We start from the raw sequence: 72,089 nt of genomic DNA, 5'->3' as shown, positions 1-72,089 counted from the left end.
TAGAGTGATTGCAAGTGATTTCTCAAGTAAAGATTCCAAAGGATGCTAAGAACTGTATTTTGGAAGTGAGGATATTGGGAGAAAAATGTTTTATATGTTCTTTAGGGTCTGCTTATAGCAAGAAAACTTGTATTCTATAATTGGAAATCTATGGTGTTTCCAAAAAATGGGAAGGAAGAATGACCTTTTGATGATGGCTGAATGCTTAGAAGTCAATAAGAATATATTAGGAATAGGTTTCAGAAAGATTTGGGACAGTTGTCGTAACAGGTTAGAAGCTGCTATTTTTATTTATATTTTATTGTATTTATTTTTGTATTTATTCGTTTTTTTATGTGTACTGTGGGGTTTGAGAGTAACTTGGCATCAATGGTAGATGCTTCAAGCCTCACAGACGTCTTTGGCAGTGCAATAACTTAGGAGCTTATAGCAATCCAAACAAAATGGATTTATTCAGCTTTAAAACAGTTACAGGAATAAAAATAACAGCCAGCTTTGCCCCCGCATAGGGCACAACTTCTTCAACCCTAGCTACCTTCTAGGTTCAAGAAACTCTGCAATTAGTGAGTTCAATCAAAGTTCTTTCTTTATTCCAGTTCTCTTGGGACAAACCACCTGTCTATCTCCAACTGGTCCCAAGTCCTCCTGCTGGCTACAGGACACACAGCACTGTCTTGCTGTGAGCTCTCCCTCTGGAGTTGGCCAGGGATGGGAGAGGCCAAGGTCTGTGTCAACCCTGGTTTTGGGTCACTCTTCAGCACCCTCTAGGTTCACACTCTTACAGTACATACATGTGTGTGTCTTTATGTATGTTTTTCTTTTATTGTATGTAATAATTGCATACTCCTTGGGGGAAAAGGGGGGATTGGGAGGTTGAGGTTTGTACAGCTGTTTTTTTTTATGGTATCTGTTTTGTTCTGGAAAAAAATTCTATAAAGTTTTAAAAAAAAGACAAGAAGATATATCTTTTAATGGTGTGGAGGTTACAAAATCTTTATTACCTTCAAAGATCGAAGTTGATTCTGACTGCTTTCTTTTCAATCCTTTTTTTTCTTGTTTCTTTACCAGAGTTGGAAAAAGGTTATTGTGGAACTATAATCCCCAATTGAGTTTCTGTTAGTAAATCACACTGTATTCCAATGCTCCTTTGCTTTATTTTCCGGATGGAAGGTCGATATGAGATATACACTTGACCCGCCATCATTGCACGATCAACTGTTTCCGTGGTTGTTGAATGCAGTTGTGTAAAACATGATGCTTTGCATTTCCTGATGTATTTCCAGATTCTGTCGCAAATGAAACTTCCAATGTGACAATGTCCACCTCTGTGATCATATTAGCTGCTACTGTAATTTGTGTAGTGGATGTGACAGTGTGTTTTTTTTTTATTTCTATTTCTGTTGTGATGGTTGACCAGGAGTCTAGACCTGAATCCTATAGGACACCTGTGGAGAGATCTCACAATGGCAGTTTGGAGAAGGCGCCTTAACATCTCAGGGACCTGGAGCAGTTTGCCAAAGAAGAATGGTCTAACATTCCAGCAGAGCCTTGTAAGAAAGTCATTGATGGTTACCGGAAGTGGTTAGTCGCAGTTATTTTGTCTAAAGGTTGTCCTACCAAGTATTAGGCTGAGGGTGCCAATACTTTTGTCCGGCCCATTTTTAGAGTTTTGTGTAAAATGATCAATGATTTGACTTTTTTTCATTCTCTTTTGTGTTTTTTCATTGCAAGCAAAATAAATGAAGATACTAATACCAAAGAATTTGTGATTGCAATCATTTTCTAGAAGAAATCAAGTATTATCTAACAGAATTGCAGGGGTGCAAATACTTTTGGCCACCACTGTATATGGACTCTTGCCAGATTGTAAACCAAATTATTAAACATGAAAAAATAATTGCAGTTTCTACCGCATTTTTCTTGGTATCATTGAAAGAGAATCAAGATTTGTACGTACGCACAAAAACAAAGAGCAATCTAATGTCCAAAACAATTCTCGATGGTGTAAAAATAAAACATCTAAGTTGCTTTAAGTCAAATTAAATAACTGTAATTAAATAACAGAATAATTTATTAGCTATGCAAATTCTTTTAAATTAAAAATGATGATATTTGTTAAAATACATTTTTATCCAATTACAAATTTGTAACAAGACTAATGGCTTTTGACCCACACTATAATCATCATGACGTACTTATGTATGGAAAGTATAATTTTCCCCATAAGCTAGAAGCATTTAAAACCTAAGAAAACAAACATGTCCTGCTGCCCCCTAGACAATGTGCATGCCCCCCTTGGCAACGAGCATGTCAACACCACCCCCCTTTGGCAGTGAGCACGTCCCCCTGCCCCTAGACAATGTGCATATCCCCCCCTTGTCAACGAGCATGTCCCCCACCCCCCTTTGGCAATGAGCATGTCCCCGTGACCTGTAGACAATGTGAATGTTCCCCCACCCCTTGGCAATGAGCATGTCTCCTGCCCCCTTTGGCCATAAGCATGTCCCCCATGGCAATGATCATGCCCCCCTCCTCTAAACAATGAGCATTACCCACTCTCCCCCAGACAATGTTTTTATTATAAGTTTTTCTTACAAATAAAATAGTCAACAAGGGTGTGTTTTTATTTTAATTAAAACCTTTTTGAAAACAAGTGTTTTTTTTTTTTTTGCGTCACTATATAATTTGCCATAGTAGTGGTGTGCATTACTAACTTTCTAGTTAATGGTGTGCATTACTAACACTGATACAATTACCCTAGTACCCAATTTGTAATAATAAAAATTTTCATAAAAATTATGTGGGTTCCCCCTGTTTTCAAATTCAGCAAGAAAAAAACAGCATTACTGAGTTGGGATAGCGCACTGTTAGGAGCCAATTCAAGTGCAATAATAACAGCTTAAAGCTGCGAAGTACCCAGTGGTGTAACATGACTATAATGGGGCCCAATTAATCTTGAGAATACACAGATTCTATATATACATGCTACAGATACATAAAAATGTACCTGTAGTGAATGCAAATATACCAGAAATGAATATACACATAAATATATACAAGTATAGTATATAGTATGCTGTGTATAAAAATATTGTGGCAATAAATGTACTGCACTAAAAGGCTGCAAGCAGAGATAGATATCACTTATGGATTCAATCAGTAACAGTTATGCTTCACCCTCTTTGTTCGCCTGGCCCATCCTAGTCCCTATATTTGTGGGCTCCTTACAGGTGACAATTCAGAGGTGTGCAGCTCGTTATATCACACATCCCTGATTACTCTCTATGATAATAACCAGCCGCGCACCTGTGTGACCATGGTCAGATTCTGTCCACTGGATCTAGACGTAGAAGCTTTCTATAGAGTGACAGCAAGCAGAGATCTAGAAAAGAATTAGGAATTGATACCGAAAGTATATTGGGAAATTGTATCACTTTTTATCATATAAACATTAACATTATTTTACTGAAATGGGATTATTTCCCATTTAATCTCCTTGCCACACATGTCCACACTGCGCCACCAAAAATATATCACAATTATTACAGTATAGTATCCCCTGGATAACTGCTATGTTCCACACTATACTGCTAAATAACACTCCATAAAACTAAACATGCTGCCAACTATAGATTCTAAAAAATACACAGGGACCCCAGTCATATATAATTAATAACAGCAGCCCCCCCCCCATCATATATAAAATTAATAACAGCCTCCCATGTCATATAAAATTCACAGCAGCCTCCGACTATCATAATAAATTCACTACCTCTTCTACAGGTATAGCAGGCGTGCATGATGCTATCTGGCAGCTACCACCACCACCTTGATAACCAGGAGCGTACATAAAAATCATGGAAATTTACCACATACTGTTTTCAAATAAAAATGTTTCTATATAAAAAAAAAAACAATATTACCATTAATATCAGTGAACCAGTACCAAATATTACCACCATACAGTGATTAGTGTTTCTGCCCTACTGTTACTAAACAAACACCATGATGTAAAGAATAATAATACAGCTGTACAAGACACAGATAATAACACCACACCACTATCACTGCACAATGACAGAATAATACAGCCAAACCATAATGTTTATCTTTACATAGTGACTGAGTAATCCCACCATAAAAATCATGTATAAAAGGCAATACAGAAAAAGAATTAAAACAAGTTAAAATATAGAAAAAACAAAGACCAATTCAGTATTATTATATCTGCAAATTGTAGGTTACATCTTCTTTATCTTTTTACTGTCTTTTTACCTTTTTACAGCAACTTCTGAGGTGTAGTGTAGAGATGAGCGAACATACTCGTCCGAGCTTGATGCTCGTTCGAGCATTAGCGTACTCGTAACTGCTCGTTGCTCGGACGAGTATTTCGCCCGCTCGAGAAAATGGCAGCTCCCGCCGTTTTGCTTTTTGGCGGCCAGAAACAGAGGCAATCACAAGCCAGGAGACTCTGCACTCCACCCAGCATGACGTGGTACCCTTACACGTTGATAGCAGTGGTTGGCTGGCCAGATCAGGTGACCCTGGAATAGACTAGCCGCTGCCCGCGCTGCTCGGATCATTCTGTGTCTGGACGCCGCTAGGGAGAGAGCTGCTGCTGGTCAGGAAAAGCGTTAGGGTGTTCTATTAGCTTACTGTTAGGCAGGAGTGATTCTACAACAGCCCTTCTTAGGGCTACAATAACGTTATCCTTTTTTTTTTATTTGCTTGTGGCTGGGCTTGCTGGCACTAGTAGTGTGGTAGTAGTACCATATTGTGAGGAATTAGCAGGGGGACTTGCTACCGTTGTGTTTAGCTCTTAGTGACACACATATCCACCTCAAACACCAAAGTGGGAAAATTTATTAGGGGTTTGATTTCAATTAGGCACAGTCTGCCAGTTTCTTTTTATTTTACGTTTATTTTTTTCATAACTCAGCGTCATCTCATCTGGCATAGTAGTGTGCTTTAATACTTGGCTAGAAAATAGCCATAGGAGAATCCAAACGGCTTACTTACGCCTACAGTAGCGTTATATATATTTGATTTCTGGTTGATCTGCTGGTGGCTGTAGTTGTTGCAGTGCATCTACTAGCAAATTGTGAGCAATTTGTAGTGAGACTTGCGACCGGTGTGTTTTGCGCTTAGTGACGCACATATCCATCGCAAAGACCGAAGTGGGAAAATTTATTAGGGCCCGGGGTTGGATTTCAATTAGGCACAGTCTGCCATTTCCTTTTTTATTTTACGTTTATTTTTTTCATAACTCAGCGTCATCTCATCTGGCATAGTAGTGTGCTTTAATACTTGGCTAGAAAATAGCCATAGGAGAATCCAAACGGCTTACTTACGCCTACAGTAGCGTTATATATTTGATTTCTGGTTGATCTGCTGGTGGCTGTAGTTGTTGCAGTGCATCTACTAGCAAATTGTGAGCAATTTGGAGTGAGACTTGCGACCACTGTGTTTTGCGCTTAGTGACGCACATATCCATCGCAAAGACCGAAGTGGGAAAATTTATTAGGGCCCGGGGTTGGATTTCAATTAGGCACAGTCTGCCATTTCCTTTTTTATTTTACGTTTATTTTTTTCATAACTCAGCGTCATCTCATCTGGCATAGTAGTGTGCTTTAATACTTGGCTAGAAAATAGCCATAGGAGAATCCAAACGGCTTACTTACGCCTACAGTAGCGTTATATATATTTGATTTCTGGTTGATCTGCTGGTGGCTGTAGTTGTTGCAGTGCATCTACTAGCAAATTGTGAGCAATTTGGAGTGAGACTTGCGACCACTGTGTTTTGCGCTTAGTGACGCACATATCCATCGCAAAGACCGAAGTGGGAAAATTTATTAGGGCCCGGGGTTGGATTTCAATTAGGCACAGTCTGCCATTTCCTTTTTTATTTTACGTTAATTTTTTTCATAACTCAGCGTCATCTCATCTGGCATAGTAGTGTGCTTTAATACTTGGCTAGAAAATAGCCATAGGAGAATCCAAACGGCTTACTTACGCCTACAGTAGCGTTATATATATTTGATTTCTGGTTGATCTGCTGGTGGCTGTAGTTGTTGCAGTGCATCTACTAGCAAATTGTGAGCAATTTGGAGTGAGACTTGCGACCACTGTGTTTTGCGCTTAGTGACGCACATATCCATCGCAAAGACCGAAGTGGGAAAATTTATTAGGGCCCGGGGTTGGATTTCAATTAGGCACAGTCTGCCATTTCCTTTTTTATTTTACGTTTATTTGTTTCATAACTTAGCGTCATCTCATCTGGCATAGCAGTGTGCTTTCATACTTGGCTAGAAAATAGCCATAGCAATAGGATAGCATCGTTTGGTTTTAAAAACTAAAAAACACACACAAAAAAAAAAACACAAAAAAAGGTAAAAAAAAAATTAAAGTTATAACTCTCATTTTCAAAATGTTTAACCCGAGGGCTAGGGGTGGAGGACGAGGGCGGGGACGTGGGCGTCCAACTACTGCAGGGGTCAGAAGCCGTGGTCCTGGGCGGGGTGAGACACCACCTGCTGATGAGGGAGCAGGGGAACGCCGCAGAGCTACACTCCCTAGGTTCATGTCTCAAGTTACTGGGACTCGTGGTAGAGCACTGTTGAGGCCAGAACAGTGCGAACAGGTGATGTCGTGGATTGCCGACAATGCTTCGAGCAATTTGTCCACCAGTCAGTCTTCCACGCAGTCCACCCATGTCACCGAAATCGGCACTCCTCCAGCTCCTGCACCTCAGCCTCCTCCCCCCCAGTCTGCCCCCTCCCAGGAAAATTTGCCATTTGAACCGGCATACTCTGAGGAACTGTTTTCTGGACCCTTCCCACAGTCACAAACCACTTGTCCGGTTGCTGATGAGCAATTTTCCGATGCCCAGGTTTTCCACCAGTCGCAGTCTGTGGGTGATGATGACCTTCTTGACGTAGTGGAAGAAGTGTGTAAAGAGGTGTCCGACGATGAGGAGACACGGTTGTCAGACAGTGGGGAAGTTGTTGTCAGGGCAGGAAGTCCGAGGGGGGAGCAGACTGAGGGATCGGAGGATGATGAGGTGACAGACCCAAGCTGGGTTGATAGGCCGGGTGAACACAGTGCTTCTGAGATAGAGGCGAGTCCTATAGCAGAACAGGTTGGAAGAGGCAGTGGTGGGGCCAGACGGAGAGGCAGGGCCAGAGCTGGTGCATCAGCGCCAAATGTGTCAACTAGTGAAGCTCCCGTGGCGAGGGCTCCTGCGGCGAGGGCTAGATTTTCAGAAGTCTGGAGGTTCTTTAAGGAAACACCGGATGACTGACGGACTGTGGTGTGCCACATTTGCCAAACCAGGATCAGCAGGGGTTCCACCACTACTAGCTTAACTACCACCAGTATGCGCAGGCATATGAATGCTAAACACCCCACTCAGTGGCAACAAGCGCGTTCACCTCCGGCCGTGCACACCACTGCTCCTTCCCCTGTGTCAGCTGATAGTCAGCCCCCTGCCCAGGACCCTGCCACAAAAACCCCATCGTCGCCTCCACGATCCTCCACAGCATCCACCAGCGTTCAGCTCTCCATACCCCAGACGCTGGAGCGGAAACGCAAATATAGTGCAACCCACCCGCACGCCCAAGCCCTTAATGTGCACATCTCCAGATTGCTAAGCCTAGAGATGCTGCCCTATAGGCTAGTAGAGACCGAGGCCTTTCGCAGCCTCATGGCGGCGGCCGCCCCTCGGTATTCGGTCCCCAGCCGCCACTACTTTTCCCGATGTGCCGTCCCAGCCCTGCACCAGCACGTGTCAGACAACATAATCCGTGCCCTGACCAACGCCGTTTCTGACAAGGTCCACCTGACCACGGACACGTGGACGAGTGCTGCCGGGCAGGGCCACTATATATCGCTGACGGCACATTGGGTTAACTTGGTGGAGGCTGGGACCAAGTCTGACCCTGCGGCTGGTCATATACTGCCGACGCCGAGGATTGCGGGGCCTACCTCGGTCCAGGTGTTTCAGGCCTACTATGCCTCCTCCTCCTCCCACCCCTCCTTCACCTCCTCCTCCGAACGACCATCCGTGGGCATGGCGCCATCAGTCGGTAGCTCTAGGCACAGCAGCAGTGCAGTCGCTAAGCGACAGCAGGCGGTGCTCAAACTGCTGAGCCTAGGTGATAAAAGGCACACCGCCCAAGAGCTATTACAGGGCATTCCACATCAAACTTGTTAACTTTGTCGCCACCGTGCTGTGTAAGCCACAAAATATACTGGAAAACTTTTTTCATTTACGGATATTATTTCAGCGCTTCTTGCGCAGATGTTTACATTCCCCTCACCCGCCATATCCCAAACTTATAAGAACGCTACTACACTTGATCTTATACAAAAGGTTCTTAGAAGTGCTGTTTGGGGAGTAGCCTAGAGACAGGGGCTTGGATTGGCGAAAGCTCGCCTGGCAGCGGAGCGCCAGCTCCATTCCAAGATCCAACTAACATAGTTTGAACTGCAGCACCTTTAATCTACTACTAGTTCACTGCCTCCATACATGGTCCCCTTATCAAACGAGCTGTGTCAGGCAGAATTTTGGGTTGTTTTCATGGCTTCCATGTTAACTTTGTCGCCACCCTGCTGTGTAATCCCCAAAATATACTGGCAAACTTTTATCATGTACCGATATTATTTGAGCGCTTCTTGCTCACCTCCTTTGGTTCCTCTCTGCCATCCATTGGTTTGAAGCCTGAGTCCATTTAGGGTATGTCGCCATGCCACTCTCTAGCCTGCCGCTGCTGCCGCTGCCTCTGCATGCCGTCCCCTATAGTGTCAGGGTCAATTATTGGATGTTTTAGATGCTATCTAGCTTCATTCTGTCACTCTGTCATGGCCATGCTGTTGCCCATAATTTTGGCATAATGGTGCGATTAAGCAGCCTCAGAGGCATCCATGCATGCTGCCCCTGCTGTTTCCTGTCCATTTCCGTGGTGTTTCCATCCTTTTCTGAGGTTCCCAGGTGTTTGGCCAAGCTTCCCTGTGCAGAGCCTTGGTCCCCTTGAAAAATGCTCGAGTCTCCCATTGACTTCAATGGGGCTCGTTACTCGAAACGAGCACTCGAGCATCGGGAAAAGTTCGTCTCGAATAACGAGTACCCGAGCATTTTAGTGCTCGCTCATCTCTAGTGTACTGGTGGTTCTTCTTTATTAGGCAGAGAAATTCATAACGACTCCCACAGCTGTAAGTTTTCATTGTTGAATTTATCTCCAGATTTTTTTTGAAGCACAATTCCACATTGAGCCCCTAAAGATACCGAAGTCACATAAAATATACAACATACCACATTCTCTAATTCACTGTTATTAACAAAAATACAGTATTTCACAGATATAATTCCAACCTATCTCTATCAGTCTTGGTGTATACATTTCGGATGCGCCGGGACAAGACATGTGTGACACTGCTCTGAGCTCCTCTATGCATTCTAGCCCCCACCCTTGCATTCCAAGATGAGCTCACACTCACAGACACTTCATGCCAACTAGAGATGAGCGAACATGCTTGTCCGAGCTTGATGCTCGGTCGAGCATTAGCGTACTCGAAACTGCTCGTTGCTCGGACGAATACTTCGGCCCGCTCGAGAAAATGGCAGCTCCCGCCGTTTTGCTTTTTGGCGGCCAGAAACAGAGCCAATCACAAGCCAGGAGACTCTGCACTCCACCCAGCATGACGTGGTACCCTTACACGTCGATAGCAGTGGTTGGCTGGCCAGATCAGGTGACCCTGGGATAGACTAGCCGCTGCCCGCGCTGCTCGGATCATTCTGTGTCTGGATGCCGCTAGGGAGAGAGCTGCTGCTGGTCAGGGACAGCGTTAGGGTGTTCTATTAGCTAACTGTTAGGCAGGAGTGATTCTCCAAGAACCCAACAGCCCTTCTTAGGGCTACAATAACGTTATACTTTTTTTTTTTTATTTGCAGCTAGTACCATATTGTGAGGAATTTGCAGGGGGACTTGCTACCGTTGTGCTTAGCTCTTAGTGACACACATATCCACCTCAAACACCAAAGTGGGAAAATTTATTAGGGGTTTGATTTCAATTAGGCACAGTCTGCCATTTACTTTTTATTTTACGTTTATTTTTTTAATAACTCAGTGTCATCTCATCTGGCATAGTAGTGTGCTTTCATACTTGGCTAGAAAATAGGAGAATCCAAACGGCTTACTTACGCCTACAGTAGCGTTATATATATTTGATTTCTGGTTGATCTGCTGGTGGCTGTACTTGCTGCAGTGCATCTACTAGCAAATTGTGAGCAATTTGTAGTGAGACTTGCGACCGGTGTGTTTTGCGCTTAGTGACGCACATATCCATTGCAAAGACCGAAGTGGGAAAATTTAGTAGGGGTTGGATTTCAATTAGGCACAGTCTGCCATTTTTCCTTTTTTATTTTACGTTTATTTTGTTTCATAACTCTGCGTCATCTCATCTGGCATAGTAGTGTGCTTTCATACTTGGCTAGAAAATAGCCATAGGAGAATCTAAACGGCTTACTTACGCCTACAGTAGCGTTATATATATTTGATTTCTGGTTGATCTGCTGGTGGCTGTACTTGCTGCAGTGCATCTACTAGCAAATTGTGAGCAATTTGTAGTGAGACTTGCGACCGCTGTGTTTTGCGCTTAGTGACGCACATATCCATTGCAAAAACCGAAGTGGGAAAATTTAGTAGGGGTTGGATTTCAATTAGGCACAGTCTGCCATTTTTCCTTTTTTATTTTACGTTTATTTTGTTTCATAACTCTGCGTCATCTCAACTGGCATAGTAGTGTGCTTTCATACTTGGCTAGAAAATAGCCATAGGAGAATCTAAACGGCTTACTTACGCCTACAGTAGCGTTATATATATTTGATTTCTGGTTGATCTGCTGGTGGCTGTACTTGCTGCAGTGCATCTACTAGCCAATTGTGAGCAATTTGTAGTGAGACTTGCGACCGGTGTGTTTTGCGCTTAGTGACGCACATATCCATTGCAAAGACCGAAGTGGGAAAATTTAGTAGGGGTTGGATTTCAATTAGGCACAGTCTGCCATTTTTCCTTTTTTATTTTACGTTTATTTTGTTTCATAACTCTACGTCATCTCATCTGGCATAGTAGTGTGCTTTCATACTTGGCTAGAAAATAGCCATAGGAGAATCTAAACGGCTTACTTACGCCTACAGTAGCGTTATATATATTTGATTTCTGGTTGATCTGCTGGTGGCTGTACTTGCTGCAGTGCATCTACTAGCAAATTGTGAGCAATTTGTAGTGAGACTTGCGACCGCTGTGTTTTGCGCTTAGTGACGCACATATCCATTGCAAAGACCGAAGTGGGAAAATTTAGTAGGGGTTGGATTTCAATTAGGCACAGTCTGCCATTTTTCCTTTTTTATTTTACGTTTATTTTGTTTCATAACTCTGCGTCATCTCATCTGGCATAGTAGTGTGCTTTCATACTTGGCTAGAAAATAGCCATAGGAGAATCTAAACGGCTTACTTACGCCTACAGTAGCGTTATATATATTTGATTTCTGGTTGATCTGCTGGTGGCTGTACTTGCTGCAGTGCATCTACTAGCCAATTGTGAGCAATTTGTAGTGAGACTTGCGACCGGTGTGTTTTGCGCTTAGTGACGCACATATCCATTGCAAAGACCGAAGTGGGAAAATTTAGTAGGGGTTGGATTTCAATTAGGCACAGTCTGCAATTTTTCCTTTTTTATTTTACGTTTATTTTGTTTCATAACTGTGCGTCATCTCATCTGGCATAGTAGTGTGCTTTCATACTTGGCTAGAAAATAGCCATAGGAGAATCTAAACGGCTTACTTACGCCTACAGTAGCGTTATATATATTTGATTTCTGGTTGATCTGCTGGTGGCTGTACTTGCTGCAGTGCATCTACTAGCAAATTGTGAGCAATTTGTAGTGAGACTTGCGACCGCTGTGTTTTGCGCTTAGTGACGCACATATCCATTGCAAAGACCGAAGTGGGAAAATTTAGTAGGGGTTGGATTTCAATTAGGCACAGTCTGCCATTTTTCCTTTTTTTTTTACGTTTATTTTGTTTCATAACTCTGCGTCATCTCATCTGGCATAGTAGTGTGCTTTCATACTTGGCTAGAAAATAGCCATAGGAGAATCTAAACGGCTTACTTACGCCTACAGTAGCGTTATATATATTTGATTTCTGGTTGATCTGCTGGTGGCTGTACTTGCTGCAGTGCATCTACTAGCCAATTGTGAGCAATTTGTAGTGAGACTTGCGACCGGTGTGTTTTGCGCTTAGTGACGCACATATCCATTGCAAAGACCGAAGTGGGAAAATTTAGTAGGGGTTGGATTTCAATTAGGCACAGTCTGCCATTTTTCCTTTTTTATTTTACGTTTATTTTGTTTCATAACTCTGCGTCATCTCATCTGGCATAGTAGTGTGCTTTCATACTTGGCTAGAAAATAGCCATAGCAATAGGATAGCATCGTTTGGTTTTAAAAACTCAAAAACACAAAAAAAAACAAAAAACACAAAAAAAAGTAAAAAAAAAATTAAAGTTATAACTCTCATTTTAAAAATGTTTAACCCGAGGGCTGGGGGTAGAGGACGAGGGCGGGGACGTGGGCGTCCAACTACTGCAGGGGTCAGAGGCCGTGGTCCTGGCCAGGGTGAGACACCACCTGCTTATGAGGGAGCAGGGGAACGCCGCAGAGCTACACTCCCTAGGTTCATGTCTGAAGTTACTGGGACTCGTGGTAGAGCACTGTTGAGGCCAGAACAGTGCGAACAGGTGATGTCGTGGATTGCCGACAATGCTTCGAGCAATTTGTCCACCAGTCAGTCTTCCACGCAGTCCACCCATGTCACCGAAATCGCCACTCCTCCAGCTCCTGCACCTCAGCCTCCTCCCCCCCAGTCTGCCCCCTCCCAGGAAAATTTGGCATTTGAACCGGCATACTCTGAGGAACTGTTTTCTGGACCCTTCCCACAGTCACAAACCACTTGTCCGGTTGCTGCTGAGCAATTTTCCGATGCCCAGGTTTTCCACCAGTCACAGTCTGTGGGTGATGATGACCTTCTTGACGTAGTGGAAGTGTGTAAAGAGGTGTCCGACGATGAGGAGACACGGTTGTCAGACAGTGGGGAAGTTGTTGTCAGGGCAGGAAGTCCGAGGGGGGAGCAGACTGAGGGATCGGAGGATGATGAGGTGACAGACCCAAGCTGGGTTGATAGGCCGGGTGAACACAGTGCTTCTGAGACGGAGGAGAGTCCTCGACCAGAACAGGTTGGAAGAGGCAGTGGTGGGGCCAGACGGAGAGGCAGGGCCAGAGCTGGTGCATCAGCGCCAAATGTGTCAACTAGTGAAGCTCCCGTGGCGAGGGCTCTTGCGGCGAGGGCTAGGCAGCACGTGTCAGACAACATCACCCGTGCCCTGACCAACGCCGTTTCTGACAAGGTCCACCTGACCACGGACACGTGGACGAGTGCTGCCGGGCAGGGCCACTATATATCGCTGACGGCACATTGGGTTAACTTGGTGGAGGCTGGGACCGAGTCTGACCCTGGGGCTGGTCATATACTGCCGACGCCGAGGATTGCGGGGCCTACCTGGGTCCAGGTGTTTCAGGCCTACTATGCCTCCTCCTCCTCCCACCCCTCCTCCACCTCCTCCTCCGAACTACCATCCGTGGGCACGGCGCCATCAGTCGGTAGCTCTAGGCACAGCAGCAGTGCCGTCGATCTGTGGCTGGCACCGCTGAACCTGAAGCCAGGCATGGTTGTGTGTGACAACGGCCGTAACCTGGTGGCGGCTCTGCAACTCGGCAGACTGACACATGTGCCATGCCTGGCCCATGTGTTAAATCTGATAGTTCAGCGTTTCCTCAAGACATACCCCAATCTGTCTGATTTGCTCACGAAGGTGCGCCGCATCTGTGCGCATTTCAGGAAGTCCAGCACAGATGCTGCCACTCTCAGGGCAGCGCAGCGCCGCCTCCAACTGCCCGCTCACCGGCTGTTGTGCGACGTGCCCACGAGGTGGAATTCAACACTGACCATGTTATCCAGAGTTTACCAGCAGCGCCGAGCGATTGTAGACTGCCAGATGTCAACTTCCACCAGAACTGGTAGTCAGGTCAGTCATCTTCCTCAAGTCTACAATGAGGAGTGGACGTGGATGTCTGATATCTGTCAGGTGCTGAGTAACTTTGAGGAGTCAACACAGATGGTCAGTGGCGATGCCGCCATCATCAGCCTCACCATCCCGCTGCTTGGCCTGTTGAAAAACTCTCTGATCAGCATGAAGTCGGAAGCTTTGCGCTCGTCACAAGAGACGGGGGAAGAAGATTCCCTTGTTGATAGCCAAAGCACCCTTAGGTCTGTTTCTCAGCGCATATCGGAGGAGGTGGAGGTGGAGGAGGATGAGGAGGAAGAGGAGGAGAATGTTGGCGAGACACAAGAGGGGACCATTGTTGAGTCCTTCACTGTTCAGCGTGTATGGGCAGAAGAAGAGGAGTTGGAGAAGTTGGAGGAGGAGGAAATGGACAGTCAGGCCAGTGAGGGGAGTGAATTCTTACGCGTTGGTACTCTGGCGCATATGGCAGATTTCATGCTAGGCTGCCTATCCCGTGACCCTCGCGTTCAAAGAATTTATTCCAGCACCGATTACTGGGTGTTCACTCTCCTGGACCCACGGTACAAGCAAAATCTTTCCACTCTCATCCCTGCAGAGGAAAGGAGTGTGAGAATGCATGAATACCAGCAGGCCCTGGTGCACAAGCTGAAACAGTATTTCCCTTCTGACAGCGCTAGCGGCAGAGTGCGTAGTTCTGCGGGACAAGTAGCGAGGGAGAGTAGGCGAGCAGGCAGCTTGTCCAGCACTGGCAAGGGTACGCTTTACAAGGCTTTTGCCAGCTTTATGTCACCCCAGCAAGACACTGTCACCTGTCCCCAGTCTCGGCAGAGTAGGGCTGATCTTTACAGAAAGATGGTGAGGGAGTACGTAGCTGACCATACCATCGTCCTAAATGATCACACAGCTCTCTACAACTACTGGGTTTCAAAGCTGGACATGTGGCACGAACTGGCGCTGTACGCCTTGGAGGTTCTTGCCTGCCCTGCCGCTAGCGTCTTGTCCGAGCGGGTTTTCAGTGCAGCTGGTGGCATCATCACCGATAAGCGTACACGCCTGTCGACTGACAGCGCTGACAGGCTGACGCTTATTAAGATGAATAAAGCCTGGATTTCTCATAATTTCCAATCTCCACCAGGTGAAGGAAGCTCAACCTGAATAATTTATCCACTCCTCCTCCTCCTCATTTTCCTCCTTCTCCTCCTCTTTGTACAGTAAAGCAGAGGAAACTGGCTATTTTTTGACAGGGCCCACTGGCTCTAGCTATAGTACTTTATGCATTTAATTTTTCTGGAGGGCCACCGACCCGGTCCTCTGTTTTAAACAATTTTTGGGAGTGCCACATACAGGCACTCAATCTATTCAATTTTTCTGGAGGGCCACCGACCCGTTCCTCTGTTTTAAACAATTTTTGGGAGTGCCACATACAGGCACTCAATCTATTCAATTTTTCTGGAGGGCCACCTACCTGCTCCTCTGGTTTGAAAACTTTTTGGGACTGCCACATACAGGCACTCAATCTATTCAATTTTTCTGGAGGGCCACCTACCTGCTCCTCTGGTTTGAAAACTTTTTGGGACTGCCACATACAGGCACTCAATCGATTCCATTTTTCTGGAGGGCCACCTACCTGCTCCTCTGGTTTGTAAACTTTTTGGGACTGCCACATACAGGCACTCAATCTATTCTATTTTTCTGGAGGGCCACCTACCTGCTCCTCTGGTTTGAAAACTTTTTTGGACTGCCACATACAGGCACTCAATCTATTCAATTTTTCTGGAGGGCCACCTACCTGCTCCTCTGGTTTGAAAAATTTTTGGGACTGCCACATACAGGCACTATCCAAATTAAATTGTCTCCATAGCAGCCTCCACACGTTGTCTCCATTGCTACCTCCAAAAGTCGTCCATATAGCTGCCTCCATACATCGTCCCTTTATCAAACGAGGTGTGTCAGGCAGAAATTTGGGTTGTTTTCATGGATTCCACATCAAAGTTGTTAACTTTGTCGCCACCCAGCTGTGTTATCCACAAAATATACTAATAAACTTTTATCATTTACCAATATTATTTCAGCGCTTCTTGCGCATCTGTTTACATTCCCCTCACCCGCCATATCCCAAACTTATAAGAACGCTACTACACTTGATCTTATACAAAAGGTTCTTAGAAGTGCTGTTTGGGGAGTAGCCTAGAGACAGGGGCTTGGATTGGCGAAAGCTCGCCTGGCAGCGGAGCGCCAGCTCCATGCCAAGATCCAACTAACATAGTTTTAACTGCAGCACCTTTAATCTACTACTAGTTCACTGCCTCCATACATGGTCCCCTTATCAAACGAGCTGTGTCAGGCAGAATTTTGGGTTGTTTTCATGGCTTCCATGTTAACTTTGTCGCCACCCTGCTGTGTAATCCACAAAATATACTGGCAAACTTTTATCATGTACCGATATTATTTGAGCGCTTCTTGCTCACCTCCTTTGGTTCCTCTCTGCCACCCATTGGTTTGAAGCCTGAGTCCATTTAGGGTATGTCGCCATGACACTCTCTAGCCTGCTGCCGCTGCCTCTGCATGCCGTCCCCATAGTGTCAGGGTCAATTATTGGATGTTTTAGATGCTATCTAGCTTCATTCTGTCACTCTGTCATGGCCATGCTGTTGCCCATAATTTTGGCATAATGGTGCGATTAAGCAGCCTCAGAGGCATCCATGCATGCTGCCCCTGCTGTTTCCTGTCCATTTCCGTGGTGTTTCCATCCTTTTCTGAGGTTCCCAGGTGTTTGGCCAAGCTTCCCTGTGCAGAGCCTTGGTCCCCTTGAAACATGCTCGAGTCTCCCATTGACTTCAATGGGGCTCGTTATTCGAGACGAGCACTCGAGCATCGGGAAAAGTTCGTCTCGGGATATGGCGGGTGAGGGGAATGTAAACAGATGCGCAAGAAGCGCATGATGCGCATGGAGCTGGCGCTCCGCTGCCAGGCGAGCTTTCGCCAATCCAAGCCCCTGTCTCTAGGCTACTCCCCAAACAGCACTTCTAAGAACCTTTTGTATAAGATCAAGTGTAGTAGCGTTCTTATAAGTTTAGGATATGCCGGGTGAGGGGAATGCAAGAAGCGCTGAAATAATATCCCTAAATGGTAAAAGTTTGCCAGTATATTTTGTGGATAACACAGCAGGGTGGCGACAAAGTTAACAACTTTGATGTGGAATCCATGAAAACAACCCAAATTTCTGCCTGACACACCTCGTTTGATAAAGGGACGATGTATGGAGGCAGCTATATGGACGACTTTTGGAGTTAGCAATGGAGACAACGTGTGGAGGCTGCTATGGAGACAATTTAATTTGGATAGTGCCTGTATGTGGCAGTCCCAAACATTTTTCAAACCAGAGGAGCAGGTAGGTGGCCCTCCAGTAAAATGGAATAGATTGAGTGCCTGTATGTGGCAGTCCCAAAAATTTTTCAAACCAGAGGAGCAGGTAGGTGGCCCTCCAGTAAAATGGAATAGATTGAGTGCCTGTATGTGGCAGTCCCAAAAATTTTTTAAAACAGAGGACCGGGTAGGTGGCCCACCAGAAAAATGGAATAGATTGAGTGCCTGTATGTGGCAGTCCCAAAAATTTTTCAAACCAGAGGAGCAGGTAGGTGGCCCTCCAGTAAAATGGAATAGATTGAGTGCCTGTATGTGGCAGTCCCAAAAATGTTTCAAACCAGAGGAGCAGGTAGGTGGCCCTGCAGTAAAATGGAATAGATTGAGTGCCTGTATGTGGCAGTCCCAAAAATTTTTCAAACCAGAGGAGCAGGTAGGTGGCCCTCCAGTAAAATGGAATAGATTGAGTGCCTGTATGTGGCAGTCCCAAAAATGTTTCAAACCAGAGGAGCAGGTAGGTGGCCCTGCAGTAAAATGGAATAGATTGAGTGCCTGTATGTGGCAGTCCCAAAAATTTTTCAAACCAGAGGAGCAGGTAGGTGGCCCTCCAGTAAAATGGAATAGATTGAGTGCCTGTATGTGGCAGTCCCAAAAATGTTTCAAACCAGAGGAGCAGGTAGGTGGCCCTGCAGTAAAATGGAATAGATTGAGTGCCTGTATGTGGCAGTCCCAAAAATATTTCAAACCAGAGGAGCAGGTAGGTGGCCCTCCAGTAAAATGGAATAGATTGAGTGCCTGTATGTGGCACTCACAAAAATTGTTTCAAACAGAGGACCGGGTAGGTGGCCCTCCAGAAAAATTAAATCCATGAAGTACTATAGCAAGAGCCAGTGGGCCCTGTCAAAAAATAGCCATTTTCCTCTGCTTTACTGTACAAAGAGGAGGAGAAAAAGGAAAATGAGGAGGAGGAGGAGTGGATCAATTATTCAGGTTGAGCTTCCTTCACCTGGTGGAGATTGGAAATTCTGAGAAATCCAGCCTTTATTCATTTTAATAAGCGTCAGCCTGTCAGCGCTGTCAGTCGACAGGCGTGTACGCTTATCGGTGATGATGCCACCAGCTGCACTGAAAACCCGCTCGGACAAGACGCTAGCGGCAGGGCAGGCAAGAACCTCCAAGGCGTACAGCGCCAGTTCGTGCCACATGTCCAGCTTTGAAACCCAGTAGTTGTAGGGAGCTGTGTGATCATTTAGGACGATGGTATGGTCAGCTACGTACTCCCTCACCATCTTTCTGTAAAGATCAGCCCTACTCTGCCGAGACTGGGGACAGGTGACAGTGTCTTGCTGGGGTGACATAAAGCTGGCAAAAGCCTTGTAAAGCGTACCCTTGCCAGTGCTGGACAAGCTGCCTGCTCGCCTACTCTCCCTCGCTACTTGTCCCGCAGAACTACGCACTCTGCCGCTAGCGCTGTCAGAAGGGAAATACTGTTTCAGCTTGTGCACCAGGGCCTGCTGGTATTCATGCATTCTCACACTCCTTTCCTCTGCCGGGATGAGAGTGGGAAGATTTTGCTTGTACCGTGGGTCCAGGAGAGTGAACACCCAGTAATCGGTGCTGGAATAAATTCTTTGAACGCGAGGGTCACGGGATAGGCAGCCTAGCATGAAATCTGCCATATGCGCCAGAGTACCAACGCGTAAGAATTCACTCCCCTCACTGGCCTGACTGTCCATTTCCTCCTCCTCCAACTCCTCCAACTCCTCTTCTTCTGCCCATACACGCTGAACAGTGAAGGACTCAACAATGGTCCCCTCTTGTGTCTCGCCAACATTCTCCTCCTCTTCCTCCTCATCCTCCTCCACCTCCAACTCCTCCGATATGCGCTGAGAAACAGACCTGAGGGTGCTTTGGCTATCAACAAGGGAATATTCTTCCCCTGTCTCTTGTGACGAGCGCAAAGCTTCCGACTTCATGCTGACCAGAGAGTTTTTCAACAGGCCAAGCAGCGGGATGGTGAGGCTGATGATGGCGGCATCGCCACTGACCATCTGTGTTGACTCCTCAAAGTTACTCAGCACCTGACAGATATCAGACATCCACGTCCACTCCTCATTGTAGACTTGAGGAAGCTGACTGACCTGACTACCAGTTCTGGTGGAAGTTGACATCTGGCAGTCTACAATCGCTCTGCGCTGCTGGTAAACTCTGGATAACATGGTCAGTGTTGAATTCCACCTCGTGGGCACGTCGCACAACAGTCGGTGAGCGGGCAGTTGGAGGCGGCGCTGCGCTGCCCTGAGAGTGGCAGCATCTGGGCTGGACTTCCTGAAATGCGCACAGATGCGGCGCACCTTCATGAGCAAATCAGACAGATTGGGGTATGTCTTGAGGAAACGCTGAACTATCAGATTTAACACATGGGCCAGGCATGGCACATGTGTCAGTCTGCCGAGTTGCAGAGCCGCCACCAGGTTACGGCCGTTGTCACACACAACCATTCCCGGCTTGAGGTTCAGCGGTGCCAGCCACAGATCAGTCTGCGCCGTGATGCCCTGTAATAGCTCTTGGGCGGTGTGCCTTTTGTCGCCTAGGCTCAGCAGTTTGAGCACCGCCTGCTGTCGCTTAGCGACGGCACTGCTGCTGTGCCTAGAGCTACCGACTGATGGCGCCGTGCCCACGGATGGTAGTTCGGAGGAGGAGGTGGAGGAGGGGTGGGAGGAGGAGGAGGCATAGTAGGCCTGAAACACCTGGACCCAGGTAGGCCCCGCAATCCTCGGCGTCGGCAGTATATGAGCAGCCCCAGGGTCAGACTCGGTCCCAGCCTCCACCAAGTTAACCCAATGTGCCGTCAGCGATATATAGTGGCCCTGCCCGGCAGCACTCGTCCACGTGTCCGTGGTCAGGTGGACCTTGTCAGAAACGGCGTTGGTCAGGGCACGGATTATGTTGTCTGACACGTGCTGGTGCAGGGCTGGGACGGCACATCGGGAAAAGTAGTGGCGGCTGGGGACCGAATACCGAGGGGCGGCCGCCGCCATGAGGCTGCGAAAGGCCTCGGTCTCTACTAGCCTATAGGGCAGCATCTCCAGGCTAAGCAATCTGGAGATGTGCACATTAAGGGCTTGGGCGTGCGGGTGGGTTGCACTATATTTGCGTTTCCGCTCCAGCGTCTGGGGTATGGAGAGCTGAACGCTGGTGGATGCTGTGGAGGATCGTGGAGGCGACGCTGGGGTTTTTGTGGCAGGGTCCTGGGCAGGGGGCTGACTAGCAGCTGACACAGGGGAAGGAGCAGTGGTGTGCACGGCCGGAGGTGAACGGGCTTGTTGCCACTGAGTGGGGTGTTTAGCATTCATATGCCTGCGCATACTGGTGGTAGTTAAGCTAGTAGTGGTGGAACCCCTGCTGAGCCTGGTTTGGCAAATGTTGCACACCACAGTCCGTCAGTCATCCGGTGTTTCCTTTAAGAACCTCCAGACTTCTGAAGATCTAGCCCTCGCCGCAAGAGCCCTCGCCACGGGAGCTTCACTAGTTGACACATTTGGCGCTGATGCACCAGCTCTGGCCCTGCCTCTCCGTCTGGCCCCACCACTGCCTCTTCCAACCTGTTCTGGTCGAGGACTCTCCTCCGTCTCAGAAGCACTGTGTTCACCCGGCCTCTCAGCCCAGCTTGGGTCTGTCACCTCATCATCCTCCGATCCCTCAGTCTGCTCCCCCCTCGGACTTCCTGCCCTGACAACAACTTCCCCACTGTCTGACAACCGCGTCTCCTCATCGTCGGACACCTCTTTACACACTTCCACTACGTCAAGAAGGTCATCATCACCCACAGACTGTGACTGGTGGAAAACCTGGGCATCGGAAAATTGCTCAGCAGCAACCGGACAAGTGGTTTGTGACTGTGGGAAGGGTCCAGAAAACAGTTCCTCAGAGTATGCCGGTTCAAATGCCAAATTTTCCTGGGAGGGGGCAGACTGGGGGGGAGGAGGCTGAGGTGCAGGAGCTGGAGGAGTGGCGATTTCGGTGACATGGGTGGACTGCGTGGAAGACTGACTGGTGGTGGACAAATTGCTCGAAGCATTGTCAGCAATCCACGACATCACCTGTTCGCACTGTTCTGGCGTCAACAGTGCTCTACCACGAGTCCCAGTAACTTCAGACATGAACCTAGGGAGTGTAGCTCTGCGGCGTTCCCCTGCTCCCTCATCAGCAGGTGGTGTCTCACCCCGCCCAGGACCACGGCCTCTGACCCCTGCAGTAGTTGGACGCCCACGTCCCCGCCCTCGTCCTCTACCCCTAGCCCTCGGGTTAAACATTTTTAAAATGAGAGTTATAACTTTATTTTTTTTTTAACTTTTTTTTGTTTTTTTTTGTTTTTTTTGTGTTTTTTGTTTTTTTTTGTGTTTTTTGTTTTTTTTTGAGTTTTTAAAACCAAACAATGCTATCCTATTGCTATGGCTATTTTCTAGCCAAGTATCAAAGCACACTACTATGCCAGATGAGATGACACTGAGTTAGTGCCTAATTGAAATCCAACCCCTACTAAATTTTCCCACTTCGGTCTTTGCAATGGATATGTGCGTCACTAAGCACAGAACACAGCGGTCGCAAGTCTCACTACAAATTGCTCAGAATTGGCTAGTACATGCACTGCAGAAAGTACAGCCACCAGCAGATCAACCAGAAATCAAATATATAGAACGCTACTGTAGGCGTAAGTAAGCCCTTTGTATTCTCCTATGGCTATTTTCTAGCCAAGTATCAAAGCACACTACTATGCCAGATGAGATGACACTGAGTTAGTGCCTAATTGAAATCCAACCCCTACTAAATTTTCCCACTTCGGTCTTTGCTATGGATATGTGCGTCACTAAGCGCAGAACACAGCGGTCGCAAGTCTCACTACAAATTGCTCAGAATTGGCTAGTACATGCACTGCAGAAAGTACAGCCACCAGCAGATCAACCAGAAATCAAATATATAGAACGCTACTGTAGGCGTAAGTAAGCTCTTTGTATTCTCCTATGGCTATTTTCTAGCCAAGTATCAAAGCACACTACTATGCCAGATGAGATGACACTGAGTTAGTGCCTAATTGAAATCCAACCCCTACTAAATTTTCCCACTTCGGTCTTTGCTATGGATATGTGCGTCACTAAGCGCAGAACACAGCGGTCGCAAGTCTCACTACAAATTGCTCAGAATTGGCTAGTACATGCACTGCAGAAAGTACAGCCACCAGCAGATCAACCAGAAATCAAATATATAGAACGCTACTGTAGGCGTAAGTAAGCTCTTTGTATTCTCCTATGGCTATTTTCTAGCCAAGTATCAAAGCACACTACTATGCCAGATGAGATGACACTGAGTTAGTGCCTAATTGAAATCCAACCCCTACTAAATTTTCCCACTTCGGTCTTTGCTATGGATATGTGCGTCACTAAGCGCAGAACACAGCGGTCGCAAGTCTCACTACAAATTGCTCAGAATTGGCTAGTACATGCACTGCAGAAAGTACAGCCACCAGCAGATCAACCAGAAATCAAATATATAGAACGCTACTGTAGGCGTAAGTAAGCTCTTTGTATTCTCCTATGGCTATTTTCTAGCCAAGTATCAAAGCACACTACTATGCCAGATGAGATGACACTGAGTTAGTGCCTAATTGAAATCCAACCCCTACTAAATTTTCCCACTTCGGTCTTTGCTATGGATATGTGCGTCACTAAGCGCAGAACACAGCGGTCGCAAGTCTCACTACAAATTGCTCAGAATTGGCTAGTACATGCACTGCAGAAAGTACAGCCACCAGCAGATCAACCAGAAATCAAATATATAGAACGCTACTGTAGGCGTAAGTAAGCTCTTTGTATTCTCCTATGGCTATTTTCTAGCCAAGTATCAAAGCACACTACTATGCCAGATGAGATGACACTGAGTTAGTGCCTAATTGAAATCCAACCCCTACTAAATTTTCCCACTTCGGTCTTTGCTATGGATATGTGCGTCACTAAGCGCAGAACACAGCGGTCGCAAGTCTCACTACAAATTGCTCAGAATTGGCTAGTACATGCACTGCAGAAAGTACAGCCACCAGCAGATCAACCAGAAATCAAATATATAGAACGCTACTGTAGGCGTAAGTAAGCTCTTTGTATTCTCCTATGGCTATTTTCTAGCCAAGTATCAAAGCACACTACTATGCCAGATGAGATGACACTGAGTTAGTGCCTAATTGAAATCCAACCCCTACTAAATTTTCCCACTTCGGTCTTTGCTATGGATATGTGTGCCACTAAGAGCTAAACACAACAGTAGCAAGTCCCCCTGCTAATTCCTCACAAAATGGTACTAGATGCAAATTAAAATAAAAAAACTAGAACGTTATTGTAGCCCTAAGAAGGGCTGTTGGGTTCTTTGAGAATCACTCCTGCCTAACAGTAAGCTAATAGAACACCCTAACGCTTTCCCTGACCAGCAGCAGCTCTCTCCCTAGCGGCATCCAGACACAGAATGATCCGAGCAGCGCGGGCAGCGGCTAGTCTATCCCAGGGTCACCTGATCTGGCCAGCCAACCACTGCTATCGACGTGTAAGGGTACCACGTCATGCTGGGTGGAGTGCAGAGTCTCCTGGCTTGTGATTGGCTCTGTTTCTGGCCGCCAAAAAGCAAAACGGCGGGAGCTGCCATTTTCTCGAGCGGGCAAAGTATTCGTCCGAGCAACGAGCAGTTTCGAGTACCCTAATGCTCGACCGAGCATCAAGCTCGGACGAGCATGTTCGCTCATCTCTAGTTATAATGCCTGTTAAATAGAACTCCCGTCCTGCTATACTGTGCTGCCCTTATAAGCAACAGCCCCTTCTGCCCATTTTCTATGCAGCACTGCCTCCTACCCCTTCTAACCCCTTGTATAGTAGCCCACTACCTCTATAAACCCCCCCCCCCTTTACTGCATCCCCTATACGTCTCCCTCTTTACTGCCTTCCCCTTTATATATGCCCCTTTCTATGCAATGTTCCCTTTATATAAAGATACCCCTGCCTATACAGGCCCCCTAGCCAGAGCTCCTGACACAGTTTTTCTCTATGCAGCCCCCTCCCTTCTGTGCCTTCTGTGTCAGGAGAACTTAAAGGCAGAGTTCACTCTGCTGTACCTTTTCCAACTTTATGGTATCTGCATCTTAAAGATGCAAATACCTATAATTGTAGCTATGTAAGTACAGAGCGGCCAATGGCTTTCTGCCACTCAGTACTCATAATGGCTGATAAAGGGCCCGTAAGCTTCCTAGACCCATTGTCTAGCGCAGGAAAACCAGGACAGCCGAGTTGCGCTTCACCAACGAACCCCTTCACTAGATGATGATCAAATGAATACATTAGATCATCCTTCAGTGCAAGGGATGCAAGCAAAGCAGACTCAGAATCCAGGACAGAATACTGATAGTGAGGCAGGCAGCAGCCGAAACAGAACACAGGGGATTTAGGCATCAGGCTTGCCAGCATGAAAAAACATGACTCAGTTTCATGCTCAGTTGTCACGTAGCGCTCAACACACATAGCTCAGTCATAAAATCTGTCTGTGGACTCAAATCAATTTCTCTCCGCTCCTGTATGTATTTTTTTTCCTCAAGTTTACTTTGTGCCCCCTACATCTGTGTACCACTTGTGCTGGCCCTGCCTCTTTAAGTGTTGGAGAGGTCGCGCACCTACCTCAGGCGGATGCTGTCGCAAACACAGCGACTGTGCTTGTTACTTTCTTGCCATCTATAGATGGTCAGGTGCTAATTTGTACCCGGCTCTTACCGGTACCCCTGGTCGTGGTGAGTACCGAGGTAATGGTAACGGCGTTAGTGCTTGTTATCTTTTTTTGGCAATTTTACACTAAGCCAGGCTCTTAGTAATGGGCACTGTCAACTAGACAGTGCCACTACTATGGCAAATTATACGAAGCGACACAAAACTTGCAATAGTAGAAAAAGAGAATGGTATTCACCCCTTTCTTCCCTGAAGTGACGTTTATTAGAGCATACTCACATACATGCCACAGCAAAACCTCACATTTAAAAAAAAAGAAAAACTTTATTAAAATAAAAAACCACAGACACAACCTCGTTGACCATTTTATTTGTAAAATACATGTACATGCTGGTCACTGACTCTATTGAATCGGTGAATAATGTAGTCCACCGCAGACATGGTTCTGGAAGAGCAAAAAAAAAAAAAAACAAACACACAGAAAAAGGGCTCATTGACTTGGGGAGGGGGACATGCTCATTACCAAGAAGGGGAAGGGGACGTGTTCCTTGCCAAGGGAGGGGAGGAGACATGCTTGTTTCCAAAGGGTGGAGGGGAACATGCTTGTTGTCTAGGGGGGGAATTTCACACGACACCCCAGTAGCCAAAACACAACAGACCCAACCGATGATACCTCTACCCCCTTAACCTACCCGTATCCTAACAACTGACAAAAATAATAATTGAGCTCACCTATCATTTATAAATACTTGCCCTACATTGCTGTTAAAAAATTAAAAATAATAAAAAGACTTGTACTTACTACTTCCCAACGGCTCCACATTGAGGAAGATAGGTAAGTGTGTACAAGTGTTGTGCACCAAGAAGACTACGATTTGTTTCAATGGAGATGGCTGAGGGAAGCAAGCCGAGTAAGTATACTTTAATGTAATTTAAAACTTGTAAGTGGTTAAAGATAGCAAATTGAATGAAATTAACAATTAGATATACCGTATTTTTCTTGATATAGCTTATAAATAGTAAAAACTGGAGAATCCCTTTAAGACCAATCAACATCCAGTTGAAAACAAATAAGCCCTTAACCAGCTCTGTCAAACAAAAAAATATTAAAGTTATGCTTCCGAATAGATGGTGACATTAAAACAAAAGAGATTTTCTCTATATTAGTTTGTCTTCAGTAAAATTGGAAAAATATCTGAAATAGTGATTTATAAAATAAAGATAAGGGGCACATTTACTTACCCATCCAGAGGAGTTCAAAGAAAGTGCATTGTCCAACGGTAATGCACTGTGCCGCGATTCACTAAGATCGGGCACCAGATGTCATGAATGTGTCGCTTCCCCGCTCAAGTCCGACAGAGTTCACCATCTTTTTAGTGGTGCATGTTAGTGCTTGGGCTTGCGACACAATTTGAAAGTTAAATCCTGCGCTCAGTCCGAATCCATCAGACTGTCCGACAGCACGCCCCCCGATTTGTGTCACATGGAAGCCAGCGCAGCTGTGCCAAAAAAGGATCGCATGTGCCACAAAAAGGCTTGTGTGGGCCTCAATCCCAACACACACACTTCTTAAATACATGTGTAAGCCGTTTTAGCCTCGCATGTTTTGGGGTCACTATCTTTTTGTGAGGGTTTTTTTTTTTATTTCTTTATGAACGAAACACGCAGAAGAAATCAGAAAGCAAACTGAAATGCGGATTGCTGAATGCCCCGGTACGAATGTGAACAAAAAAACGTATTAGATTGCGCCACACATGACGTACAGTATGCTTCACCGGCAGAGAGAATGTGGATTGGGATTTCTGGAGACTAGCTTGCTAAACAGTAGCAGGCAGACTAAGCTAGATGAAATTGCAATTGCACCACTGACAGCACACAAAAGGATTTTGTGCTGTGACTTTCACTTTCACTTTTGAAAAAAAAAATAATAATCGACAGACTCTGCCTAATTCAATCAAACCCCCAATAAATTGTCCCACTTAGCTGTTTGAAATGGATATGTGTGTCACAAAGAGCCAAAAAAAACGTTCGCAAGTCTCCCTGCAAATTCATCACAATATGGTAGTAGCTGCACTACTAGTGCCAGCAAGCCCAGCCACAAGCAAATGAAAAAATAATAATGCTATTGTAGCCCTAACAAGGGCTGTTGGGTTCTTGTAGAATCACTCCTGCATAACACTATTCTAATAGAACACCCTAACGCTTTCCCTGACCAGCAGCAGCTCTCTCCCTAGCAGCATCCAGACACAGAATGATCCGAGCAGCGCGGGCAGGGGCTAGTATATTCCAGGGTCACCTGATCTGGCCAGCCAACCACTGCTATCGACATGTAAGTGTACCACGTGATGCTGGGTGGAGTGCAGAGTCTCCTGGCTTGTGATTGGCTCTGTTTCTGGCCGCCAAAAATCAAAACGCCACGAGATGACATTTTCTCGAGTCTTTTCAGATGAAAATCTGCACCTGGTCCATGGCAAGGGCAGAAAAGGGATTGTGTGCACTATTGAAGTATAGCTGCACAGCTACTGTACTTGCCACAAAAGGGCTTAAAGGAAATCTACCACTTAGAAAAGCACATTGTAAACCAGTGCACAGTGATGCAGGGACTTCGCTTCTTTAGCCATAAAACAATGTAAATTCTGCAGAAATCGTCTTTTAAATTCATGCAAATTAGCTCCGGGTGCTCCTGTGCATGTTACAGTTACATAAGGCTCCCAGCGATTTTCTTCTTATAATTTATTCATGCCTCCTGCTACTTGTATATCACACCCCCTCACTCAGATTCAGCCGTTCCGAGAGCCAGTGACGTCACTTGGGAACGCTCACACAAGTTGGCTACCTCGCTACCCTTCTTCCCACAGTGCGCAATTGTTTCCAAGAGCCGGTTGACTACAGCTCTCTCAAAAGCACAATCGTTTGCTCCTCAGTTCGGCTGCGAGGCCAGGTTCCTGTTGTTGGAGGGAGACAAGCGTTCCCAAGAGCCGAGTGACTGGCTCTTGGAAACTGTTGAATCCGAGTGAGGGGGCTGTCATTTACTAGTAGCAGGAGGCATGAATAAATTATAAAAACCGGCTGCATGTCCTGTGTGCCTTGCATGATTTAAAAGGACTATTTCTGCAGAATTGACATTGCTTTATGGTTAAAGAAGAGAAATCACTGGATCACTGTGCACTCAACTAAAAGTGAGTGTGCTTGGTTTACAATGTGCTTTGCACAATGTGGTAGATTTCCTTTAATACAGCGTATGCCAGGGTATGGCCTGTTCTAACATGTAAATTGGAATTATTTGACATGCTTTGAATGTTTTAAAAATTCTGCACATGAACCTGCTGGGCATTGAAAGTTTGGGCTACGCCTTTTTGTTTACTTAAAATTTTTTGCATTCTCAGAAATGTATTGGTTACTTCAAAATTTAGCTTATTTCAATCATTTGTTTTGTAGTAATGTACATGTGTACATACATTGTAATCTCCAGTGCGGTCACACGTGGCATTTGCAATGCATTTTTTTGTTACCACGGACATTTTTTCTAACAAGCAACAAGCTTGGTGAAATGTAAAATGCCTTTGTTTCCGCAGTGTGTTTAAAAACGCATCACGAACGCAACATGTGACAAAACCCTCATATGTAGCTATCCCCTTGCAGTGTGGCTAGAGTGCTTAAAAATCAAAATACATATCTCCAAAATTAAGAGGAGTGGCCACTTCTGAACATAGCCCCCTCATATGGCTTGTGTCCATGTGAATTTGAGGGTTGGAACAGTGCTGGAGAGAAGAGGAGGAGAGGTTCGCTGACCTCGTGAAGTAGTCGTGATGGGGTTAACTAAATACAATAAAAAATTGGCCGCTCACCTGAGAGCATCGGATAATGCGCTTTGGAGGATACCATGCGTCGGCAGCTAGTAGTCCCTTCTCATCTGCAGTGTCCGTACCAGTAGGCAGAAATGGCAGAGTGATGCAGTGACGTTTTCCCGGAGAAGCGTTGAAGGGAGGCGTCAGCGCCGCGTGGATCCCCAATAACTACTAAGTAGTAGTGGTGGTAAAATCTTGTGCTTTATTTAAAAGTACTATGATAAAATAGCTACGCGTTTCGGCCCTGAACAAGGGCCTTCGTCAGGCAGACTGCCCAAATAAAATTAAACCATAAACCCCCGGGAGCACAGGCCCCTTTAACCCTAAACCAATTTTCGCCGATAAATAAACACACAGAGACTTGTATTAAATTTAAACATATGTGGGTTGACATGAGGGTCGGCCACAGCTTTATATATTATTATAATAAACATCTCGTAATTTTTTTATATTATTTTTTTGTGTATTATTTAAAACATAAATTGAACAGGTAACAAATTTAAATAACAAACCAAGAGCAACAAAACCCCTCCCACCTGTATGCCTGCCAGCCAATGGGCATGTAGGCCAAATACCCCAACTAACCGCCAGCTGTGACAAAAGCAACGCCGAAAGTACCTGAAACAAAGGGAGGGCGGGTGGGAAACGCAATCCGGAAAGAGGGTGAGTGACGTCTGCAGCCCCTATTTATGCTATGCTCACTTCCTGTACCACCCACGACACAAGCCCGCCCCTAGTCACGTAGCCCCCACCTCCCTGGGATACGCAGGGAGACAGAAAGGAAAGGGAAAAAACCACTTCAGTTAAAGAGGGCCTATTCCTGTACTTAGAACCCCGCTACCTAAGACCCCTTTGTGCAGTCATTAGCCCAACGGCTATACGCCTCCGGGCTTGCAAGACTGCCCAAATAAAATTAAACCATAAACCCCCGGGAGCACAGGCCCCTTTAACCCTAAACCAATTTTCGCCGATAAATAAACACACAGAGACTTGTATTAAATTTAAACATATGTGGGTTGACATGAGGGTCGGCCACAGCTTTATATATTATTATAATAAACATCTCGTAATTTTTTTATATTATTTTTTTGTGTATTATTTAAAACATAAATTGAACAGGTAACAAATTTAAATAACAAACCAAGAGCAACAAAACCCCTCCCACCTGTATGCCTGCCAGCCAATGGGCATGTAGGCCAAATACCCCAACTAACCGCCAAGAAGGAGGTCGTGTACCACCTACACGACCCTCCGACCCCCAGCCAACCAAAACAGCGCCCTCTCGATTCCATCCTGCAACCCGGACAAAAATATATCCAGGCCGATGTCCGTAAGATGGACCCCGTCGGCCAACAGCAAACAGCTGTTATCCCCCTCTAATTGCCTGTGGCGAATAACAACGCCACCTCTGGCCCGCACAAACCGTGACACCCGGGTATTCAGCAACCTCCGACCTCTCTCTATAGCCGCCACATCCCGGGCACCTTCCCACACAGCCCTCGGAATAATTTCCGACCACACTAGCACTAGCTGCCCGAAATAAGAAGCAAACCGCTCCAGGTCAGACTGGATGAGGGCGATAAGCTCCCTTAAACGGACGTGGCAGAGATCGTTGCCCCCGAGGTGAATAACCAACACTGTCGGGACCGGAGGACGACGGCTGATCTCCACGACCTCTGGGAGAGCCTGCAACCAGCGCAGGCCGTGGAGACCACGCCAAAAGACGCCGACATCGTAGAAACCCAACGCTCTTCCACCCGGGCGAACCTGGGCCCGATGCTCAGCCCAATACATGTAAGAATGGCCGATCAGCCACACCGCCGGACGAGGACCTGGAAAAGAAAGAACGTTAACACAAAAGCAAATCAGGACGAACATAGCCTGCAAAACAATTGGAACGCCATCTCCCAATGCGCTGCACATCCCCATCGGACAAACCCAACTCACTAGCCGTGGTCGCCGCCCCAATACGAAAGGAATGGGTCCCATACTCAGCCGAGGGAAGCCCTACCGCCTCCAGGGCTTTCTTAAATACAGAAGCAAATTGAAACCGAGTCAAAGGAGAAGTATCCCTGTGAACCAGGAACTGCTCACCCCCGACTCGGCTAGCTAAATACGCCGATACAGCGGACACAGGGCAGGCCTCGCCGTCAAAGGGACGCAATGATACCCAACAACCCCGCCCCCAAATATCCGTTTTAGAGCGACGAAGCCTAAAGCGCAAACCAGTATTTGACAAAACCACATCCTCCATAAGCAATCCACCAGGACGTGTAGCACTCGGCGCCACCAACTCCGACACACGCAAGGCACCAAAAAACGCAAGAATAAACGCTGCCCGAAACAACGAAATTTCAAACTCATCCGAGCACACCGAGGGAAGGGAGGCTAACAAGCGAAGCAAAATAGAAAAAGAAACCGGGCGACGAGAATCGCACCGCTTGGAACCTTTCTTCCAACCTTTCAAAACCTGCCGAACAAAGAAACATTTAGTTACGTCCTGCCACCCAAACAGCTTAAAAAAGAAAGCTAAACCCGTAAGACGACGCTGCGCTACCAACCCTGAAGCTCCTTGCAGGCGCAAGCTGTCCAAATACTGCAGCGTCACCGTCAATATCTGGCCGGGATCCCCGCCACACACCCGTTCCCCCGCAAACCCACACCAATCCCGCCATGCTTTACCATACGCTGTCCACGTAGAAGGGGCCACCGACGACCTTACAAGCAGGACCAGCTGGCCTCCATCACGGTCCAAAGAGAACCCGGACAAGGGGTCCCCTGCAATTCTGCCGACGGGCACAGATCCCGAAAAACCTGCCAACGAAAACGAGATAAAGCATCAGCCGCTGTATTCTCCACCCCAGGGACATGGCGGGCCCTAAAAGAAATATTGTGCTGAAGGCAGCGGAGCACCAATCTACGCAGCAGCACCAAAACTGGCAGGGAGGAAGAAGAAAGATTGTTAATTGCATGCACAACACTCAAATTATCAGTCCAGAACACGATTGACTTAGCAGACATGGAAGCCCCCCACAATTCTACTGCCACTGCGATAGGGAAGAGTTCGAGAAGGGTGAGATTTCCGCACCAGCCCCGATTGCGCCAGGAAGGAGGCCCTGCGTCAGCGCACCAGGCCGAACCAAAAATAGCACCGAAACCCAGCCCCCCCGAGGCGTCCGTAAGCAGTTGGAGATCAGAGCTGGACTCCGGAGTTGACCGCCAGCAAGTGTGCCCGTTGTAATCGGCAAGGAACAACTCCCACACACGCATATCGTCTTTAATCTGCCTGGTGATGCGGACCCTGTGATGGGGGGAACTGGCCCCTACCGTCGCCAGCGACAACCTCCTCGAAAAAACTCGACCCATAGGCATAATACGACAGGCGAAAACTAACAGGCCTATCAATGATTGCACCTGACGTAGCAGCAATTTTTTGGCACCCAAGCAATCCGCAATAGCATTGCGCAATTTCTGCGATTTATCTTCAGGAAGACGGAACTCCATAGCCACTGAATCGATTTCTATACCCAAAAAGGACAAAACCGTACAAGGGCCCACCGTCTTTTCCGCCGAGAGGGGAACCCCAAAGCGCTGCGCCAAAAACTTAAAAGAGCTAAGCAGAAAATCGCAATGGGAGGAGCCACCCGGACCAACAAATAAGAAATCGTCCAAGTAATGGGTAACCAATGAGGAGGACGTTTCACGACGAAGAACCCATTCCAAATAGGTGCTAAAAACCTCAAAATAATAACAGGAGATAGAGCACCCCATCGGAAGGCACATGTCGTAATAAAAGGCGTCATCCAATTGGCAACCCAATAAGTGGAAGCAATCAGCATGAACTGGCAGCAAGCGAAATGCGGATTCAATATCGGACTTAGCCATAAGGGCACCGGAGCCGGCATTGCGAACCAACTCAACAGCCCTGTCAAAGGACACGTAAGACACCGATATCAAATCCTTGGAAATTCCATCATTAACCGAAGACCCTGCGGGATAAGACAAATGGTGGATCAATCTAAATTTACCAGCCTCCTTCTTGGGAACCACTCCCAAAGGGGAAACTCGCAAATTGGGAAAAGGGAGGACATGAAAGGGCCCGCCATGCGGCCCAACTCCACCTCCTTCCTAACTTTATCCCTAGCCACATCTGGAAATTCACGAACAGACTTCAAGTTCCTGGAAAATGACGGAAAATCCCTGGGCACGAAGGGGATGAAAAAACCAAAAGAAAAACCCGTCCTAAGAAGGGCGGCTTCCGCCTTCCTGGGATACAGTTCTAGCCACGGCAACATCTCTAGCACGCGCACCGGAGTCCTCTGCGCGACCACTACCTTGAGATCGCAAGGGGACTGCCGCCGGACGGGAACAGCGGATTGCGGTGTGGGAGCCCCCACAGTTGGAGCACTCATGCCGGAATTTACATGCGCCGTAGAAGCGGCAGTGGCCCTCATTAAACATCCAGCATGTCCCGGACCTGCGAGCCGCCCCCGCCCCGAGGGAAGCCCCAGGAGTGGATGAAGAAGAGGAGGAGGAGGCGGCCCCAAGAAAGGGCCTCGGCGTTGTCATGAGCCGAAGCCAAACATCGGTTGCCTTAGAGTCCCAACCAACATCAGGACGCTGGGCCAACCTCCTCCTGAACTCCTCATCATACTTCCACCATGCGGACCCCCCATGGGTGCGGAAAGCACTAAAAATCGTGTCTAAATACACAAACAACTGCGGAGACCTATCAGGGAACTTCTGTGACAGCACACAACCCAGCACGGCGAAAGCCTGTACCCAATTGTTAAAGGTCTTCGCCACCCTGGGTTTCCTTTCCACCCCCCGTTCAAAACGGCGCTCCTTGTCCACCGTCACCGAATCCGCGGACACCAGGGACCAAATATCAATATAATCATTACGCAAAATCTTATCCCTGGTATCCTCGGACAGGCGAGTGCCGAGAAGAGAGACCCCACAGAAATAGGTATCCCTAAAAGCTGGAATGGAGGGAGTAAACGTTGAAGTGGAGGCCTCGGCCACCGACTTCCCCGTCGGAGGCGGCAACACCCCAGCCGAAGCCGAGGGCGCCGCTCCCAAGAGAGAACGCACAGAAGCCAACAGGGCAGAATCAGACACCGTCCCACCCCAAGCCTGCAGGCAGGCGGACTCACCAGGCGGAGCGGCAGATGACGGCGGAGCCACCGGAACAGCAGGAACCGGAGTCACCAAGGGAGTAGAAGTGACAGGAGGCGCCGACACAGCAGCCACCCGAGACGAAACTGTAGAGCCGCGAGAGCGGCGACTTCGCTGGCTGTGACGATGACGATGCACCGGGCGACTGCTGCGGCGGCGAGGCTCAGCCGATGCCATGGATGAAGCCGAAGCGCCAGAGGACCTGGAATAAAGGGAGGACACAGAGCCACGCCTGTCCCTAGAGCGACGCCGCTTGCGCCGTACGGACGGGGAACGAGAGGCAGTGCGTCGCCTGGAGACGCCTGAACTGCCGCTGCGCCGGGAACTAGCCCCAGAAAAAAACGACGAGGCCCGGGACGCGTCATCAGGGACAAGGTACGCAGGGCCCAAGTCCCCGGAGAGCATGGGCCCTACCAAGGGGGCGGGAACCACCAACTGTCCCAAAGACAGCGGCTCTAGCTCCGCCCCCAGCGGTGCCTCATCGGGCCCGCTATCAAAATCAGAGGGGGAGGAAAGTGGAGGGGAGGCATCGTGTTCGGCGGTGCCGCAGGCACCGCCACTAGCCAGCTGGGCAGGGGGCTGGGGGCCAGAGGTAGCAGCAGCCTGACCCCTGCCCAGTGGCACTGTGTGAGGGGGAGGGGCCAGAGGCGCCGGGACGGGAGGCTGGAGACCATGAGACACTGCAGCCACACTCCCGCCCGGCGCCGACACCATGGAGCAGGACGGGGCAGAGAACGGAGCAGGGGGCTGGAGGATGATGTCTTCTGCAGCCAAACCCCTGCTCCGACCGGAGGCCGACGTGGAACGAGCGGCAGCAGCGCGCGCACGGGGAGCGCGCGCTGCTGCCGGCAGCACAGGTACAGCGGGGAGAGGGGGAGGAGGAGGGGAGTGCCGAGCAGCAGCAGCACGCGCTGCTGAGAGACCCGGCGCTACGCGCGGCGGGGGTGGAGGGGGAGGGAGACGCGGGGCCGCAGAGGAAGGCCGCGATCCCGCCGAAGCCCGGGACGCGGTGGACCGCGACCGGACTGACCGGCGCCGAGACTCCCCACCCGCCGACAGCTCTGGCCGCAGCACGGGGGAGGGCTCCCGACCGGCCACCTGAACGACTGCCACCACGGCCGGAGCCGCGGCGGCACCCAGAGCTGAGCGGGGGACAGAGGGGGCAGAGCGGGGACGCATGGTAACCGCAGAGGGGGAAAGCCGGCTGGGCGGCCGCGACAGCCTACCGGACCGACGCTGCTGAGAGGGAGCAGGCGGGGGCATCTCAGAGGACCCAGAGGAGGCCTCATCCAGGAGGGCCTGGAGCCAGGAGGACCCTTCGGCCCGAATTCTTTGACGAACAGCCTCGTCTGACATGCTGCCAGAAAACGCAATCCGGAAAGAGGGTGAGTGACGTCTGCAGCCCCTATTTATGCTATGCTCACTTCCTGTACCACCCACGACACAAGCCCGCCCCTAGTCACGTAGCCCCCACCTCCCTGGGATACGCAGAGAGACAGAAAGGAAAGGGAAAAAACCACTTCAGTTAAAGAGGGCCTATTCCTGTACTTAGAACCCCGCTACCTAAGACCCCTTTGTGCAGTCATTAGCCCAACGGCTATACGCCTCCGGGCTTGCAATACTTATGGTGTGGTATACACCTTCTTTAAATAGAAATAGTAGTAAATTAGCCCGGGAAGGGCTAAACCAATAGGGAACGATACAGAGGGAACCAGGGCCGCATCTGCCATGAGGCGGGATGAAAATTTCGCCTCAGGTGGCAGATGCGGAGCCCTGAGGCAGGCGGCGATACAGCTGTAGGTGATTTGGGCACTCGCCCGAATCACCCACAAGCAGCGCGGACCTGCCGCTGCCTCGATTCCTCACAGTAGCGCTGATGGCAGGAGGAGGGGAAGGCTGGCTCCCGTTGGGCTGATGAAGTAGAAGGGTCAGGCGGGAAGCCTGTGCGGAGGCTTCACTGTCTGGTGGAGCAGCAGTCAGATGGAGAGTTATCACTTTGCTGCTGCTCCACCACAGCCGGGCAGCCAGAAAGTATCCTCCGCTGAGCTCTCTGCTCCAGAAGCTCCGATGAGCAAGCTCCGCCCACCAGCTCAGAGCTCCTGAACTTCATCAGCAGCTATGTGTGCTGCTGTGTGGAAGCTACAGGTATGTTGCTGGGTGTATGCTGGGAGTATGCTGGGAGTATGCTGGGTGTATGCTGGGAGTATGCTGGGTGTATGCTGGGAGTATGCTGGGTGTATGCTGCTGTGCATGTTGCTGTGTGTAAGCTACAGGTATGTTGCTGGGTGTATGCTGGGAGTATGCTGGGTGTATGCTGCTGTGCATCTTGCTGTGTGTAAGCTACAGGTATGTTGCTGGGAGTATGCTGGGTGTATGCTGCTGTGCATCTTGCTGTGTGTAAGCTACAGGTATGTTGCTGGGTGTATGCTGGGAGTATGCTGCCTGTTGCTGTGTGTATGCTGCTGCCTGCTGTGTATGCTGTTTTGTATGTATGCTGTGTATAATGCTGTGTATAATGCTGCTGTGTGTATGTTGCATGCATGTTGCTGTGTGTATGATGCTGTGCATGTTGCTGTGTGTATGATGCTGTGCATGTTGCTGCCTGCTGTGTGTGATGCTGTGTATGCTGCTGCCTACTGTATGTGATGCTGCATGTATATGCTGTGTGTATATGGTGCTGTGTATGCTGCTTCCTCATGTGTGTGATGCTGTGTATGCTGCTGCCTGCTGTATGTGATGCTCTGTGTATGCTGCATGTATATGCTGTGTATGCTGCTGTTTGCTGTGTGTGTGTGATGCGGAGTGTATGCTGCGGCCTGCTGTATGTGATGCTGTGTGTATGCTGCATGTATATGCTGTGTGTGTATGATGCGGAGTGTATGCTGCGGCCTGCTGTATATGATGAGAAAACAAGACAGAAAGCGATGCACAAAAGCGGCTAATGCATAAATACTCAGAATATACACAAAAATACTCTGTTTATTGATATCAAAGACAAAAACCCATACAAAGACATCTAAAATCATTTAAAACAAATAATGTACATAGAAAAGACTTGTGTGGAAATCCCAGTCTGGGTCAACCACAACTAACCTCTAGTCCAGACAAGGGTGGTTGTCTACACACCTCTACCCATGAATAATAATGAAAAGAATGTGCTATGTATATCGTATGCCCTAACCAACAAAATTACAAGTAGTGGGCGATGGAAGGCCCCAAAATCATCCTGCCGTAGTAATAAAACAAATATGTAAAGTGCAAAGTGCTACAATGTGACACCTATCAAGAACCCCTATGTTTCAAACCAATATGAATTATTTCAATGTAAAGTGCAAGGTGCAAATACCAAAAAAAGGAAAAATTGAAAGTGCTGGTCCTATAAATAAGAGTTGGAATCATCCGGCATATGATAAATGATGGAAGAAAATCCTGTACACCTGGTAGAGCAGTGGTAAAAGAGGCGGGATGCGAGGCGAACGGCTCCCCACGCGTAACGTCGTCCCAAGGACGACTTCCTCAGGGGTTGGTAGCCAAAGTCAAAATGCACTCACCTTAAATAAGCCCTTTAATCAAAAATAACATGTGGCACCAGTGTTGCTTACGCGTATCCGTGTTTGACCGGACGTGATGAGACAACCCGGAAGTACTGAGCAAATGGTTTTAACGACGGGCCAATGCGCATGCGCATCCCGGCCGGGACAAGTAATATAGTATCCAAGGTTACAAGACGCATATCAGTGTGATCGCGACACACCGGCATATGTAAGTTACAGTGTGATCGCGACACACTGTATATGATGCTGCATGTATATGCTGTGTATGCTGATGTCTGCTGTGTGTGTGTGATGCGGAGTGTATGCTGTGGCCTGCTGTATGTGATGCTGTGTATGCTGCATGTATATGCTGTGTGTGTATGATGCTGTGTATGCTGATGTCTGCTGTGTGTGTATGATGCGGAGTGTATGCTGCAGCCTGCTGTATATGATGCTGCATGTATATGCTGTGTGTATGATGCTGTATCTGATGCTGTGTATGCTGCTGCCTGCTGTGTGTTTGCTGCATGTATATTCAGTTTGTGTATGGACAGTGATTTTCAACCTGTGTGCCGCGGCACACACGCGGCACACACGCGGTGCAGGAGCTACAGAAGATGGGCGGATCGCCATTAGGAGAGAAGTTACGCGGAAGAAGACATCAAGGGTAAGTATATAATGTTATTATTTGTATAAGGAAGGAAGCTAGGGAGGCTGGGGCTTTTTATTAGTTAAGGGGGGCCTCTAGGGCCTTTTAATTAGTAAAGGGAGGCCTCTAGGGCCTTTTAATTAGTAAAGGGGGCCTCTAGGGGCTTTTAATTAGTAAAGGGAGGCCTCTAGGGGCTTTTAATTAGTAAAGGGAGGCCGCTAGGGGCTCTTAATTAGTAAAGGGAGGCCGCTAGGGGCTCTTAATTAGTAAAGGGAGGCCGCTAGGGGCTCTTAATTAGCAAAGGGAGGCCGCTAGGGGCTCTTAATTAGTAAAGGGAGGCCGCTAGGGGCTCTTAATTAGTAAAGGGAGGCCGCTAGGGGCTCTTAATTAGTAAAGGGAGGCCGCTAGGGGCTCTTAATTAGTAAAGGGAGGTCGCTAGAGGCTCTTAATTAGTAAAGGGAGGCCGCTAGGGGCTCTTAATTAGTAAAGGGAGGCCGCTAGGGGCTCTTAATTAGTAAAGGGAGGCCGCTAGGGGCTCTTAATTAGTAAAGGGAGGCCGCTAGGGGCTCTTAATTAGTAAAGGGAGGCAGCTAGGGGCTCTTAATTAGTAAAGGGAGGCCGCTAGGGGCTCTTAATTAGTAAAGGGAGGCCGCTAGGAGCTCTTAATTAGTAAAGGGAGGCCGCTAGGAGCTTTTAATTAGTAAAGGGAGGCCGCTAGGGGCTTTTAATTAGTAAAGGGAGGCCGCTAGGGGCTCTTAATTAGTAAAGGGAGGCCGCTAGGGGCTCTTAATTAGTAAAGGGAGGCCACTAGGGGCTTTTAATTAGTAAAGAGAGGCCGCTAGGGGCTTTTAATTAGTAAAGGGAGGCCGCTAGGTTCTTTTAATTAGTAAAGGGAGGCCGCTAGGGGCTTTTGATTAGTAAAGGGAGGCCGCTAGAGGTTTTTATTAGTAAAGGGAGGGCGCTAGGGGGTTTTTATTAGTAAAGGGAGGCCTTTTATGACTGTTTTAGTGTCATTTTGTGCTATTTTGGTTGGTGGTGTGCCTCAGGATTTTCTAAGTATAAAAAGTGTGCCGCGGCTCAAAAAAGGTTGAAAATCACTGGTGTATGATGCTGTGTATGATGCTGTGTGTATGCTGCTGCCTGCTGTATGTGATGCTGTGTATGGTCCTCCTGCTTACTTATTTTTGACCCCCTCAGTTACTCTTTTGACCCCTCCATCTACCACCTGCTGATGTACCAGCAAGATCCTCTGAAGAAAAATGGGTAAGTCATGATTCATTATAGTAGTGGTTTATTTGATATATATGGCTGATGTATGTATAGATTAAAAATGTGTATTAATGTGGAATGTTAATGTAGTAAGTTGTATGTACATCTATATATGTACAGATAGAATGTTTTGCGTATTTATGTACTGTTAGTGTAAATACTATTTCATTTCTATTACTATTTAAATTAATTTCAGTTTCTGGGGTAGAAGAAATTAAATAATCACAATTTTTGCAGCAGTAAGCAATCAGAATCCGGTGTTTTGTATTGTTTTATTGCAAGACACCGGGTTCTGGTTACCGATCACATGCGTTTCCATAGAAACGTATACGCGATCGGGCCAAGACCCACCTCTGTACACTAGTGCTATGTTTGTAAACACAGCGCTAGTGTTAAGTTGCTTATGTAAATTCAGTGGGCGGTATATAGAAGGAGATCAGGGCTAGGATTTTTTTTTTTTTTTTAAAGGGGGGGCAGCATTTCAGTTTTCGCCTCAGGCAGCAAAAAAGCTAGAATCGGCCCTGGAGGGAACGATATACAAAATTAACAATTTTTACAGATAATGCTCGTTAAAAACATAAAAGGTGAAGCAGCATAAACTATAGTATTGATAAGCATGACAAATGTTACTGTATGGTAAAGATATTTAGTTATATAGATAAAAGCAACCGGATGTTTACCGGTGAAAGGGGAGGGGAGCAGTTTGCTCCGTGTGTTGGGGTTGTGTGGCGTCCGTCGTCAGGGAGATCTTGGTAGGATCGTAACGGAGGAGCGTGGGGGGAGGTTGCTAGGAGACCAATGGGCTACGGAAGCTTGGTGAAGACAAAAAGGTCATCGTCGGAGGGACGTAGGCCGGATTATTGGAAGGAAGTTACAGTAAGTATATCAGAGAGGATGATGTGGATTCTGGCGGCGGTATCGGATCATGGGTTTGTTAAATGGATTCTATTACGGCATTTTATCCGTTTGGGTATAAAGTACCTAATTTATAGATCCAGTAGGATTCACGCCTATTCAAGGTCTTAATTCTATTTTTATTTGTTTCTTCTATTTGTTCGATAGGGGTTAATGTGAGGTTTTCAAATAAGCAGTCATTTTCCATCGTAAGATGCTTGGAGAGGCTTTGTTTGAGATATCCTGTTTTGGCTTTATGTCTGTGGCCTTCATTCTTACACGTAAAGTTTGTACTTACATATTGTAAGCCGCATGAACAGTTAATAACATATATGACGAAGTCAGACCCACAGGAAAGTTCTTGTTTGATCTGAAAGGTTTCACCAGTATGTAGTGATTTCACTGTATTAGCCCCTGAGTTGATAATTTGGCAACATAGGCATTTTTTATGGCCGCATTTTTTTACCCCTTTTTTGGAATCTGCGACATTCTTCAGAATCTTAGTGGATCTGAGTTTACTCGGGGCTAGTATGTTTTTCAGAGTAGTGTTTTTTCGAAAGATGATTCTGGGTCTGCTAGGGATAAGATCTTTAAGGTGTGGGTCCCTAAGGAGAATTTCCCAATGTTTATTCAGAATTCTGCGGATTTCTTTGTTACCATTATCAAAGGTGGTGATGAAGCTAAGATTGAAGGATTTTTTGAGGGGGTTACCATGAGTCTTCTTATTTTTTTCTATTAGGCAATCTTTTTGGTCGCGTCTTAGGTTCCTAGTGTATGCTTCTTTAATTAGAGTTTTTGGGTATTTTTTGTCTAGGAAGCGTTTATTTAGTATACATGATTGTTTCTTATAGTCATCAGTGGTCGTGCAGTTTTTTCTAATTCAGTGATACTGGCTAAAGGGGACATTTTTTAACCACTTGGGGTAATGGGCACTGCCATATTCCAAGAAACTATTGGTGTCCACGGATTTAAAATGTGTTTTGATCGTCGTGTGATAGAGAAAGGTCCAGGAATACAATTTCATTGCTATCCATATTCATAGTGAATTTGATACCCCATTCATTTTTGTTCAGATGATCCACAAAATTAAAGGCATCCTGTTCTTCCCCCCCCCCATATAAGGAAGAGGTCGTCTATGTACCTTTTATAGTACAGAATTTGTGAGGACCATTCATGTTGTTTATAGATGAAAAGGGACTCGAACCTCCCCATGAACAAGTTAGCATAACTTGGGGCGGCTCGAGTCCCCATAGCCGTACCTTTCTTTTGAATGAAAAAAGAATTTTCGAAGGTGAACATATTATGTTCGAGAATAAATTTGAGGCCATTAGTTAGAAAGGAAATTTGTTTATCTGGGAGGGATGTGTGATTTTTAAGGTACCATTGTGTAGCTTCTACACCCAGATTATGTGATATCTAGGGTGAGGAACCGGTAATCCCTTTTCCATTTGAAATCTTGCAGGTCTTTGATTAGAGATGCAGAGTCACGTAGGTAAGACGGTAATTGTGTGACCAGAGGTTGGAGATATAGATCCAGGAAGTGGGATAAATTGCAGGTGAGTGAGTCAATGCCAGATATAATTGGGCGACCAGGAGGATCCGTAAGTCTCTTGTGAATTTTTGGTAGGTGGTAGAAGATCGGTATGGCTGGATGTTCTATGGTGAGAAATTTTTTCTCCTTCTTATTCAATATGTCGTTGTTGTATGCCTCCTTAACCCCTTAACGCTCTGCGCCGTAGCTCTACGGCGCAGAGGTATAAGGGAAGTATGAAGAGGGCTCACGGGCTGAGTCCTCTTCATACAGAGGTGGGGGTTTTTGCATTTTGCACAAAACCCCCACCGCTAATAACCGCGGTCGGTGCTTGCACCGATCGCGGCTATTAACCCTCTAAACGCCGCCCGCAAAGTCGCGGGCGGCGTTTAAAAGACGGCGGCGCGCGGGCGCCGCCATCTTTTTTTCGATCGCCACGCCCCCGAACGTCATCGGGGGGCGGCGATCGGTTACCATGGTAGCCTCGGGTCTTCTCTTGACACGAGGCTACATGGTTTATGCAGGTTCGTTACAATGAGCCAGTGGCTCATTGTAATGTAAGACCTGCAAAAACGCCATATATTGCAATACTGTAGTATTGCAGTATATGGTAGGAGCGATCTGATCATCTAGGGTTATTGTACCCTAGATGGTCTAAAAAATAGTGAAAAAAAAAAGAAAAAAAAAAGTTTAAAAAATAAAAAAAATTAATAAAATATTAAAAGTTCAAATCACCCCCCTTTCCCTAGAACGGATATAAAACATAACAAACAGTAAAAATCACAGACATATTAGGTATCGGCGCGTCCCAAAATGCCCGATCTATCAAAATATAAAAACGGTTACGGCCGGCGGTGACCTCCGAGACGGGAAATGGCGCCCAAATGTCCGAAATGCGACTTTTACACCTTTTTACATAACATAAAAAATGAAATAAAAAATGATCAAAATGTCGCACAGACCTCAAAATGGTAGCAATGAAAACGTCGCCTCATTTCGCAAAAAATGACCCCTCACACATTTCCGTGCGCCAAAGTATGAAAAAGTTATTAGCGTCAGAAGATGGCAAAAAATTTTTTTTCTTTTTTGTACACATTCGTTTAATTTTTGAAAATGTATTAAAACACAATAAAACCTATATAAATTTGGTATCACCGCGATCGGACCGAACCAAAGAATAAAGTAGGCGTGTTATTTGGAGCGAAGAGTGAAAGTCGTAAAAACTGAGCCCACAAGAACGTGACGCACGTGCGGTTTTTTTTCAATTTTTCCACATTTGGAATTTTTTTTCAGCTTCGCAGTACACGGCATGTTAAAATAAATAACATTACGGGAAATTAAAATTTGTTACGCACAAAATAAGCCCTCACACAGGTCTGTACACGGAAAAATGAAAAAGTTATGGATTTTTGAAGTTGGAAAGCGAGAAATGAGCCGGAAAACCCTCCGTCCTTAAGGGGTTAATAAAGGTATTATAGGCGTCAAGATGAGTTTTAATGGGATTATTTGGTAGTTTGGTGTAATATTCATTGTCCACACCATAAGTATGCCTGACGAAGGCCCTTGTTCAGGGCCGAAACGCGTAGCTATTTTATCATAGTACTTTTAAATAAAGCACAAGATTTTACCACCACTACTACTTAGTAGTTATTGGGGATCCACTCGGCGCTGACGCCTCCCTTCAAGGCTTCTCCGGCATGTGAATTTGAGGCATTTGCTACAAAAAGTCTAAAAAAAAAAGCCAAAACCTGCACCTGCCAGTACAGGAAAAACTAAACACGTATCACAAGAAAAAAGACATGAACATATGTAAAGAGTATAAAAGACCTGCTAAAAGTCTTAATTATTCCACACAAAAAATAACTAAGATAAATATCCCTCCACTGTATCAATCAGAAGTCTAGGAGATTGATTATACAATAGATTTAAAGGAGAAAACCCTGTTTCCTCACTTTTTGTAGAGTTGTAAGCATGGATAACTTTTGAAAGTTATCCAGACTTGTTTTTCTTTTTCAGTAGGACTCCAAAACCTTGACAATAATGTTCGATTAAAACATTGAACCTGTCCATTGGATATATTGTGACAATTTTGTTAATCTTCTCTGGTGACATTGAGGGGCATTATTATTATTTTTATTTGGCGGAGGTTTTTTTTGTTGCTTTTCCTTGTGTTCTATATTTATTATATGTTGGTGCCACAATTTAGCTTCTTTTCCAACAGTCACTGCTTTTTTTTTGTCGTTCAATTTGGGCGTAGCTTTTGAATCCCAACACTTTTCCTGTACTTCTAGTTTTTGAGCGTACCGTATATACAATTTTTGTGCTGAAAATTCCCCACTAGGCTTATACTTGGGTATTTTAAAAAAAAATAAACAGAGTACTCACCATTCCGATGCCACAGGCAGCTACTCCTCTTTCCTCTTTTGCAACACAGAACTGTTGTGAACTGGAAGCCGGCGCCAGCGCACATGGAGAAGGAAAAGGATCTGCCTGGGGCGTCGGAATGGTGAGCACATATTTGCACATATTGATGCGCTTTATGTAAATGAACTGTTTAGTGTTTTGGTGATAAATTATATGGACCTTTGGGAATTATTGAATATTTTCTTGTGGTTATTACTTACAAATGTTGTAATGAGGTCTTTAGATTACTTTCAATAAAAAATTATATTTTTAACTTTCTTGCAATTTAATGCGTATGAACCAGTTCACACTCTTGTATTTTTGGAATGTGTTAAATACTACAGGGGGTTAGCAGTCTATACACTAGGGGGGCTGGCTATATACTACAAGGAGCTAACAGGCTATATACTACAGGGGGGCTGGCTATATACTACAGGAGGCAAGCATGCTATATACTACAGGGGGCTGGCAGGTTATATACTAAAAAAGGGGGCAGACTGGTTATATACTACAGGGGGCTGGAAGGCTATACACTACAGAGGGCTGGCAGGCTATATAATATAGGGGTTGTCAGGCTATATTCTACAGGGGGCTGGCAGGCTATATTCTACAGGGGCTGGCAGGCTATGTACTAGACAAGGGGGCATACTGGTTATATGCTACAGGGGGCTGGAAGGCAATACATTACAGAGGGCTGGCAGGCTATATTCTACAGGGGCCTGGCAAGCTATACACTACAGGGATTGGCAGGCTATATTCTACAGGATGCTGGCAGGCTATATTATACAAGGGGCTGCCAGGCTATATTCTACAGGGGGCTGGCAGGCTACATTCTACAAAGGGCTGGCAGGCTATATTCTACAGGGTGCCGGCAGGCTATATACTACAGGGTGCTGGCAGGCTATTTTCTACAGGGGACTGCCAGCCTACATACTAAGGGGGCTGGCTATACAGTCATGGCCATAAGTTTGAGAATGACACAAATATTATATTTTCATATGATCTGTTGCCCTCTGGTTTTTATGTGTGTTTGTCAGTTTTTATCACATACAGAAATACAAGTGTAATCATGTGAGTAACAAAAGCTTTTATCGACAGTTAGAATGAGTTAATGCAGCAAGTCAATATTTGCAGTGTTGACCCTTCTTCTTCAGGACCTCTGCAATTCTCCCTGGCAGCTCTCAATCAACTTCTGGACCAAATTCTGACTGATAGCCCTCCATTCTTGCACAACCAATGCTTGCATTTTGTCACAATTTGTTGGCTTTTGTTTGTCCAATGCGATTAAGATCTGGGGAGTTTCCAGGCCATGGACCCAAAATCTCTATGTTTTGTTCCCTGAGCCATTTAGCTATCACCTTTGCTTTATGGCAGGGTGCTCTATCATGCTGGAAAAGGCATTGTTGATCACCAAACTGCTCTTGGACAGTTAGAAGTTGCTCCTGGAGGACATTCTGGTACCGTTCTTTATTCATGGATGTGTTTTTAGGCAAGACTGCGAGAGAGCCAATTCCCTTGGCTGAGAAGCAACCCCACACAAGAATGGTTGCAGGATGCTTTACAGTTGGCATGAGATAAGACTGGTGGTATCGCTCACCTTGTCTTCTCCGAACAAGCTGTTTTCCAGATGTTCCAAACAATCGGAAAGGGGATTCATCCGAGAAAAAGACTTTACCCCAGTCCTCAGCAGTCTTCTCCCTGTAACTTTTGCAGAATATCAGTCTGTCCCTGATGTTTTTCTGGAGAGAAGTGGCTTCTTTGCTGCCCTCCTTGACACCAGGCCTTGCTCCAAGAGTCTCCGCAGTCTCACAGTGCGTGCAGATGTACTCACACCTGCCTGCTGCCATTCCTGAGCAAACTCTGCACTGCTGGTAGCCCCATCCCGAAGCTGAAACACTTTTTAAGAGACGGTCCTGGCACTTGCTGGTCCTTCTTGGGCGCCCTGGAGCCTTTTTGGCAACAATGGAACCTCTCTCCTTGAATTCCTTGATGATGCGATAGATTGTTCATTGAGGTGCAATCTTTCTAGCTGCAATACTCTTCCCTGTTAGGCCAGTTTTGTGCAGTGCAACCATGACTACACATGTTTCTTTAGAGATAACCATGGTTAACAGAAGAGAAACAATGATGCCAAGCACCAGCCCCTTTTTAAAATGTCCAGTGTCTTACTTAATCATAGCAGATTGATCTCCAGCCCTGTCCTCATCAACATCCACACCTGTGTTAATGGAGCAATCACTGAAACGATATTAGCTGCTCCTTTTAAGGCAGGCCTGCAATGAAGTTGAAATGTGTTTTGTGAGAAAAAGTTCATTTTCTAGGCAAATATTGACTTTGCAATTAATTGCTGTTAACCCCTTAAGGACGCAGAGTATTTTCGCTCATTTCTCGTTCTTCATCTACAAAAATCCATAACTTTTTCATTTTTCAGTGTACAGAGCTGTGTGAGGGCTTATTTTGTGCATAACAAATTTTACTTTCCTGTGATGTTATTTATTATTCCCTGCCATGTACTGGGAAGCCGGAAAAAATTCCAAATGTGGAAAGATTGAAAAAAAAAACGCATGTGCATCACGTTGTTGTGGGCTCAGTTTTTACGACTTTCACTCTTCGCTCCATATAACACCCCTACTTTATTCTTCGGTTTGGTATGATCACGGTGATACCAAATTTATATAGGTTTAATGGCGTTTTCATACATTTTCAAAAATTCAACGAATGTGTACAAAAAAGAAAAAAAATTTTTGCCATCTTCTGATGCTAATAACTTTGTCAAACTTTGCTGTACGGAGCTGTAGGAGGGACCATTTTTTGCTAAATGAGCCAACGTTTTCAGTTCTACCATAGTGAGGACTGTGCGATATTTTGATATTTTTTCTTACATTTATTATGTCATATAAAAAGGTGTAAAAGTCGCATTTCAGACATTTGGGCGCCATTTCCCGTCTCAGAGGTCACCGCCAGTTAAAACCGTTTACATATTTTGATAGATCGGGCATTTTGGGTCGCGGCGATAGCTAATGTGTCTGTGAAAGGGGGGGGATTTGAACTTTTTAATATTTTATTCATTTTTCACATTTTTAAAACTTTTTTTTCAGTTTTTTTTCGCTATCTCTTAGACCCTCTAGGGTACATTAACCCTAGATGGTCTGATCGTTCCTACCATATACTGCAATACAACTGTATTGCAGTATATGGCATTTCTGCACACTATACATTACAATGAGCCACAGGCCCAAGGCTACCATGGCAACCAATCGCCACCCTGATGACGTTCGGGGGAGCGACGATCGCAGGTAAGATGGCAGTGCCACCGGCGACTTTGCCGGCGGCAAACAACAGGTTAACACCCGCGATCGATGCAAGCACCGACCATGGGTGTTAGCGATGGGTCTTTGCTGCAATATGGGTCTTTGCTGCCCATCTCTGTATGAAGAGGGCTCAGCCCTCTTCATACACCCCCCACAGCTCAGTGGCGGATATATCCGCCACGGAGCGTGAAGGAGTTAAGCTGATCATTCTTTATAGCATTCTGGAGTATATACAAATTGCCATTATAAACTTTGTAAAAATTAACATTTGTTTCATTCTCAAAACTTTTGGCCATGACTGTAGACTAGGGAGGCTGTGACCAATGCATTTCCCACCCTAGACTTTTACTGCAGTCAATAGGTTTTCCCAGTTTTTGGTGGTAAAATTAAGTTCCTCAGTTTATACCTGTGTCGGCTTATACTCGAGTATATATGGTTATCAAACCAACAAAAAGCAAGTCTATTTCATCTTCATGGATGGGGAGTCATTTTAGGCACTTTTTGGTCATGCACCAATTTTTTAAGCCCTAGTGACACAATATAAAATTTCCAGTCTCATAAACCACACACAAAAAACAGACTCAGGGAGAATAAATAAATAAATGACCCCCATTGTGTTCAATCTGCATTTTGTCCTTCTGCATGTATGGCCAGAAGAAATACTATCTAACCCTATAAGATATACTGGTAAAGGACACCTACCATGAGTTTACTGATGGTGTCCTAATAAGTACATGAATTGAAATACGAGGCTCTCTTAAGGCGCTCAGGGTAATTCGCATAACTTTTATAACTCTAGATTTCCATAATCGGAGCATATATTGTCAGAATATAGAAAATAGTCCTGAGGGAGGTATGATCAGGAACCTATTATTAAGACACATTTAACATCAGCAAACTAAAGGTAGATATCCTTTAATATAAATAAGCCAAGAGTATACATACTATATAGAATGATAATGCTTTACCTTCACCTCTATTTTTTGGGATGAAAAGTAAGTGGTCATTAAAGTTTTGGGAGTAAAAATGTGAGAACTAATGTGGTGAAATACTATGTTGTGGTGAAATTATGTGTACAGACAAGGAGAAAACTATGAAGATCCTTATAAGGTCAATTTGTAAAAGAAAATATAATTACATGAGTTGGGGCCAGTTAAAGTATGTGCAGTACACTACTTAATGTGCCTCTTACAAAATAATGTTTCAAAGATGTTTTTTTGTTATTTTTCTACTGGTCAAGGTCATATGACATGGGTAAAGCCTAAAAGGCTAATAGGGATGCGTCACTTTAGGTGCCTATAGGTGAATAGCCAGTACAAAAAACATTCTAATGACTATGTCAAAGCTATGCATCAGCTAAAGCAGGGGTCCCCAAACTTTTTACATAGGGGGCCGTTCACTGTCCCCCTCAGACCGTTGGAGGGCCGGACTAAAGTTTAAAAATAAATAGCGGTACGTGTGACCGCATCTGTAATACACTGGCACCCCCCTCAATTAATTATTTAATATACCGGTACTGCGCCGCCTTGTGAACTATTTTATATTTTGGCCCAATTAATTAATTAATATACTGGGACCTCTCTCCATTAATTATTGAATATGCCTCCCCCGCATTAATTACTAGACGGCCCCTCATAATTAATTATTTCCTATACCCGCACCATTAATTATTTCCTATGCTGCCCCCACCATTAATTATTTCCTATGCTGCCCCTCCTCCATTAATTATTCCCTATGCTGCCCCTCCACCATTAATTATTCCTTATTCTGCCCCATATAATTAATTATTTCCTAAACTGCCCCTCACAATTAATTATTTCCTATGCTGCCCTCACAATTATTTCCTAAGCTGCCCCTCACAATTAATTATTTCCTAAGCTGCCCCTCATAATTAATTATTTCCCAAACTGCCCCTCATAATTAATTATTTCCTAAGCTGCCCCTCATAATTAATTATTTCCTATGCTGCCCCTCATACCATATATACTCGAGTATAAGCCGACCCGAGTATAAGCCGAGACCCCTAATTTTACCACCAAAAACTGGAAAAACCTATTGACTCGAGTATAAGCCGAGGGTGTAGTATACAGCCAGCCTGCCCCCTGTAGTATACAGCCAGCTTCCCCCTGTAGTATACAGCCAGCCTGCCCCTGTAGTATACAGCCAGCATGCCCCCTGTAGTATACAGCCAGCCTGCCCCCAAGTAGTATACAGCCTGCCCCCAAGTAGTATACAGCCTGCCCCCATGTAGTATACAGCCTACCCCAATAGTAGTATACAGCCTGCCCCAATAGTAGTATACAGCCTGCCCCAATAGTAGTATACAGCCTGCCCCCAGTATGCCAAGTGAATAAAAAAAACAAACTTAATACTCACCCTCTGACGATACTCACCTTTGATGCTCGGCACGGCTCCCGGTCCTCGGCGGTGGCTCCCGGTCCTGGCGGCGGCTTCCAAACCTCGGTGGCAGCTCCTCTCTTCTTTCTTCACTGGCGGATCCCGGGCTCTTTGCTTACTTCTCTAGCCGGCAGTCGCATCCATGCGATCTGCGGGCGGGCGCGCACTAGGATGCGGCAGTGTCGCCGCCGATGATGTCATCAGCAGTGACAGCGCCGCATCTTAGTGTGCGCCCGTCGGCAGATCGCATGGACGCGACTGCCGGCTAGCGAAGTAAGCAAAGAGCCCGGGAGAGGAGCGGAGCCGCTGCCGAGAATCGGGAGCTGCCGCCGAGGATCCGGACACCGGAGTGTGAGTATTATTTTTTTTTTCTTAGTTGACTCGTGTATAAGCCGAGGTGAGGTTTTTCAGCACATTTTTTGTGCTGAAAATCTCGGCTTATACACGAGTATATACGGTAATTAATTATTTCCTAAGCTGCCCCTCACAATTAATTATTTCCTATTCTGCCCCTCATAATTATTTATTTCCTATTCTGCCCCTCACAATTAATTATTTCTTAAGCTGCCCCTCACAATTATTTCCTAAACTGCCCCTCATAATTAATTATTTCCTAAGCTGCCCCTCACAATTAATTATTTCCTATTCTGCCCCTCATAATTAATTATTTCCTAAGCTGACCCTCATAATTAATTATTTCCTATGCTGCCTCTCATAACTAACTATTGCCCTCAGTCACCACAATCTTTTTACTGCCCTTTTTAATAAAAAATAAAAACGCTGTACTCACCTAAGTCTTCTATCTTCTTGCCGCGTCCGGGCAGGAAGGGGTGCGCGGCCGCGTGATGATGTCATCGCGCGGCCGCGCAGCCTGGTTCATGGAGTGATGTGCACTGGGGTTGTATTCCGGCCACATCGCTCCAGTAATAGTGCTCGAGCGGCCGATTCCGGCCGCATCGAGCACTATACAGTGATGTGCAGGAGCTTCCTGTCCGGACGGATGGAGGCTCCTGCCCGACTGTTGCAGGCCGCGAGGGGGCCGGATCGAAACGGTCAGCGGGCCGCATGTGGCCCGCGGGCAGTAGTTTGGGGAACCCTGAGCTAAAGGATAGACAAGAATTATTCAGCCACATTTGAAATGATCGGCTTGTTGTGACTGTCTTAGTGACTTATACTATTACATTGATTTTCCCTTATTCTTATTACACTATAAAAAAAAATCAGCCCAAACAAACCAAAACTTGAAACAAATTAAGGTGTACAGTTAGTATTTTTTTAGGAATAGAAAAAAAAAATAACATGGTCGTGGCAAACCTATTGTCTACGAGGACTACGATAGGATTTAAATATTTCTTGCAGGTAAATTGCGTTGTAAAGGTGGAACAATGGAGACTAAGACAGAAAGTTCTTGTACTCAACCAAGTTCCATTTACAGTAATATATAATATTTTAGAACCTGACCAATATCATCTTGTGGTTGGCTACTTTTTTGTCAGAAGAGTGTAGGTTCATTAAATGGAGATTCAATTGACTTGAAGTCACAGAGCCTACCTTTTTAAGTGTAGGTGGCTCTATACACAGGAGAGAGGAAAAATGTTTTAACTGTGGGGAACTGGGAACTGTGTTGGTTTCTCTCTGAGAAGTTGTTGGGCAGAGTAAGGGGAATCCTTTCAGTAGATGTGTCCAATGTCTGCAGAGTGGGAACCAATGTCATCAGGGAAATCCCATCACATGTCCATAATGGTATTTCTACATCTCTGTGGGCTTCCCATGACAAAAGGGCCCACTTTTATCAAAAACAGTGCAGTCTGTACTATGTGTAGTTTGCCTGTGAATTGTGCAGGGGTGCCAGATTCATTATTTCTGGTGCACCTTCTTTATGAATTTGGCGCCCCCTGCACTAAAAAGAATGTGCAAAGTCCCCCTAAAAAATGTAAACATTTTTTACCAAAAAAGACCTGAGTGATGGCTTGCTTTCTGCATAACAAATTGCACTCAAAGTGATGGTATTGAATACTCCATTCCATGTACTGGGAAGTGGGAAAGAAAATTCCAAATACAGTGAAATTGGTGAAAAACCATTTTTGCCGTTTTCTTGAGAGCTTGGATATTACGGCTTTCACTGTCTGCCCCAAATGACAGGTCTACTTTATTCTTTGGGTTGGCATGATCACGGGGAAACCAAATTTGTATAGGTTTAATAATGTTTTCATACATTTACAAAATTTAAAACCTCCATCTTCTGGCGCTAATAACTTTTATAATTCGGTGTATGAAGCTGTGGGTGGTATCATTGTTTGCGACTTTTGATGATGTTTTTATTTTGAGGACTGAACAGCCTTTTGTTCACTTTTTATTGAATTTAGAATTTTTTTGTTTTTCCAAATGGCAAAAAAGTGCCATATTCCACTCTGGGTGCTATTTTCCATTACGGGGTTAAACTAAGTGAAAAATAGTTATTATATTTTTATGTAGGAGGATGGCAGCGGACCATACTTACATAGGTCCCCGCTACCGGAGACAGCAGATCTCCAGCGGGAACTGCAGACCGACGCGGCAGAAGTTGTTCGTGCCGCGTGGTCTGCAGTTCCCGCTGGAGATCTGCTGTCTCCGGTAGCGGGGACCTATGTAAGTAGGGTCCGCTGCCCTCCTATAGGGCGCATCGGACTATAAGGCGCACTTTGGATTTAGAAGGAAATCCTAGGCTTTTATGTGCGCCTTATAGTCCAGAAAATACGGTAATAAACTGTAATAAATTAAAGGCTATACTGTTAAAACTATAGCCTTGCTTCACAAAACATGTAAAGTCCCTGTAGGGATTCTTTCCATGCTACAAATCTGCAGAAAAATCAAATAGCAGTGTTGTGTGTAGGATATATGGTTTTGGTATTGAGTCTCAAGATACAACACTAAGTTTCAGTATTGTAATTCAGGTATGGGGGCAGCCCTAGGCAAGACACTGCTGTTTTCATGCACAAAACATCTTATTATCAAAAGAATGGTGAACAGGATAAGACAGAAAAATAATTTACTTGGTGAGCCACACAAAATTTACCTGTCAGTTAACAACACCCGACTCAAGTAAGTGCAATAACTTTTAATAGATCAGAGCCCATTTCCAGTATTTTAAGCATGTCCTAGTCTGAACCGTTTTTTAAAATCATCAAAGCTAAAAAACGAGGCACACAACAAAATAGAAGTACTCAAACTGGTTGTTCTGAAAAGTGGCAACTTTTTGATATAAATGTCATGTGTCAGGAACTAATTCATATCCATGTTATGTTTGTACTTTCTCCTCAGATCATTATGTGACTGTAAAAGAATATCCTGGATTCAATTTCTGGATAATAAAACACCTTTAAGCAGCTTTAACCCCTTTGGAGAACACTGTTATGTTTAAGTGCATAGAACAGTTCACATTTGCTTCAAATAAACTATGTGCAGATGATGAGCAGTCAGTCTTTTTCTAAATTGAATGTATTATTTTGAAAAGATTAGAATATTTTTGATATCTCAAATCTTTTCATATATAAACTAGAGAATCCTTTTCATTCTTGGCTTTATCACGATGTGCGTCGTATTCTTTAATTGTTTATATTTTTATGCTGTGATAAAACTTCCATCATGTTTCATATGTCAATGGTCTATGCCATTGCCCAAACAATATCAAAAGGAAATAGTGTATTGTTACATTTTGTGATCCTGTAAAATTTTTCAGAAAATTGGAAACAACTGCAAATATATCTTTCATACCCAGAATGACAGCTACTTTCATTTCTTCCCTATCAGTGTATTCGCTTAGAAAACATCGTAGACAATCAAAAGAAGTTTTTCAGCCTGTTTAAAAGAGCATGTTAACCATAATACAGTAACAATTTGGGCAAATATTTGAGCTCATTTGTGACCAGTATAGTAGAGAAATCTTTTTAAAAATTTTTTTTACCTAAAACCTTTACATTTCCATATTCATATTTATGGACGTTTCACTATATGTAGACAACAAAGTACCTCAAAAAATGTAATGTCTTTTTGGTTGATAAAGCTAAGAACTACAACATTGTATCCATACCAATGTCCCATATTAGGGAATCCCACATGTGGCCGAATGCCCAACATTATTCTATTTAAACAGACATGGCTCTGGATTTGGGTACAGTGATTTGGGCCATTAGCTGCGGAGTTCTCAGTCGCATTTGCAGATTTACAGGTAAGCAGATTTATAAATCAGGATTGATTATGATGATCTCTCAAAAATTACAACTTTTTGAGGCTGTTACATCTAAATATATGATCATTATAAAACTGTTATTACTTTTACTAAACTTATAAAATTGATGTTTTACCATTTTAAAATAACATTTGAAATCAGTGCAATTTCTCATTATTTTAAAAAACGAAATCTAAGAATACACGAAATTGTTTAACTCTTCATTATTTACATTATATTTTTATCTACAGCTTTGAATAATTATTTTGTAAACACTATGTTATGCAAAAAGATATTTGGATAACTGACAAAAAAACCTGCTATAACAAAAACTAATTAAAATGATGTAACAAAACCCAGCTCAGCTACTATCCTAATTTTAAAAAAAGGTTATTTATTAAATTAAAAAAAATATATATTGTATCTGGCAAATCTAAATAAATTTTCCTAAAAAATGTGAAAGCCTATATATTAATAATTGCATTTGAACAGACCTGTAAATCTGTAATAGTAATTTATATTGAACATAATCAGCATATTTATTCGTTTTTTTCCCCCTATGAATTGTATCACATTTGACACAAGGGGTAAAAAACTAAATAAAAAATTGTGTTAGCTCTATTGTTATAAAAGTACTGTAATTGCACTAATTTATTTTTATTGTTTTTTCTTGTCAAACAGTCAAATTTCTATTTATCAGTCACTTTGATATTAGTTTATAGCATATAAAATATTTCTTCATACATTGTGTTAAAAATATTTTCATTTTAAGGAGCCACTGTTTTTTTTATTGTGAAATGTTTCTTGCCGTTAGTGTTGAATGGATATTATTATTATTGATTGATTTATTAATGTTAGACTGTTATACTGTATTATTAACTCTATAATAAGAATGGTATGACACTGCATATGATTTCTCTATATTATCTTTCTTTGTACCTTCATTAAACCTTCATTAATTAAAACTTTAATTAATCAGTGCTGTAAAATAACTTGATGTATATGCATAATTTTTCACATTTTTTAAATAATCAATGCACAATCCAAGGTAATGCATAACAAAAAAAATAACCTTTTTGCTTCCCATTCAAATTAGGATCACAAGGTTTATTCTGATTTTATTTGTTTTTTAGATGTTGTATTTGTTAAAATAATTAGGGAGCATATGTTTTGATATATTTTAATGTCAATTACAAAATGTTTGTTCTTTTTCTAACACAGATAAGGAAAGAATGTCAACAGTAGAATTTCTTTAAAAAAAAAAAGACATATCAATCAGCAAATAAAGGTTATTAATTGTAATATAGACAGTAAAACATATTTCTAGTATATGATCAGTTTCAATTCCTCTTCCTTTCTATAGGAACTGTAACATCTGTGCCAACGTCATCCTCTGTCCGTGAGGTATGATCGATGTATTATTATGTTTTAATCTTTCAATCATAGTGTAACCAGTGGTTTAGGTTTGCTGACTGTGTTGATTGATCTGCACCACACCCAACACTTTGTTACATTTCATCAACAGTTCACCTGCCGTGACTATAATTCTTGAGGTCGGCTTCTCATAAATCATCTGCTGTTCTTTATTTCCAAAGGGTTAAATATCTATCCTGTGATGCATAGTAAAGTGCATGGCTCTCTATAAGGTACAGAGTGGAATTTATGAATATGTGTATACCATAAATGTGCAATGTTTTTTGTGCAAAGAGGAAATATGTTTGCACATTTGTGACCTTTTTGGATGTGTAGTGGTTGTGGTTTTTTTTTTGTTGTATCTTTTGACATAGGCAATATTTCAAGATACAACATCGCATGTTGAAGCAAACGCAGACCGTCTTCACCCAAACCATTTTTAGACCAGTTCATGAAAGAAACTTGCCTTGTGTTTTTTTTTTTAAATGTAAATTTTCTTTCACTTCATCAAAAAGTCCCACAATGGAAAAGAAGCCTTGAGTGATGTCATATTTTGTTGGTTAGTTTGTATTCTGTGTCCCATACTGCAATAGTCCATTAAAATTTTAATAATTTTGGTGCAAATTCCATGCCAATGCCACTTGAGGGGAAAAAATGTACAACCTACAGTATATGTCAAATGACAGGGACAGGTTAGTATTCACTGGATGTGGGTAATCTACTTTCAGGAACTAACCTACCTGGAAGATAGTGCATTTGCAGATTCGTCATGGACAAATAATATCATATGATCCTCCATCTGCAGCAATTTTATAGACAGAAATATCTGGTAAAAATATTTATGAACCAGTAGCTTTACTTCACATTTCAAATAAGTGGTGTAGAAGATTAAATAATTGTAATTTATCTAGTATATTGCACTCCCACATTTTACAAAAAGCATGAAGAAAAGTGACCAACCCATTTAAAGATTTCTATTGCATATTTGCAAGGAGAGAGCATGGAAACAAAAAAAAAAGGTTAATTCCAAAATAAGAAGCAAAGTAAAAAATGAAAAATTATACTCTCCACTATGAATTAATGTTTTTTTTTTTTATTTAAAATCATGACTACTTTCAAACTGAACAGACCTACAAAGAGTTAAAGGGGTATTCCCACTTTGGCAAATTATTGTTATTGTTTGTATAATAAAAAAAAATTATACAATTTTCTTTATACAATATACTTTCTATATAAATTCCACACAGTTTTCTAGATCTCTGGTTGCTGTCACTCTATAGAAAGCTTCTATGTTACTTCCTGTGGATAGAAATCTGTTCATGGTCACACAGGTGCACAGCTCGTTAGTATCATAGAGAATAATCAGAACTGTGTGATATAACGAGCTGTGCACCTGTGTGACCATGGTCAGATTTCTGTCCACTAGAAAAAAATAATGAAGGTTTCTATAGAAAGACAGCAAGCAGAGATCTAGAAAACTGTAAAGAATTCATGCAGAAAGTATGTGGGAAATCTTTATAATTTTTTATTATTTGAACAAAACCAATTACTTGTTGAAATAGGAATACCCCTTTAAGTTATGTTTATTATTTCCCAATTTAATCAATAAAATATGGCAGAATGTATATTAAAAACTAGATAGCGCCAGCACATTATGCCCAGATATTGTCATCACTTGTCAGCCTCTGTTCCATTTCCTATAAATATACAGTGTAAACTATACTTGTGCTGAAATAATTACCATAATCCGTAAAAGTCATTTCAATCTGTCAACCTACAGTGAAGTTATGTTTATATGTGTAAAACTTGTTAAACGTTTTTGGAAAACATGGCTAGAAAACACTTCAGTAAACTGCTTTTACACAAGAAGTCAACTTGAATTATTTGAGAAGAAAATATATGACAATGTAGATGAAGCTCCCTGCTTCAGAAGTATGCCTTGCTCGGGAAAAATCTATGATTGTATGGAATTTTTCATTTTAATTTTTCTGAATCCTTATTTAGAATCTTCTTTAAATCTTCATAAAGCGGCTTTATCTTTAAAAAATTAAGTTGTGTGCAATATCAAGGAAACTTATCAAAGCAGTTGGTCCCATTTTCTTTGATATTACTGTAACTGGTGCAGTGCTTAAATTTCCAACTATTTTACAAATCAATTGTAGAATTAGGAAATTATAACCAGTTACATTCAAGAGTATGGGGCGTCCTGCCACACCTCCACTGAATTTACAAAAGGAAGACAAACTATCCAGGAATTAAAAAGGTACATTGGGGCACATTTACAAAGGGCTTTGTGACACACTTTAGTCGAACTGGTCACATTCTGCAAGGCTTAAACGTCTTGCATAGGTATTTAAGAAGTTTGTGATTATGTTGCATGGGACCCTTTTGTGGCGCAGCTGCCTTCAGACACAAATTAGGGGGCATGCCGTTGGTCAGTCCGACTGGTTGGGACCAAGTGCCGTATTTAACTTTTAAATTGTGTTGCACGCTCTATGTTAAAGATGCACCACAAAAAAGTTGTTGAACTCTGTTGGACCAGTGCACGTAAGCGACACATTCATGATTTCTGGTGCACGATCTTAGTGAATCACGAATGCTGCGTTATAGACGGACAATGCACTTTCAGAGAACTCGAGTGACCTGGTAAGTAAATGTGCCCCATTGTGTTAAAAGTTGCTACAATAAGGTCAGACATTAGCAACACGGAAGAATTTCAGGTTAAGGCATGCTTCACATGATATGAGTTGTACATGTTTTTCATACAGCAACATATGTTTTCACCAAATTTTTCTCACAAATATAATCAAGTAAATGGGACAAAATGTGTATGAATTCTTCATAAATATTTTTTATGATTTTTTTTTCATTCTCTACATGATCTTGGATCTGAAGTTGACATAATTTATTAATTTTACAGCAGCTACATCTCTATGAGTTAGATACTGTGGAGTTTGTAAAGTTGTGATGGACTCTGACCTCTCCTTTGCACCGTATATATGCAATCACTTGCATGTTCTTGCCACATACACCTCAAAAATATTTCTAGAATCCGCCCTTTTCTTAACCTCTAAAACTCAAATTGCTGCTCCAATTCATTTACGACTTGACTACTGTAACCCCCTACTAATCGGTCTTCCACTCATTAAACTCTATCCTCCTCCTCTCTCCATATGTCCCCCATGATTTGTAAAGTATGGCGAAATATATTGGAGATATGTTGTGACCATCATTGTTTATTGATCTGAAGATACAAATCAATATATTGGTCATCTATGTAACACTAACTTATTATATCCTTTATGTTGAACAGAAATGAATAAGGTACACCTATTTCTTCTCTCAGCCTATATCATATGGGTTGTACATTCTCATATTGTCCTAGAGAAGAAACAGCAAAAATTTAACAGTGACAGCATGCGTAATTTTCCAGAGATTCTTCCACCAATATCAATTATTGGTGAGTAACTGACATATAATATACATATATATATATATATATATATATATATATTTGACAATCAAGATTTTGTCCATGAATTAATTAAAAAAACAAGGAAAAATAGTCATTTGTTTTATTTCACAGATTTGAGAAAGTCTTCTCGGATGGTAAGCAGAGCAGAAGCTGAAAGGAATAAACTGGCAAAGGTAGATATAATATATAATAAAGTATTGTATGTCTAAATTACACACATAAAGGCGAGGAATTATTAATCAAGTTGTGCCAAAATATGTTTTTCCAGTCATTGGCCAGTAAGTTGAAACAGTAGCCAAACACTTCATGTGGGTCACGCAAGGCCACGTTGCAGAGAGAACATCCATGGATGAAAATCGAACAGGCGTTTGTTTTGTTGTGTCATCCTTATAATGTGTCTTATGTATTTGCTACAGTCATGTTAACTCTGGTTGGCTGTAGGCATTGACTAATCAAATGTAAGCTTTTCAGTTGGCAAGGAGGAAACTGTGTGTCTCAGATTTTGGTGTGACCAGAATAGGGGATGATTTTGATGGACAGAAATTGTCTGGCATAAATATTTTTATTTAAAATGATCTCTGTACTTTAAAATATTTTAAGTGTTTTTCAAACAAGATAAAAATACATCTTTATAATGTTCCTTAAATATCGGATAGATGTGAGATCACCTTTCTATATCTAAAATGAGATTTTTCTCATAACCAATTAATACTGTTATTAATAATATTAATATTAATAATATTAATAACCAAAGTGATGATCACTTTATGTAATCAGCAGAGAACTCTGAGTTATCATGTTACTGTAATACCAACTTAAGTAATCTTGAGTTACAGAAACAGCATAGAACAATGAAGGCTCGAAGGCTCATTGAGAGCAGTGGAAAGGGAGCACAGTGACCCTCAGACCCTTTTGAAAAACAGATATTGGACATGGTCAGTGAATAATCTGAACAAATAGGAGACTTGTAATGAACAGCTGAAAGAGAAGCTTCCAGCATTGTATTACATCAATGGTGCATATAGAACAGCGGAGTGACTATTTCCAGCATCATCACATGTCAAAAAGGGAGGCAGCCACAGAGGGGGAACTTGGCTGTCTGTGGACTGGGGGGGAGAGCAGGTGCTGACTGAGGCTGGACTGGACTGTGTGTGGACTCAGGGTTGGGGGGCTGGGATGTCTGTGGACTGGGGGGACACTTGGCTGTCTGTGGACTGGGGGTGGACTTGGCTGTCTGTGGACTGGGGGGGACTCGGCTATGTGTGGACTGGGGGGGGGGCAGTTGCTGTCTGTGGACTGGGGGGGACTTGACTGTCTGTGGACTGGGGGGGACTTGGCTGTCTGTGGACTGGGGGAGGCAGGGGCTGTTTGTGGACTGGGGGGTGACTTGGCTGTCTGTAGACTAGGGGGGATCGGGCTATGGAATGTAGGGGGGCTGTCTATAAACTGAGTGGGCTGTCTGTGGACTGGGGGAGCCAAATGTGGACTGGGGGTAGACATTCTGTGAATAGGTATATACTGAGTGGGCACATGCAGGGGCTTTATATACACTAAGTGGGCATGTGTGGGGCTATCTATATATTGAGTGGAACGTGCAGGGGCTATCTATATACTGAATGGGCATGTGCTTTCTATATATTAAGTGGGCATGTGCAGGTGCTATCTATATACTGAGTGGGCACGTGCAGGGGCTATCTTTATAGTGAGTGGGAACATGCAGGGGCTATCTATATACTGAGTGGGCACGTGCAGGAGCTATCTATATAGTGAGTGGGTGCATGCAGGGGCTATCTATATACTGAGTAAGCACGTGCTGGGGCTATCTATACACTGAGTGGGCATGTGCTGTGGCTATCCATATACTGAGTGGGCACATGCAGCGACTGTCTATATACTGAGTGGGCATGTGCAGGGGCTGTCTATATACTGAGTGGGCATGTGCTGGGGCTATCTATATACTGAGTGGGCACGTGCTGGGGCTATCTATATACTGAGTGGGCACGTACAGGAGCTGTCTATATACTGAGTGGGCACATCCAGTATAGTAGGGTCCTGTCAAAGGAGTTTAGCTTGTCATGGCTTAAAAATGTTTTGGTCCACAAAAATTTGTGTAGACAATGTTATGTATTAATGTGATAATGGACGCCAGTGAGTGGCACAAAATTTGTCCATAGTAAATGCCTGTACAATTGCTTGTTCATGCCCCATAGTGGGGCATAATAAACATAAACCACAATTTAATCTTAATCACTTTGGTAAGTTAAAAGGGTGTTCTCATCCAGGTATTCACATTTAATGTAATTTATCTGCGATATATACACATTTATTCAACTGGATGTTATAAAAATAAATACAACAGAAGATTATACCGCTGCTGGAATGATTGCACAAAGAAACAAATAGTGTTTGCATGTGAAATGGACAAGAGTTACTGCATTCCCCCACATTCATCCCGTGGTAATGAACGTGGAATACAGGTGGTCAGACAGGACTCAATAGCACATGCATGGTCCCCACTGCCAAAGTGCGGGGTGATTTTATTCAAGGACAGCCATCTACAGTCAACATGGTGACCTTTATGGGAAATTGTCTTCACACAGATATATATATGTATATCTATATACATCTATCTATATATATAATATATCTATAAACATCTATATACATACATATATATATAGAGAGAGATAGATAGATAGGGAATACCCCTTCAAACTCTTTCCACACCATGATGTCTCCCAACGTCATGGTTCGGCAGCGAGTATATGAAGAGGCTCATGGGCTTCACATTGCTGCATTGTGTCGGCACCCATTGAGGGTGTTAGCCCTTTACCGGCTCCTTTTCCGGTGGCATGGAACAGACAGTGGCGCATGGGTGCCGCCATTGTGGCTCTGATAGTCGATCCCCATGATGTCATCTGGGAGCGACAATCAGTTGCCATGACAGCCTGGTGTCTTTGTAACAAATCATGTGCAAAATCCACATATACTACTATACTGTAGTATAGTAGTATAGTTAGGATCGATTAGACAAGCTTGGGTTAAGTTACCCTAGGGCAGTGGTGGCGAACCTATGGCACGGGTGCCAGAGGCGACACTCAGAGCCCTTTCTGTGGGCACCAGGGCCATCGCCCAAGCCCACCAGACAGAACTCAAAAGAATTTTCCTGCAGTTCCAAACAACTTAAAAGATACTGCTTTCAGTGATATTTTAAAGTGATACATACTTGGCTACATGGGAATGTAGGAAGAGGGGAATGTGTAAACAGGACTGAATTATCTTTGGAGGACTTCCTGCTGGACCCATGACTCTGCACAGAGGGACACTGGAAAGAAGCTACAATGATGCAAATGTTCCATCTTTTTTTTCTAATATGTTGGTGTCTTCAGGAGGCCAGTATGATTGAACGTTGTTGAACAGGGAGCAATAAGTTATTGCTTTATTTTTGGTTGGCACCTTGCGATAGACGAGGGGGCTTGGGGGTTTCAGTTTGGGCACTCAGTCCCTAAAAGGTTTGCCATCACTGCCCTAGGGGGTCTTAAGAATAGTAAAAAAAAAGATTTTAGTTAAAATAGTTTTTTTTTTAAATGTGAAAAAAGCCTAAAAGTTCAAATCACCCCTCTTTTCCTAGAACTGATCTAAAAATAAATAAACAATAAAAATCCTTGACATGATAGGTATAATCACATCCCAAAAGTCCAGATATATCAATACTTAAAAACGGTTATCACCTTCAGTGAACTCAGCAATGGAGAATAGCGCCCAAATGTCACAAAACAGCACTTTGCCATTTTGAGACACATAAGAATTTTAATTAAAAAGCGATCTAAAGGCTGTACAGTGCCCATAATGGTAGCAATCAGAACGTCATCTCATCCTGCAAAATGACACCTTATACAGCTCCATACACCAAAGTATAAAAAAAGTAATTGGTCTCAGAATATGGCAAAATGAAGAATCTTTTTTTTGTACAAAAGATTGAAATTTTTGAAATCTACTTAAACACAAAAAAACCTGTATAAATTTGGTATATCCATGATTTTACCGACCCAAAAAAAAAATAGGGGAGGTGTAATTTGGAGTGCACAGTGAAAGCCGTAAAAACAGGGCCCAAAACAAAATGGCACAAATGTGTTTTTCACTGCATTTGGAAATTTTTTCCAACTTCCTAGTACATGATATGGGATATTAAATGCTGTCACAAGAAATTAAAATGTGTTACATCAAAAACAGGTCTATATACAGCTCTGTATGCCGGAAAATGGCTGTATCCTTAAGCGGTTAAATAAACGATTTTGGAAGCCTGTTATTGTTATGCGATACCTAAAACTGGCATACTTTATTTTGTCGTAAAATTTCTATAAGAAACAGAAAACAGTTATTTTTATCCTGAAGGATCAAACATTTATTTTTTAGTGTATGAGTCTGCTTTTATCTTTGTTTTCTATAATGTAGTACTAGAACATCCACGGCTCACCAGCAAAAGTTACAAAGGCCAAGTTCATACATGATTAATTATATTACATAAAACACACATTTAAAAAAACCTCAAACATTTACAGATAACATATGTAAAATTTAATTTCAAGTCAATGATGTCAAAGTTTCACAGCAAAAATCTGTCCGCAATATACTTCAACTTGGTGTGCAGCTTAAATTGAAGATCAAGAATAGCTCCTTAGTGTATAAATACTGTATTGAAGCCTATGTGTTATAATCAGATTGTTATACACAAATAAAACATTTTTATAATATATTATGTATAATTTACAGGAGGACCAGCATTTAATTATACAGACAGTCCCCAGGTTACGTACAGGATAGGTTCTTTAGGTTTGTTCCTAAGTTGAATTTGTATGTCGGAACGATATACTTTATCATTGTAACCCCAGCCAATTGTTTTGGTCTCTGTGACAATTGGATTTTAAAAGTGTTGGATTCTCAAAAAACCAGGATTAACAATAAAGCTTCATTACAGACACATTTGATAACTATTATAGCTGTTTATTGTAGCCCAAGGCTAAAGTACAGTAAATTACCAATATCCAGAGGTCCGTTTGTAACTAGGGGTTGTCTGTAAGTCTGGTGTTCTTAAGTAGGGGGCCGCCGGTACTCCATCTTTAATTACACTAAATAAGGTTGTTTTGAAACAGAAGAAAGTTTAATGGAAAAACTGTTCTTTTCTTGATCCTACCCAAAAAAAAAATAGCTGCCCCTCTATATTCATTTCCATACAGCAAGTTTACCTGTTTTATCTTATAAGGCCCTCAGGCCAGGAGTCTACTATCCCAGTCTACAAAACATAAATGATAAATCAGAAGATACCAATTAAAACAACTTCGAAACTATTAAAAGAAAGAAGTTTGGATATCTAACAATGACCCCAGACAATCTGCAGAACAGGAGAATGGAAGTTCATCTTAGCACAGGTCAGCTCAGAGTAATCTGAGACCACTGTTGTGATAGTCACTGCCAGCATCCCTAGCAGTCGGAGCCTCAGCAATCAGACATGTATTCGTTATCCAAATATGTTTTTGATGTTAAAAATTTTGTAAGTCATTTACAGTAAAAAATTATACTTAATCTTTTTAATATATTTTAAGTATTTTAAATTCTACATATATAACATATATTGTTTGAGCAACACCTACAACTTACTTTTAATTGTTGGCCTGTGTTTATACATGCAGCCTGAAACATTGTATCCTGCAGCCTGGAAATTTTAAGTATTATTGTCGCACTTCTGTTAAAGGACTGCCGTGCATCCGGCTTCCAGTCTGTTCTCAATCCATGTCCATTTTTGTCCTATTCATGTGTCCTCCAAGACATACTGTTCCCATTATTCACCAATTAGCTTTGTAAAAATAGATAAAACATAGACAGTACATGGATGGCATGTATGTTGCAACCACATAGAATTACATTGCGAGAACAGGACACAAATTAGAACAAAGAGCCTTTTAGTCAATAGAATTTTTTTTTATTTTACTAACTAAAATAAGAACTCATTTTATGTGAAATATTAATTGTGATCATTTGTATTGCAGAAAAAGCATTTACCTAAAAAGAAAAAACCATGGACGCCCCCTCCTAACTGCGTGCCTCTTAGATCCAGTTGCAAGCCGCCTGCACCTCCATGCTGTGAACCTTGCGCTTTCTGTCAATGTCATTTTTTCAAAACTGTCTGCATCTATAAAATGGGTTATTCTTATTGCTAAAATACTATACACTACGGCCATGCAAAGGGCATCAGATAAAATGTAGTTGCCGTCCTTCACTTTTAAATGGCTTCACGTATACGCTGTGGTTTATGCTTATGTGAGTTATGCCATAAAAATACATGCTATTTTTGAAATTTGTCTTCTTTAAAGTTAAATAAACATTAATGAGCATTACCTTTTTTCTGCTTTATTTCAATCTTTGTCATTAGAAGTGAACAACAGGAAAGCATATAGCCCTAAACATTAGTCACAGACTAAAGGCAATGCTTTTGATGTGTGCTCGAAATCATATCAAACTGTGCACTGAAAGGCAGACTGGACACATACACAGTACAGCTGCCTATGGATATGCTATAGATAAATCGGTTTCTGAAGACATATTGAGAGGAGACATTGGGAGTACAGTGTATTCAAGGCAAACAAGACCAGTGTTTAAATATACATACAAGTCCCTGTGTCATTGTGGGTGGAGATAAGGTAAGGAAAAAAAGGATAATTAAATATTACTAGGTGTTTGTTAAAAGGCTCCACTTATAGTGGAGGCAGCAGAAGAACTTCTGGTGGGTCAAATAAATGCTGCTTCAAATGACGGTGAAGTACTTATCATGGGTACTTCAATTACCCAGATATTGACTGGGGGGGGGGCAGGTCCTTCAAAGGTAGCAAGTTTTTGTCAACAACAAAACACAGTTACCTGTTACAACTGGTATAAAACCGAACAACAGGGGGGGTACTGCAGACCTGACAAGGTATCAAAATTACATGTTGGAGGGATCCTGGGTAATTGTGACCACAATATCATTGATTTTATATTATGCTTTACTAATATGATTTGTAGAGGGGCAATGAACACTCTAAACTTCAGGAGGACAAATTGTCAGCGACTAAGGGAGGACTTTATAGGCATAAACTGCACCAAAAGTGTGTTTGCCGGTGCATGATGTGTTGCGTGCACCAGACACTTCTTAAATACCTGTGCAAGCAATTTGCACTGAAAAGAACAGGCAAAATCTGATAGAAAACTGGCACACGACCCTTAGTAAATGTGGGCCAATGGTCTCAGAAACAAAAGCATCCAAAAAATGGGAAATTTTCACAAATATTGTGAAAAACACATTCCATATGGGAAAAAGCATAAGAGAAACAAAGAAAGCCAATGTGGTGAACTAGTACAGTAAGATGAACCATAAGCCAGAAAGATAAGACATTTAAAGGCAGAAAAAATAGATTGAAAGACTGAAAGAAATATTGCCAAGGAAAGTAAAAATAATCCTAAATTATGAACGATCATGGAAACTACAGACCTGTGAGTTTATCTTTTGTTGTGGGGAAAGTATTTGAGGGGTTTGTTAGAGATGCTATCCTGGAGTACCTCACTACTAGAGATGAGCGAACACTAAAATGCTCGGGTACTCGTTATTCGAGACGAACTTTTCCCGATGCTCGAGTGCTCGTCTCGAATAACGAACCCCATTGAAGTCAATGGGAGACTCGAGCATTTTTCAAGGGGACCAAGGCTCTGCACAGGGAAGCTTGGCCAAACACCTGGGAACCTCAGAAAAGGATGGAAACACCACGGAAATGGACAGGAAACAGCAGGGGCAGCATGCATGGATGCCTCTGAGGCTGCTTAAACGCACCATTATGCCAAAATTATGGGCAACAGCATGGCCATGACAGAGTGACAGAATGAAGCTAGATAGTATCTAAAACATGCAATAATTGACCCTGACACTATAGGGGACGGCATGCAGAGGCAGCGGCAGCAGGCTAGAGAGTGTCATGGCGACATACCCTAAATGGACTCAGGCTTCAAACCAATGGGTGGCAGAGAGGAACCAAAGGAGGTGAGCAAGAAGTGCTCAAATAATATCGGTACATGATAAAAGTTTGCCAGTATATTTTGTGGATTACACAGCAGGGTGGCGACAAAGTTAACATGGAAGCCATGAAAACAACCCAAAATTCTGCCTGACACAGCTCGTTTGATAAGGGGACCATGTATGGAGGCAGTGAACTAGTAGTAGATTAAAGGTGCTGCAGTTAAAACTATGTTAGTTGGATCTTGGCATGGAGCTGGCGCTCCGCTGCCAGACGAGCTTTCGCCAATCCAAGCCCCTGTCTCTAGGCTACTCCCCAAACAGCACTTTTGTATAAGATCAAGTGTAGTAGCGTTCTTATAAGTTTAGGATATGCCGGGTGAGGGGAATGTAAACAGATGCGCAAGAAGCGCATGATGCGCATGGAGCTGGCGCTCCGCTGCCAGGCGAGCTTTCGCAAATCCAAGCCCCTGTCTCTAGGCTACTCCCCAAACAGCACTTTTGTATAAGATCAAGTGTAGTAGCGTTCTTATAAGTTTAGGATATGGCGGGTGAGGGGAATGTAAACAGATGCGCAAGAAGCGCTGAAATAATATCCCTAAATGGTAAAAGTTTGCAAGTATATTTTGTGGATTACACAGCAGGGTGGCGACAAAGTTAACAACTTTGATGTGGAATGCCCTGTAATAGCTCTTGGGCGGTGTGCCTTTTATCGCCTAGGCTCAGCAGTTTCAGCACCGCCTGCTGTCGCTTAGCGACGGCACTGCTGCTGTGCCTAGAGCTACCGACTGATGGCGCCATGCCCACGGATGGTAATTCGGAGGAGGAGGAGGTGGAGGAGGGGTGGGAGGAGGTATAGTAGGCCTTTGAGACCTGGACCGAGGTAGGCCCCGCAATTCTCTGCGTCGGCAGTATATGACCAGCCCCAGGGTCAGACTCGGTCCCAGCCTGCACCAAGTTAAGTGTAGTAGCGTTCTTATAAGTTTGGGATATGGCGGGTTAGGGGAATGTAAACAGATGCGCAAGAAGCGCATGATGCGCATGGAGCTGGCGTTCCGCTGCCAGGCGAGCTTTCGCCAATCCAAGCCCCTGTCTCTAGGCTACTCCCCAAACAGCACTTCTAAGAACCTTTTGTATAAGATCAAGTGTAGTAGCGTTCTTATAAGTTTAGGATATGCCGGGTGAGGGGAATGTAAACAGATGCGCAAGAAGCGCTGAAATAATATCCCTAAATGGTAAAAGTTTGCCAGTATATTTTGTGGATAACACAGCAGGGTGGCGACAAAGTTAACAACTTTGATGTGGAATCCATGAAAACAACCCAAATTTCTGCCTGACACACCTCGTTTGATAAAGGGACGATGTATGGAGGCAGCTATATGGACGACTTTTGGAGGTAGCAATGGAGACAACGTGTGGAGGCTGCTATGGAGACAATTTAATTTGGATAGTGCCTGTATGTGGCAGTCCCAAACATTTTTCAAACCAGAGGAGCAGGTAGGTGGCCCTCCAGTAAAATGGAATAGATTGAGTGCCTGTATGTGGCAGTCCCAAAAATTCTTCAAACCAGAGGAGCAGGTAGGTGGCCCTCCAGTAAAATGGAATAGATTGAGTGCCTGTATGTGGCAGTCCCAAAAATTGTTCAAACCAGAGGAGCAGGTAGGTGGCCCTCCAGTAAAATGGAATAGATTGAGTGCCTGTATGTGGCAGTCCCAAAAATTCTTCAAACCAGAGGAGCAGGTAGGTGGCCCTCCAGTAAAATGGAATAGATTGAGTGCCTGTATGTGGCAGTCCCAAAAATTCTTCAAACCAGAGGAGCAGGTAGGTGGCCCTCCAGTAAAATGGAATAGATTGAGTGCCTGTATGTGGCAGTCCCAAAAATTGTTCAAACCAGAGGACCGGGTAGGTGGCCCTCCAGAAAAATGGAATAGATTGAGTGCCTGTATGTGGCACTCACAAAAATTGTTTCAAACAGAGGACCGGGTAGGTGGCCCTCCAGAAAAATTAAATGCATGAAGTATAGCAAGAGCCAGTGGGCCCTGTCAAAAAATAGCCATTTTCCTCTGCTTTACTGTACAAAGAGGAGGAGAAGGAGGAAAATGAGGAGGAGGAGGAGGAGTGGATCAATTATTCAGGTTGAGCTTCCTTCACCTGGTGGAGAATGGAAATTCTGAGAAATCCAGCCTTTATTCATTTTAATAAGCGTCAGCCTGTCAGCACTGTCAGTCGACAGGCGTGTACGCTTATCGGTGATGATGCCACCAGCTGCACTGAAAACCCGCTCGGACAAGACGCTAGCGGCAGGGCAGGCAAGAACCTCCAAGGCGTACAGCGCCAGTTCGTGCCACATGTCCAGCTTTGAAACCCAGTAGTTGTAGGGAGCTGTGTGATCATTTAGGACGATGGTATGGTCAGCTACGTACTCCCTCACCATCTTTCTGTAAAGATCAGCCCTACTCTGCCGAGACTGGGGACAGGTGACAGTGTCTTGCTGGGGTGACATAAAGCTGGCAAAAGCCTTGTAAAGCGTACCCTTGCCAGTGCTGGACAAGCTGCCTGCTCGCCTACTCTCCCTCGCTACTTGTCCCGCAGAACTACGCACTCTGCCGCTAGCGCTGTCAGAAGGGAAATACTGTTTCAGCTTGTGCACCAGGGCCTGCTGGTATTCATGCATTCTCACACTCCTTTCCTCTGCAGGGATGAGAGTGGCAAGATTTTGCTTGTACCGTGGGTCCAGGAGAGTGAACACCCAGTAATCGGTGCTGGAATAAATTCTTTGAACGCGAGGGTCACGGGATAGGCAGCCTAGCATGAAATCTGCCATATGCGCCAGAGTACCAACGCGTAAGAATTCACTCCCCTCACTGGCCTGACTGTCCATTTCCTCCTCCTCCAACTCCTCCAACTCCTCTTCTTCTGCCCATACACGCTGAACAGTGAAGGACTCAACAATGGTCCCCTCTTGTGTCTCGCCAACATTCTCCTCCTCTTCCTCCTCATCCTCCTCCACCTCCACCTCCTCCGATATGCGCTGAGAAACAGACCTCAGGGTGCTTTGGCTATCAACAAGGGAATATTCTTCCCCCGTCTCTTGTGACGAGCGCAAAGCTTCCGACTTCATGCTGACCAGAGAGTTTTTCAACAGGCCAAGCAGCGGGATGGTGAGGCTGATGATGGCGGCATCGCCACTGACCATCTGTGTTGACTCCTCAAAGTTACTCAGCACCTGACAGATATCAGACATCCACGTCCACTCCTCATTGTAGACTTGAGGAAGCTGACTGACCTGACTACCAGTTCTGGTGGAAGTTGACATCTGGCAGTCTACAATCGCTCTGCGCTGCTGGTAAACTCTGGATAACATGGTCAGTGTTGAATTCCACCTCGTGGGCACGTCGCACAACAGTCGGTGAGCGGGCAGTTGGAGGCGGCGCTGCGCTGCCCTGAGAGTGGCAGCATCTGGGCTGGACTTCCTGAAATGCGCACAGATGCGGCGCACCTTCGTGAGCAAATCAGACAGATTGGGGTATGTCTTGAGGAAACGCTGCACTATCAGATTTAACACATGGGCCAGGCATGGCACATGTGTCAGTCTGCCGAGTTGCAGAGCCGCCACCAGGTTACGGCCGTTGTCACACACAACCATTCCCGGCTTGAGGTTCAGCGGTGCCAGCCACAGATCAGTCTGCGCCGTGATGCCCTGTAATAGCTCTTGGGCGGTGTGCCTTTTGTCGCCTAGGCTCAGCAGTTTGAGCACCGCCTGCTGTCGCTTAGCGACGGCACTGCTGCTGTGCCTAGAGCTACCGACTGATGGCGCCGTGCCCACGGATGGTAGTTCGGAGGAGGAGGTGGAGGAGGGGTGGGAGGAGGAGGAGGCATAGTAGGCCTGAAACACCTGGACCGAGGTAGGCCCCGCAATCCTCGGCGTCGGCAGTATATGAGCAGCCCCAGGGTCAGTCTCGGTCCCAGCCTCCACCAAGTTAACCCAATGTGCCGTCAGCGATATATAGTGGCCCTGCCCGGCAGCACTCGTCCACGTGTCCGTGGTCAGGTGGACCTTGTCAGAAACGGCGTTGGTCAGGGCACGGATGATGTTGTCTGACACGTGCTGGTGCAGGGCTGGGACGGCACATCGGGAAAAGTAGTGGCGGCTGGGGACCGAATACCGAGGGGCGGCCGCCGCCATGAGGTTGCGAAAGGCCTCGGTCTCTACTAGCCTATAGGGCAGCATCTCCAGGCTAAGCAATCTGGAGATGTGCACATTAAGGGCTTGGGCGTGCGGGTGGGTTGCACTATATTTGCGTTTCCGCTCTAGCGTCTGGGGTATGGAGAGCTGAACGCTGGTGGATGCTGTGGAGGATCGTGGAGGCGACGATGGGGTTTTTGGGCCAGGGTCCTGGGCAGGGGGCTGACTAGCAGCTGACACAGGGGAAGGAGCAGTGGTGTGCACGGCCGGAGGTGAACGGGCTTGTTGCCACTGAGTGGGGTGCTTAGCATTCATATGCCTGCGCATACTGGTGGTAGTTAAGCTAGTAGTGGTGGAACCCCTGCTGAGCCTGGTTTGGCAAATGTTGCACACCACAGTCCGTCGGTCATCCGGTGTTTCCTTAAAGAACCTCCACACTTCTGAAGATCTAGCCCTCGCCGCAAGAGCCCTCACCACGGGAGCTTCACTAGTTGAC

The 72,089-nt window shown here is 44.5% G+C and overlaps 2 long non-coding RNA genes across 2 annotated transcripts; both read left to right on the top strand.

Moving 5' to 3' along the window:
* Positions 1 to 40,535: 40,535 nt before the first annotated feature.
* On the top strand, positions 40,536 to 55,882 carry LOC140066159 (uncharacterized). Its single transcript, XR_011848135.1, has 4 exons — positions 40,536 to 40,611; positions 42,092 to 42,185; positions 55,700 to 55,766; positions 55,842 to 55,882. It is a non-coding gene; the product is annotated as an uncharacterized lncRNA (long non-coding RNA).
* Positions 55,883 to 59,327: 3,445 nt separating this feature from the next.
* Positions 59,328 to 65,496, top strand: LOC140066158 (uncharacterized). The gene is made up of 4 exons (XR_011848134.1): positions 59,328 to 59,351; positions 59,478 to 59,539; positions 60,203 to 60,301; positions 65,414 to 65,496. It is a non-coding gene; the product is annotated as an uncharacterized lncRNA (long non-coding RNA).
* The last annotated feature ends 6,593 nt before the right edge of the window (positions 65,497 to 72,089 follow it).

Source organism: Engystomops pustulosus, chromosome 6 (assembly GCF_040894005.1).
Source record: "Engystomops pustulosus chromosome 6, aEngPut4.maternal, whole genome shotgun sequence".
Taxonomy (NCBI): domain Eukaryota; kingdom Metazoa; phylum Chordata; class Amphibia; order Anura; family Leptodactylidae; genus Engystomops; species Engystomops pustulosus.
Note: the sequence above shows the minus strand (reverse complement) of the source record. Positions and strands in the feature narration are given on the sequence as shown.